This window comes from Halichoeres trimaculatus, unplaced genomic scaffold (genome assembly GCF_033239565.1).
Source record: "Halichoeres trimaculatus isolate MK-OKI-2021-1 unplaced genomic scaffold, fHalTri1.1 fHalTri1_scaffold_2, whole genome shotgun sequence".
In the NCBI taxonomy this organism is placed as follows: domain Eukaryota; kingdom Metazoa; phylum Chordata; class Actinopteri; order Labriformes; family Labridae; genus Halichoeres; species Halichoeres trimaculatus.
The window spans coordinates 42,181,712-42,251,000 of NW_027437180.1; the positions used below are offsets into that span (position 1 = coordinate 42,181,712).

A 69,289-nucleotide genomic window follows, 5' to 3' on the forward strand; every position below is an offset into this window, starting at 1 on the left:
CAAAAAAAAATTCTGAACTCAAATAAATAATTATTTACTAGATTTTAACTTTGTATAGAATTTTACAGACTCTTTGGTCTTTGTTGTTAAGATAAAGTAGATTTTGTGGCTCTGAAATGACTTTAATCCAGGTAATCTGAGGCAAAATGGCTCCTTTGAAGGTAAAAGTCGCAGACCTCTGATCTTGATGTTTCACCCTCACCTTCTCATTTCTTCCTCTCCAGATCATCAGCAGCACATATGAGGAAGACCCACTCGCTTTCTGACAGGCCCACCTCAAACTTTTCTTTGGGGGAAGAAAAAGAAAAAAAGAAAAGAAAAAAGAAAAAAAGAATTTTATATATATATATATATATATATATATATATATATATATATATATATATATATATATATATATATATATATATATATATATATATATATATATTTATATATATATTGTAATTTGAAACCAGTAGGGTGTATTGTCTTGTGCTCATAAATTTAAGAAGCTTTGAATAAAAACTTTTTAAGATACATTCATTCTAGCTAAAAGTTTGGCCTGATGTTGGCGCTAGAGGACAGGTCAACTCACAGATGGGCTCTTTATGCATTCAACTGATGAACTTGTTCAAGAACTTTCTGTGAATCATTGTCTGGAATTGACCTCACAGGTAAAATGTGTTGGTAAAATTAGAGGAGAACAGAAAGCTACTCTGGACTACAACCTGCAGATCTCATACTCCTCTGCAGTGGCTCCTCGTAGCTTTAAATAATATTATTGAAAAATGAATTTATATTTTTCTTACAGAGGGTGTAAATAATGAAAAACACTGACATTAAACAAAAACATTTGTTAACATTTTGTTGAACTAAATATGCACCACATCTGTCAATTAAGACTACCACTTTATGAAATATCAATAAATGTTTGAAATATTTGCAATATTTGGAAATTTTTAAAAAATTGTTTAATTTTACCATTTTTTATTTTTGCATTTTTATAAAATTCCAAAAATTTCATTTTTTTTTATTTTTGCTATTTTTATAATTTCCAAATTTTTTCATTTTTTTATTTTTAATTTTGTTTTTAAATATTTGCAAATTTGTAAAACATAAAAATCCAATATATCACATGTACAATTTTATAAAGCAAAAACAAAAAAAAAATTCTGAACTCAAATAAATAATTATTTACTAGATTTTAACTTTGTATAGAATTTTACAGACTCTTTGGTCTTTGTTGTTAAGATAAAGTAGATTTTGTGGCTCTGAAATGACTTTAATCCAGGTAATCTGAGGCAAAATGGCTCCTTTGAAGGTAAAAGTCGCAGACCTCTGATCTTGATGTTTCACCCTCACCTTCTCATTTCTTCCTCTCCAGATCATCAGCAGCACATATGAGGAAGCCGTCCCTCTGAGCATGGTTCCTGATTCTGTTGACGACATGTACTCTGACTGCCGGGAGGAGATGGAGAAAAAAGTCAAACATGTGTACCTCCCCAAAGAGCACAAAGGGAAATTTGAAAAAGCCTGGAGAAATGCAGAAAAGTGCGCAAGGAGGAATCTGAAACTCAAAGACAAGGAGGACAAGCTCCTGACCAAGGAGCACTTCCAGGCAATCTGTCTGTACACGTCTGGTTATTTAGGGTTTTACGGCCTGTTCAACACTGCAGTCCAAACTAAGAGAGCAGAATACAGCACCACCTTCCAATTTCACTCTTTACATTTCTGGCTCACATCAGCGATTCAGATACTTCACAGCAACAGAAAGTGCTTCACGAGTTACCGTAGGTCCAAAACTGAATTCACAGGCAAAGAAAACCAAATGATCCGCTTTGGTTTCTTCACCTCGAGCTCCAAGAGCGCACAACTCCGACATTTCGGGGATACTTCCTGTTTTGAAATCAAGACCTGCTACGGTGCCTATCTGAAGAAATACCCACATTTAAAAGATAAAGAGGAAGAGGTGCTCATCCCACCGTATGAGATGTTCAAGATTTCAAAAATAACAAGAAGACTTGGAAACCTGAGCGACTGTAAGACCGTCTACGTCTTGGAGAGTGTAGGATTCTGCAGCACTCTGAACTGCCAAGCTGCAAAGTTAGATCAGTAAATCCTCAGTCTGTGCACTGCAAAAATACAAGACTAAGGAAGTGCTAAGGTTTGGTATTGAAAAAGCAACTTGGCATTGTAGAAAAAGTCAATTGAAAAATAAAATAGAGACATTAAAAAAGACTTTTTGAGTACTTTTTTAGGTTATGATGTGTTTTTCAAAGCCAATATTAAGATATGATTTTACACTTTTTTTTTTCAAGCACAGGTTTTCAGTTTTTGATTCTCTTTTTTCAGTTTCAACTTACTGGCAGTGTTTTGACATGGAGGGGAGGGATGAGGGTTGGGGGCGGGGCTTGAAACGCAAGAATTCGCTTCCAGGTTTTCAGGAAAGGAGAGCAGCATCTGTCGGCAACCAGCAACTTGTTGCCCCTGTGGCTGTGGTCGAACTCTAGACAATTAGGGATGCAAGTTCACCTCAAACTCCCAAACCGACAGAGAGTGTGTTGCACTAGGGCTATTTTTGATGGAGCAATGTCGAGATTAAAGTCAAAATGGCGAGAAAAAAGTCAAAATAACCTGCCCTGATGTTTACCAGCAGTACACCAGGTACAGTCAGCTCCTCAACAGCCACAAGCACCACTGACAGTTGTATGAGCTGCCATACAGGAGCCTAAACGACAGTCTTGAGGATCCATGTATGAATGACAGGGTCAGTCTTTTACTTTTATTTTTTTGCATGCAGTGTTTTAGGAAATGTGTGAATGTAATGACTTTTCGGACTGGCCCTGAAGTATCCCCCCTTATCAGCTCATTGAAGGCCAGTGTGCGCGACGAATAACACATAATAACATTTAAAAAATCCTCAAAAAATAGTCTTTTTTTAAGTCTATATTTTGTTTTTAATTCAACATTTTACAGCGCCAATTTCACTTTCAGATTTAATTCAACTTTTTCTACAATGCCAAGTTTCTTTTTCAGTACCAAATCTCACTGTCAGTGTTCTGGCCCCATAGCAACAATCACTTGACAAGTCCAGAAAATGTCAGGTTTTGAGATATTGATAGATGAACTGAACTGAGGCCTGAATTTAATATCTTATAAAAAAATAAAAAGTTCTTTTTTTTCTTTCCCTCTCATGAAGATTTTTAAGTTGCAAACAGCTCAGGCCTAACTTTTACTTACATTTTCTTGTGTTATTACGTATTTTTGGGGCCTTCTCAGATTAATGTAGCTCATATTAAGTCTAATAAGACATAATAAGACTTCATATTACAAATAAATGTTATTTCTTTTATCTCTCTCACAGAACCCTCTCCCCTTTCTTCACCTGATGTTTTTCCCTTTTTTAATTATATTAGATTTTTTTTGTGTCGTGTTTTTATCCGTCAAAGCACTGTGTAAATTTTTTATTTTAAAGGTGCTAAATTAATAAAGTTTATTATTATTATTATTATTATTATTATTATTATTATTATTATTATTATTATTTTTATTTTTATTTATATTATTATTTATTATTATTATTATTTTTATTATTATTGTTATTGTTGTTGTTGTTGTTTTTGCTATTATTATTATTATTTATTACCACATAAACTTTTCTTAAATGCCAGTTTTTGCAGTGTACTCTAATTAGGACTCCATTGAACTATAATGTTGTTGTAGAGTGGAAGGTTCAAAGTTGTGTATTGGAAACTGATGCTAAAAGTTTCATTTGATGTAAAAACTTGTCAAGGCCCTTTGTCGTGTGTGTGTGTGTGTGTGTGTGTGTGTGTGTGTGTGTGTGTGTGTGTGTGTGTGTGTGTGTGTGTGTGTGTGTGTGTGTGTGTGTGTGTGTGTGTGTGTGTGTGTGTGTGTGTGCATTTTGAGCATTTTGCCTCTCTTCTTCACTACGTCAGTGTGTATAAGTGTATGTGCTGCAGGTGGAGAATGAAGTTTGGGTCTCCATGTGGACTGGCTTCTCTGTTGGCATGACTGAAGGCGCTTTGGAAGTAACTGCTTTTTAAGCCACACCCCCTTATTGTCACATCTGCAGCTCCAAACAAAGATCCACTGGTGTCAGTGAAAAGTTGAAGGATTGTTAGTAACTGTTCGTAGAAAGAGCAGTTTAAGCAGGAAAGTGAAGCTTCTTAATTTTGACATTTCTGTTATTCTCCTGTTTGAGGGTTAGTCAGGAAGAAATCTGTCTTTTGTTTTCTGACTTGTTGTGAGGTGGTAAGTTAGATATCAGAGAGTTTCTGTTTGTTATGTTAGGCGTTGCTCTCATACGAGTCACAATAAACTGCTAGTTGGTTTTCGGTAAACTCTGTCTCACTGACCTTTGATAGGAGTGAGAGAGTGGAGAGGGTCAAAATGTTGTGTCCCTTGTCCCCCTAGACTGGGATATAAAAAATGCTTTATGGCAATAACAGTTAAACTATTAAAAAGCCAGTTATTTCACTTCTGAATGGTGCCACATTTGTAAGACAATATTCTAATTTAAATTCACCCATTACATATATATATATATATATATATATATATATATATATATACATATATATATATATATATATATATATATATATATAAATATATATATATATATATACATATATATATATATATATATATATATATATATATATATATATATATATGTATATATATATATATATATATATATATATATATGTATATATATATATATATATGTATATATATATATATATATATATATATATATGTATATATATATATATATATATATATATATATATATATATATATATATATATATATATATATATATATATATATATATATATATATATATATATATATATATATATATATATATAAATGTAGTGTATACTGACAGCTGCCAGCTTTTGCTAGTTTGTAGGGCTGACTTCACACCTCCCCCACCCCATCTCTCTTGGTCAGACTATGAAAGTGTCTGTTAAAAGCAAGCTTTTAAAAAAAAGTTGTGTACGTAGCTTTGGGTGTACAATTAATGGACGTAGCCCCCCATACAATGTGTGCCGATAGTGTAATTAGTGATTCAGACATGAATAAGTGAAACAGAAGGTTTCAGATTGCATAATTTGTGCATATGCCCCTCAGAGAGACAAGTAGGGCAGGCTCTGTTTGTGCAACTGTTTCTGCTCAGAGATGGAAAGTGGAAGCCATGAATGTGACATTTTTCTCTTTAAACCCACCCTATTTCATCAACCACAGAAGACTAGTTGCCAAACCTTGCTTCAGGGGAAAACAATGACCTGCAAACTGGGGCTTCACACAAAAACCACTGGCGTGACTCAGAGTTGCAGCTCTTTAAGGTGTTGCTTCTTTTTTTCACACCTATTGCGCTGCATCTGTGAACTTCTATCTGCCCTGGTGGGACACAAAGAGACTGCTCTGTCAGCCCCATGGGCCTCGACTCAGTGATAAGACTGCACGTAGAGTAGGATGTGAGAGAAACAGGTTCTGGAGGCTAATGGCTAATCCCATTACTTTAATATTTAGTTATCATTATAACTGCTATTGTTATAATAACTACTAAATTACTATATTATGTGTTTGTTCATAATAAAAATAATACATTATTATTATTATTGTTGTTGTTATGATTTAGATAGTTATTATTATCATTATTTATGTTATTATTACGAAGTTATTTGTCGATGTATCTCAATCGCTTTCAAAGATTTATTTTTGTTTTTTGTTGAACCTAGTCACACTAAACTCCCTTTTTTCATTCCTTTCTAATACAGAGTCTGAAAGAGTTGCATATGATGTCCTCCATTCCAACTCTGCCATATCATATTGTAAATCTGAGTTGGAAAGTTGTTTTCCCTGGACTTCAACATACACAAAAGCTGCATTTCCACCAAGCAGTTCAGTTCAGTTCGTCTCGTCTCGGCACTGCACGCATTTTACAGTGTTTCCACAGTCTTATCCCGCGACAGAGCCCCAAATAACTGAGACGAGCTGTCCCACTTTTTGGTACCCTTTCGTATGGGTGCCAGACAAAACCGATCTGCTCTCTGAAGGTGGAGCCACAACACTGCAGGCCGTTGATTGATCAAGATAATCATCACTTCCTGTGTGACAGCGGCTGCATTTCTCCTGGTGGCTCACAGTCTTCTCTGAAACAAAGCTTGATTGTTCTTTGTATCAAAGAGCTACATGAAAATCACAGAGAGGACGAAATGCTGCATGTCTTCATCTGTGCTCTTTGTTTACTGTGACGTGTATTTCTTCTTTGTTTGATTTATTAGTGGGGTAAACTGTGTCGCACTGCTATGGGGTCACACTATTATTTAACAGCTGCGGCTTTCATCATCCGGCTTACACGCCGCCCACCATGAGAGGCACAGTTTGCTGTGGAAACGCAAACGGGATGTGGCTTAAGTGAACCAAATGTCCCAAACCGTACTGAACCGACCCGGACTGCTTGGTGGAAACGCAGCTAAAGTCATCTGTTTAACATCTGTAAAATGCACAAGTCACTAAATTTAGCTCACACAGGAGGCAACACTAACTGAGGTGCTGCAAATCTTTCACTTTAGTGATGTGAAAAAGTCTCAGAGGTGAAAAGGCGTCATAAGTGTTGTCGAAGCGAAGTGAGAAAGAGGCAGGCTGTGAATGTGTGAAGCATATTGTGGTTTTGTGTCTCTGTGGTGGTTCATCCACCAGTATGTACAAGCTTTTAATGATAGCTGTAGTGGTAAAATATTATTGTTGATGGTATTTATGAACTCTGTACTGTTGTACAAAAAAACAAGAAAAATATTAAAGCACTTTTTTTTTGACAAACCACAGTTTTCTTTACTTTCCTGTATGAACGCTAAATGTGTTTTAGTGGTTGAATATACAATTTTTTCTCTGTGTTGTTGTTTTTAATAATCTTTTTTTAACAGATTTCCACATTTTTTGTTTTGCTTGCTCAAATGTGGGAATGAAACCACGGCATCAGTTTTTAAACTCCTCGCTGCTGTCCATCATGCTGAGAAAGAATGAGTCAGAGTTCCTTATGCTAAGCTAAAGATATTTTTTATGACAAATAACAACACATCACCACAGTTACCTAATCTTACCGTACATCTGACCAAGTATTGGTTAAAGATTTGTTCAGTAAATTGCGAACCATAGTCACACTCATTCTTGATCACACTCACACCTTCAGGTGTCTTTGCGGTGAGTTTTTTAAAGTGTGTGGGAGGACTTGTGATCTGCTGGGACACGTGGACCCCTATATCAAAATGCACCAAGCTGAGAGCACCATGCTGAGCATCACCTCTGTCTAAAGACCCGTAAGTTGAGCCTTCAGATAAATATTTACCAGGATTAACTTTTTCAACCCATACTGATGATTTGTTTGATTTGGCTTTGTGTCTAACTTTACACACTCCATTCTTTGATTTTTGATTTTTTTTTTTCATTCAGATTCATCAGTTCCCTTGACTCAGTGAGGAAGATCAACATGCTGACTTTGGTTCCTCTGTTCTTCCTCTTTGGCTGGATGCTACCTGCAGACTTCTTGGCGGTAAGAGAAGCACAATCAAAAAATCATTGAACAATCTTAAAAATGTCAACAAGCAACAACAAATGACAACAGCAGAATGGAGCAGAACTTAACTTTTTAGAAGGTCAGGTTCAAGACATATTTTAAACACACCTGTAATATTAGATAGGGATGGACTGATAATCAGCCAGGCTGGTTATCGGTGCCAATATTTAGCATTGGCCTTTTTTTTCCTGTGACCGATAAGAAATTAAATCTAAGACTGTGCTGTTTTGGCTCCAGTATAGCCTCACCTCTCTGTCTGCAGTCTCTGCTGTGTCTTTAGCGTTGTCCCACCCACAGTACCATCTGTTTGGTGACATGCTGAGACATTTTGAACCAATATTTTCACTTTGACTGCAAATGAATATTGGCCCCAAATATCGGTTATCAGCTTCCTTGATGACTGATGATCGGTATTGGCCCTGAAAAAAATGTATTGGTCCAACTCTGATAATAGAGAACAATAGAACCTGTTTTTCTTTATTTTAATTTACTTATTTGTTTATCTATTCATTTTGACCATTTAAAAAGAGACCAAGTGTTTTCCCATCGTTACCTGTGATATAAGTAGGGATGGGTGTTGATAATACTTGATTGATACCAAATACCCTTATGGAATCTGCTTATCCATCTGGTTCTTTATCAATTCCTCTATCAATTTCTCCTGTAAATTTTCTCTGAACAAAAAGTAGCTTTCCAGGTTTTCTCAATCAACAACTTTTAATTGGGTTCTTAAGTAAATAAAAACAAAATTGGTTACTATATCTGATTAACTCTGGACATAAATGAACAAAAATAAGTCATGTGAAGTTGATGTGCGGTTCAATTATATGTTATAGAGGGCATGCATTTACATCACTTCCCCTCTGGGACACGCCCACTTCAGTCGCACTGAGTGGCAAAACAAACCCCACTTAGCATCGCGGAGAGTGACAGTAAACATAACGAGACCGGTTAAAAGTGGAAGATAACATCGAATCATGGAGAGTTGGACTCGACATTGATTTGTTAAAGCTGCCAAAAAACCAGGCATCCATGAACATTGATATGTGGACAGAAATCATATCCTGACTTCGTACCTGATTTCAGCGTCAGGAAAACACACAATGTAAAGCCTGAAAGCTACAAAAGCCTCTACATGATTCAATTTACAGTATTAAGTGTATTTACCCATGTGAATACACGTATTATCTATTTGTACTTTTGGAATTTAACAAAGACTGTATTATTGATGAACGTTTAGTCTACGCGTTTAGTTTAAGTATATTTAGTATCAAATACTTTATACGACACAGCTACAGCTTTTCGCGCTGTAGTTTTCCCCCATTTAGAAAACTGGATTAGCCCGTTTGAGTTAGTTCACCAATCATGTAGAGCAAAATGTTCATAATCATACAAAGACAAAAATGTTTCAGTTATGAAAAATCTGATGAATGAAAAAATGCTAACATTTAGAGATTTTGTAATTTAGGGAATGATTTACCCCATAAATACAGCATAAATTCACGTTAACTGACACAAAATGGGAACCGCAAATCCAGCTATAGTTGCCTGGATTGTTTCTGTAAATTGCATCAATCCATCAGTTTCTCTTCTCTTTGTCTTCCAGTAGCCTGTCAAAAGATAGCTCTGATTGCTTTTCAAACCTGTGAGTTCACTCAATTGAGCAACAGCTCTTCCCCATTTTTTGATTTTGTCTTAGAGTCTGGACGGTATTTAAGCCAACGCTGCCACTTATCGCCCTCTTTCTGCCACTCAGCGGGCGTAACCTCAGTGACTTCTGCTTGCTGTGACATCATGTGCATACCATCCATTGACTGAAGAAGGCCATCTAGTGTCTCAAAGTGTTTATAGCCGAGCTATGAGTAGTTTGGAACCTTGCCGTAGTTACGAAGCAGCCATGAGCCTGTGTGTAACTTTTTTCTTTCCTTTGCCTGTGAGTGTTTTGACATTTGGAGTTCTCAGTATTCTTTACAAAGAGTAACTGTGATGTATTTCAGTGATGGAAGCTCAAATTCTGCTGTAAACACAAAGTTCTACCGATGTATAATAACTGATAGCATATCAATACATTTTACATTAGCATCAAGCTAGCGCAATTTTGTTTATATCATTTTTGGTACATAAAGAGATATACAACATGTTGAATATATTGAGTAGAAATCTCTTGTGAGAGATTTGTGTTTAATTCTTCAGGAAAACCTCAAGTGAAAATTTCTGAATCAAAGAAACTGTTTTCCAAATGCTACGCTAAGATAGCTGGGGCAAAATAATCGATAGAAAGTCCGGCAGCTCCGGCATAATGTAAATAATCAATATGGGAATTGCTAAGCACAGAGGCTAATGTCCATGGACTGAAACATTTCTTATCAATTCTTAACAGGAACCGGTTTTCCATACCCTCCCCTAGTTACAGAACAACAGCAGTATGTTGAAATGTTTGGAATGATATTGAACACATTTTTACCAGTTGTTGATTTTTGTTCATGAATTCAATTTTAAATTAGATTGAGATTTTTCAAAATAAAGTTCCCGTAGGAAACTTTCTGTCAGTTTGGTGAGCCCTGTGAACAATCCAGTACATCTCAGCTCTGCTGATTTTGTCCTGTGAGTGGTCAGATACATCACAAACTGTGATTCTCTGCTCTATGCATGAGCTCGCTGATGTTGGTGCGTGTTGTCTGTATTGAAACTTATAAAGCTCTGCAGGTGACGCCTCACTTTTGAGAGGGTTCGTTCGATAAACATTAAGTCAAGTAAAAGCAATGAATCTGCTCCTCATGATAATCTTTGTTCCATTTTTCAGGTCCCATTCAGAATCCCTCAACAAGTTCCCAAGGGCATCCCGTTGAGCATGGTCGAAGACTCGATTGATGACATGTACTTTGGCTGCCAAACAGAAATGATGGAGAAAGTCCAGAAGAATTACTTAAGAAAAGAAATGCGAAATCAAGAGTTTAAAAAAGCTTGGTCTAGAGCGGCTAAGTGTGCTACAAAGAAACCAGATGGAGAGGATAAGGCCCTCACTAAAGCTCACATGCAAGCGATCTGTGTTTATAGTCGTAATGACATCTACAAGATGTTCAATGACGCGGTGCGGACACAGGGACCTGACTATCAAACCACATTCAAGTTTCACTCTTTACACTTTCTTTTGACGTCTGCCGTACAGATCTTAAATCAGGATCACCACTGCCACACTACTTATAGGCGCACTGAGAGCACATTTACTGGCCGTGTAAATGAGAGAATACGGTTTGGTGCCTTTGCCTCCAGCTCTTATAAGACAGACTTAACTCGCTTTGGCCACCAAACCTGCTTTAAAATCCAGACCTGTTTCGGTGCTGACTTGAAGAACTACCCAGTCTTAGGAGACCATGAGAAAGAAGTGCTCATTCCTCCCTATGAAACATTCAAAGTAACCAAGAAAAGTACCGGTCAGGATATAGATAAAGAACTTGAGGACTGTGAAGTTGTCTACGAACTGAAAAGTGTAGGAATTGTAAGCAGACTGAACTGCAAAGCTGTAACTTCATGAGAAACATCTGCCTCTTCTTTAAGGTTAAAGGACACAAAAGAAAAACAAACAAAAATCATCTTCATGCTTTCTGACTCTTATCACAGCTGCCATAATAGACATGGGATTTATCGATCAAAATGTCAATGTACTATTCAAATGCAAAAAAAACTGCAATGTGATGCTTCTGCTCATTAAACTCCTTAAAGCAAAAATATTTGTTGTGTGAAAAGCTTTGGGATTTTCTTTTTTCTTTCAGTTATTTTTCGGGCTTTTTTCTGCCTTTAATCAGATGGAGGAGGACAGTGATCGTACATACGTGTAGGGGTACGTAGAATGATTTAATTATTTGTTTCCAACTTGAAAGTACTGAGATCAGCCCATCAATAAAATGGTACATGTGCTAAAACTAGTTTCCCCAGGGAGACATTAACCTGGGCACAGCCGCACCAAAATCAAAAGAGATGCTCACCTGAGTGATTCTATAATTAGGGGTACATTTCATGCCCATGGGATACATTTATCAATTTTACCTGGGTGATATTTCACATTTATTTTATACAGAAAGTTAACAGGCCCCATCATTTATTTAGCTAAAAATATAAATCATGTGTTGGAATTTGCAGTTTTTGTGATGTCTGATTTTACAAATGTCAAGTTTGCTCTTCATAATTAACACTACAATCAGGGATGGGTACCAAATTAGGTACTTTTATAGGTACCAACCAAATTCTGTCAAAAGGTACTATGTTTAGGTTCCTAAACGCATCCTTGTGACTGTGTGGGAGTGGAGCAGCATTGCAAGGTTATACATTGAAGAATAAATATGCTAAATTGAAAAATATATATATTTTATTACTAAACAAATTAATATTTTTTTTACCACCTAAACACAAAAAAAGTACCGAAAATTTGTACAGTTGATTGCCAGGTACTGGGCATCGGCACCATATTGTTTCAAATGTGAAAGGTACCCATTACTAAATTAAGTGTAGTGTTAGTTCAGGCAGGTCACGACGTCAAGCTCTAACAACATAGCTGTCATCATCGGTGCAGATCAGCTGATGGCTCGGCTGACTCCCGTGTCCACCTCCTATTGGAAAACTGCTGTTAGAGCGGGCTATTTAAGCTGCTCCTGTCAAACCTACTTCCTGCTTCCTCTGCTGGCACTTCACAACCCACCTCCACCCCAGCTCCTCCTGTTATTTTATTCATGTTTTGCTCTGCTCTGTCTGGGTTTTTATTTTGCTTCTGCGCTCCCTGTTTATGCCGTTCATGATGGCTCATGATGGGCAGGAAGGTGTGCTCTTCCTGCCTCAGGCTTTCCACACAAGCGCGTGGAAGAGCAGGGAGTCCCAGAACAGAACCATACCGCCAAATGAAAATTGTGCAAGTTAATAAAGTTTATTTTTGACAAAGTGGTCCTGACTGAACTAGAATACGTGTTTGTGTTTATTATTTTTAGTTTTATTTGTTCAAGCTAATCATTTAAACATGACAAAGCTGTTTTAAAAACTATTTAAAGAATTTATGTGGATAAAATAATTCATTTTGTGTGTCAGCGATATCAGCGTTAACCTTGTTACCCATAGAAAAACCCCTACAACTCAGCAGAGGTTTGCTCCAAAGTCACATGACTTCAACCAGTTGAAGTCACGTCCTTTTTGGTGGGAACCATGAAGACAGTGTTGTATATTTTAATTCCTCCTCATCAATATTTCATCAGAATGATTGTCTGTACATGGGGTGCATTAATCGTTGGTCAGCGGTGTTGCCAACATTTTCTGGTGTTTTTACCATAAATGTTAAAAAAAATAATAATAATGTGAAAATAAAATACACAGAAATGTGAGGTGATGGAGGTCAGGTGATGCCATGTTCAAGGTCTGCAGTTAGCACAAGAGCCAAAAAATTGAGAAAATGTCAACTGTGTTACATGTGATTTTTGTGCCATAATTCTTTCAGATTTTGTCTAAACTGTGAAATAAATGATGAGGGACATTTCTAGGGAGCATAGTCTTGCATCAAAATGTTGATTAATTCTAAATTTAGTTTAATATGGATTTATGTTGGAAAAATAGTCATAACGTTTGTCCACAACATAGCTGACAAAATTATGCTCCAATTTTTTTGTTGTTTTATTGTTACTTAAATACTTGAAAAAATCATCAGAGCTTAAGCTTGCCAACTAATGAATTAAGAAAATTCCAGGTGTATCATTTGTAATCAAATAGAATATGAAACAACAAAGTACAGATTTTTTTTTTCACTTTTTTGTACACCTAAGATGTTCCCTTAATTATAGAATCATGCAACTGCAGCCCGGTAAATAAGAAAGACAAGCCCCAGTGTCTCATCAAAGCTCAGACAACTGATGAATCAGAATTCTTTACTGATCCCCGAGATGAAATGTCATTTCAGTTACATCCCTTCCAAGACATATAAGACAACAAACACAGGGAAACACAGAAATGGGATGAACCTAGGAGCTGCCAGCTACCCAGCGCCCCTTTGCCCCTTTTTAAATATTAATAAAAAACATTGGGAGAAGAGAGGGGGGGGGAAAAGGTCAATTCCAGGCTATTCCCAGCAGGGGGCATAGTTTGAGATCAAGAAAATGAAAACCTCAGCATATAAGCACATGATATCAACAGACAAAAACTCAGACTTGCACAAATGTCACAGCTCAGCCACGGAGGGGCGCGCACGCAGCCTTACTCGGGCACGTGCGCATCAACCCTCCGCAGCTGAACTGCAACGGAGCTAAAGAAGGCGTTAAATCCAAGGTAGTGTGTGTGCCACATGACTTCAAAGCATTCTGTCCCAGAGACAAGTTCACAGGAGAAAGGTGCAGGATGGAAGGAGGTAGAGCATCTGTCTGCATAGCATTTGGAGACTGAAGCGTTATCAGCCTACCAAGGCCAAAGCGGAGGAGCCGAAAGAGAGATAAAGCTTGTTTGGGTCAGGCAGACACACTGAAATTTTTCCGTCTGCCTTAAAGTCCCAACTGGTCAACTCTGCGACGATCCAAATGACCTAATTTGGTGGCCAATCACAGCCCAGTTGAGCCGACAACTTCTGCGAAGAAGCCCAGGAATCACATCCTGCCTGTGATTAAGTTTGCATAACGCTCGAGTCTGACAAAAAGAGTAAAACTGCTGTAGTGAGTCAGAATGTTGTTTTGTTGAGTGTTTGTTCCTGTTTTTTTTAAGTTGTTCAAAGGGGACTTGTTTATTTATGTGACTTATATCTTTTCAAGACAACATACTGTTTATCTTTATGTTCAATTTGTGTTCAAAAGAAGAAAATTCCAGAGAATTAAAATAATAATAAATGATAGAAATATTGAATGATTTCATTGAAGAAACAGTTGTGTTACATTCTACTTTAAAGAATCATCAACAGCATGAGGTAGAGGGTAGTCATGGTGTGACAAAAAGGCTCAGGGGTCACACAGAGACAAACAAGGCAGGAAACCACAGGGAAACACAGAGAGAGGGGAGTGACATGCAGGAAAGAGGCAACAGGCTGGATTCAAACCAGGCCACCCGTGTCAGGGTGAACCACCTAGACCACCTAGACCACGAGGCCATTTGGGCCCAAACTTTGGGGATTTCTAACCCCAAATGAAACAGTTCTGACAGCATAAAAGAGGAAGAGAGACATGACACAAGCAGACTCAGCTTGTGTAAACTGCAGTAATTGCTTCGAGCTTGTTCCTCATGTATGGATCTTCAGGGTATATATGGGCTTCGGGTTTGGCTGAGAGCTCACTCCTTACTGAAAGTTTAGGCAGAAAGTTTGATTCATTTCATCTGAAAGACTGGTAAGTTTTTTTCCTTTTTGGAAATATTCTTTTATAAAATTATAAAAATATAGGCTGAAAACATAGAGATGATTTTAAAGAGATTCATAAAAGAGATGAAGACTTGTGATATTTTCCATAGTTATACACTAAGTTTTATTGTCTTACTGCACACAGCTCATTATTTCAAACTGATAATTCGATGCAGATTCATCCGTCCACCTGACTTCAGTGAGGGAGGTCAACATGCTGACTTTGGTTCCCCTGTGCCTCCTCCTTTTCTGGATGCTGCCTGCAGACTCCATGGGGGTAAGTACAGCACAAAACTTTGGACAATCTTTAAGATTTAAACAATAATTAGAGATAACACCACCAAAAAAATCATTTTTAACTTGATATCATCACTTTTATGGATGGTAAACAGCTCCCAGGTTTGTGAAATAGCAGTGACAGAAGAGATCAGCAGGTGGACAGATATTAGGTGGACAAAGATTTTCAGAGAAGAAATCCGCCGTGAACCCAGAGAGGAATTTAAACACACTACTGTCACTCGATGCTCATGACTGCATTATCCATGGACACTTATCAGACTGTGACAGACCAGGACGTAAACATGTGTCAGTAAATCAGAAACCCTCACAGACTAAAAAGAGCACACAGACTGCTGAGTCTGAGACCGGTTCATGATACAAGAACTAGAAAACTACGTCCAGAGTTAATCATTTACCCACAGACGTCTCTGGTGTTTCGGTGTAAAGTGTGACCCTGTCAACTGGTGACTCTCAGCTGTTAATCACTGATACTTTCGGCTGAGAGTCACCAGTCAGCATGGTTGCTATTAACTCCTTAACACCAGTTGCTCTGTGACAGTCCAAACCTGATAGACGTTGCCTGTGTTGTATCGTATTGTTTCTAAGAACTGATCACAGAACAACCACACATGTTGATGCTGATAACAGGTTGAATTTAGTGTTTAAAAAATGCTGACTCAAATGGAGCTAAACGCTGCTTCTGCCGTCTGTAGAGATCCTAATCTCTTCTTAGCATTCCTTCCCAAAATATTTTACAATCTATGAAAAATCTGCCCAAGAACATCAGCTCTCAATCATCATTAAATGTGACGTAAAGCCTTGTTTCTAACCTCTAATAACTTATGAGAACAAAACTTTTCAGAAAAAAGAGGATCTGGATACAAGGCAGCCAAATAATATCTTCAAACCACCACAACAATCAGATGTGAGAAACATTTCTACCAGGTTCAGTTTTTTAAAGTTTGACCACAGCCCATCTGGAATAGCTGGGGAGATTTTTCTGACCTATACTGCAGCCAGCCACCAGGGGGAGCACTTTATGTGGTGACCTCATTTCAAGCCGAGCAAGATGATGTCTTTTTTTTTTTTTTTTACAGTCCACCCTCGTAAAATAGATGAGAAAAAAAAAGCTTGGTGCTAGCTTTCAGCTGCTAGGCTCAGTATACAACATCCACCTGCTTCTCTCAGAACCACAAAAACTATTCCCTAAATTTTATGTTAGGCACGTTTAGCAGCAGGATTTAAGAGATATCTCACAGATTGATTTGCTGTTGCTGGACTAGAGAAACTGTATAAGATCATGGCCAGGCTAACCTCACTCTTTGTTTCCTTTTCTAGGCCCCTTTTGACTTCCCCCCAGGACAGACCAACCAAGACATCCCGCTGAGCTTTGTTGAAGGCTCGATTGATGACATGTATAATGGCTGCCAAAAGAAAATGATGGAGAAAGTCCTGAAGAATTACTTAAAAAAAGAATTGCAAGACCAAGATTTTAAAGATGCGTGGTCTAGAGCAGCTAGGTGTGCTAGAAAGAGGCCAAAAGCAGAGGACAGGGCCCTGACTAGAGCTCACATGCGAGCTCTCTGTGTTTACACCAGTGATGACGTCTATGAGAAGTTCAATGAAGCGGTCCGCACACAGGGATCTGCCTATAACACCACATTTAGGTTTCACTCTTTGCATTTTCTATTGACGTCTGCCGTACAGATCCTGAACAGGAAACACCTCTGTCATACCACCTACAGACGCACCAGAAGCGTATTTACCGGCCGTGTAAACGAGACAATCCGGTTTGGTACCTTTGCCTCCAGCTCTTACAAGAAAGACCTGATTTATTTTGGCAGCCAGACCTGCTTTAAAATCAAGACCTGTTCAGGTGCTTATCTCAAAGAATATTCAGTCTACCAGGACCACGAGGCAGAAGTGCTCATTCCCCCGTATGAAGCTTTCAAAATAACTAGGAAAATGACTGGTCAGGGTAAAGAGAAAGGACTTCAGGACTGTAAAGCTGTGTATGAACTGGAGAGGACAGATGAGGAAAGTAGACTGAACTGCAGAAATGTAAATCCCCAAGGCCAAGCCAGCTCTGCTTCCTCATTCAGGTTTCAGGAAATGCTCCCATCTTCAGTCTTCCTGACTCTCATTGCTCTAGTTACTCTGATTTGACCACTTTTTTCAGCAAGAGTAATCTAACGTGTTACTATTTCCAAACCAGTAATCAGATTTAAGTTACTTATCCAAATCACGGGTGTTACTTTTCTTTTTTTCTTGTAAAAAAATCTGTATGCTTTTTTTCTTGTGTCTCGAGGAGTGACAGGAGACGCGTGTTCATCACATTTCAGTGAGAACAACTCACGTGTAATAGCAGAAACAGAGGGTGAGAGGAGAGATTCACGTTTTCTAGCTGGAAACACAGTCACCGTTTTGAGTTTGTGTCAGCTAAAGATGACAGTATTACAATTCGTTGTTCATTCTTTGCTGCCAGTTTGACTGGGACATTTAGGAACCAATCAGAGAGAGATCAGCACACTGCAGACATAAACGCTTGAGAAGTTGTTGGACTTTTACCTGGGGGAAAGGTGAGACCTGTCTCTTACTGTAACTCCCTGTATTCCATGAGCTGAACCCTCTGTTTAGCTCAAATCCATCCGTTGAGGAGCAGAGCAACACAATGTAGGCGCACCCAGTGGCAAGCAGGGGGCAGGGGCGTGCCCAGACTTTTTAGACTGGGGTGCCCCTGGCAGGGTACTGAGGATTATTTCAGCCACACTCCAGCAGCATTGATTTTTGCTTATTGTACAAATATAGGATCATCAGACTACAGCTTTAACAAAAAAGAAGCTGAGAAAAACCAAACTAAAACAAAGCATTTAAAAAGATAATTTGATGTAAAATTTAACTAAACAGTGCTGTTGTGTACCAAAAATAGTCCTGTAAAAGCTTTTTTTAGTTGTATTTTAAAATTATACATGTATGAAATTAATATTTTTGTTTTTAATTGTTAAGTTTTACAACTACGAGTATCTGCATGTTACTTTAAAACAAAACATGTAGATATTATTCATTTTAATCGCAGTTGGACAATTTTGCCAAATTATGCAGCTTTAAAATCAAGTAGTCAGTAAAGTAATTCAACTTCAAAGGCCTTAAAAACAAGATATCTCTGTTGGTATCTTTGCCTCCACACTGAACTGCAAAGATGATTAACATGCCTTTGTGTCGTGGGCGTGGGTGGCGCAGCAGATAGTGGGAAAAGTAATCTCCTCCTTTCCTCTTTCCTCTCTTCATTTCATCACATCTCTCCATCATCTCTGGTGGGAGGGACTAACTCTCCAGCTGTAGTCTCCCTGACGTCACCGGTCTGTTATTGAAATAGATTTTGAAGAATATGAGCTATAGCGGCCATATTGGAAGTGGATAGGGCTTCGCGCACGGCTTTAGGGCCTTTTTCAAACCGCCCCCTACACACTCCCCCTCCGTGACGGAGTGCACTCCGTGATGGAGTCACACTCGCAGCTGAATGAAGTTCACCTCATCAGGGTGTAGGGTATAAATACAGCTTTGGGACAGAAACTTCACTCGATCTCAGGCGGAAACAGATACACAAAGAAAATATAACGTATGAAATACAAAAGAAACTTACTCCCACGCTTCTTTGGCTGCATTTCTATTTTTATTGAAGATTTTTTCACGTTTCATTCTCGCTTGAATAAATTATTTTGTTTTTTGTAAATATTAAACACTCAAACACGAACTGTGAACAAATGCAAGGCAGGCCTTAATGAATAACATGTACATCTAAAGTTGTGAACATCTGCATGACAATCATTAAATATTTGTGTTAGTTTAACAGTGTTTGTGCTGGCACATATGCCTGGAACTTACATTTGTCTGTTGCTTCCTCTATGGCTGACACCGGACACAATTTAGCGCTGCACGTGTTCAGCGAGTCGGCATCCGTGCAGACTAGCTCGTGGAGGGTTTTATAGCCCACTACCCCATACAGTGTGTGCTGATAGTAAAATTAGCGACTCAGACTGGACACGTTTTTTTGAACCAGGCTGTAAATATGTATATGATTGGCAGCTTGGTTTGGCACATTATCCATCCAGAGTAAATCAAAAATCAGTGGACTGATAAAATCAGCTATGAAGGCGAGAGGTCAGAAAGACCAGCCTTCTCTCCAGTCTGTCTTTGATAGTGTCATCCTTATCCAGGCACGGAAAATTCTGCATGATCTTTCCCATATTCTTTCTTAGGAAAATGAACTTCTGCCTTCAGGGAGACGATACAGAGCAAGCAAACACAAAACGAATCGATACAAGCTCTCGTTTCTCCCAACATCCATCTCTCTGCTTAACAAAAAATCTAATTAATTCTTCCTTGAATTGATATATAATGCTTGTATATACATTTTTTGTTAACCTATCTATTGCTACCAGTCACTGACCTGTTATGATTATTCCACTTTATCCATGGTTTTATTTTTTACTTGTTATCTATTTTTTAAACTTGTTTCTACATATTTTACTTATTATCTGCTTCTACTTGTTCTTAGCTGTTATCCGACTTTTAACCCATGTTTTGTTCTTATCGTCAAAACTGGGTTTTTAACTCGTTTCCGTTTATCTTCACTGCGTATTATGACGAGCACTGCACTTTAACATCCATGTGTAATAACTTCTGGCCATGCTTGCTGCCGACCTCTTGCTTATGTGACCGTTGTATGTGTCTACTCTTTTGTCATTTAAAATACTGCGTCCTTGGCCAGTAGTGCTGCTGTCTGAGACAAATTTCCTGCAAAGGACAATAAAGTTTATCTAATCTAATGTTGATTTCTGCTTTGAAAACAGCTTTTTTGGCTTGGTGTGTTTGTGACGTCCAGTACTTCTGGAGCCAGCCTCATGCAGACACTGGAGAAACAGCAGATTGTAACACTTCAGCATTGTCTCATATTATCAAACCAAAGGTTGCAGCTTGGTCATGAGTTCACATGTTGACTTGAATAGAAACAGATCTGGTGCCATGACCTGAGACGTGCCTGCTTGGCTGGAATTTCTTACTAAAAATGAAACAGTCTGGCAGCGAAAAAGAGGAGGAGAAACAGAAACATGATACAAGACTCAGCCTGTGTGAAATGCAGCAATTGCATTTTCTGGTCATAGCTTGTTCCTCAGATTAATCTTCAGGGCATGACACATGGGAAAGTGAGCAGAAATCATTTTCTTGAGAGGAAGCTGCCTATTTACAAAAAAAGACTCACAATGTTAAAGGAGAGTTATGGAAGCCCTTAAATGACCTGATTTTATAAACCTGGTGCCTGGTGGTATGTGGCTGATGCTGGGGCCTGAGCAGTTTCTCTCTCAACCACAAAAATTATTCCTTCGTATGATTTTAGGAATATTTACCAGCACATAATGTAGGTTAGGTTAAAAAAATAATAATAAATCAGGATGTAGAGGTATCTAGCAGATTGATTTGCAGTTGCTGCTGGTCTATGCTGCTGCTCCACCAATTGAAAAAAAAACTGGCTAACAGTGGTGTTACGTGTCAACAAGTCTGGTGACGTGAAGGACAGGGGTAAGAGACAGGAAACTAACAAAAGAAAATCTGCACCGTAAAAAACAAAAACAATAACAAAGCCTTTGGGGTCTAAAAGGTGGAGTGGAGGTTTCATGCTCCACAGCCAACCACTGAATCCACTAAAATAGGAGACAAACAGGAAAAAAGGCCTTAAAATAATGATGGGTCCAGTGACACTGAAGCCTCAGCTCATAGAAAGAAGCCCCGTGACTTTAAGAAAGTCACGTGCCCCATACAGCTGCTGTCGCCTGTCTCACTGAGGCACCAAACTGTGTTTGTGGATTGCATCTGTCCACGGGATGCGTCTTTGCCTAAACAATCAGATAATTCGAACACAATTCTTCCCTTCAAGCCACTGTGATACGAAGCCTGAAAAAAGTAAGGTATCCGCCGTGTGGGCCCATAAGGTTTCTGTTTTTATTTCCTTATTTTCGTTCTGTTCCTCTTAGTTTCTGCTTGATCTGAAGCTGGAGATCTTTCTCCAAAAACTGAATTGCAAAGACACAAAGATGTTTGTTTGATTTAAACTTTATTTTAAAATGAAACCTCCCTGCCTCAAAGATAAGTGCCAAAGCAACATCATCATTTACGACACTAACTTTGATTCTAATGTTCGAACTGTTCACAATATATTTTAAAGCTATGAAAGATATTTTACATTTAGATTACTATGCAATCTAAAATGTAATAACTTAAATAATTTTGTGTAGTCTGGCTCATTGAATCAGTACGCCAGTTGAGTCTCTTAACTCTGATTCCTGCAATGATGTTGAAGATCCAGCAGGTGTCCATGTTGAGCAACACAGTGACTCTGTACTGACACTGTATCAATACAGTTTGGGTGATGTGCAGCAACAGCTCATGAGGCCTCATCTACCCATCACTCGCCTTAAACCAAAGTGGAGTGGCTTGGTGGAGAGAGATAACGCTGTGCAAAAAGAAAATCTCCTCACAGATCAACCCTCAAATCACTGATCTATATCCTCCTTCCCTCAACACATACATGCACACACTTCCAAACACTCATCCCACAAACCAAGAGAAACCAACTGAAGGTGTTGGCTCTTTGGTGTCACACACTAACTGAGGGAAAGATCCTCCCTTTATAGACTCCCCAGGCTGATGAGCAGCAGCTGGGTGCAACGAGGACAGGTGAGCTGAGTGAGAGCTCGTTAGGAGAGCTGGAGGTCACAAAACACCTCCATCTGTAGCAATACCATATCATACCAACTTTATGTTTAAGCACTTTGAGAACAACCACAGCTGTAAACAAAGTGCTGTACAGGTAGATAGAAATAAAATGATAAAAACTGATAAGAAAAAATAAACACATAAAAGAAAACGTAGTAAAAAAGAATTAAAAGCAAAGATCAGGCAGTCTTGCTGAGGTTAAAAGCTAAGAATAAAAATGGGTTTTAAGACGGGTTTCAAAATGTGCAGGGGAAGACTGTTCCACAAACAGGGAGCAACATTAGAGAAAGGGACGGGGATCGAGAGGGTGAGTGGGGGTGAAGAGGCTCAAAGAGGTAAGGTGGGCAAGATTAATTTGTGCAAGTGATTCAAAGTTAAGCCAGCTCAAACTGCATTTTAGTCTTGGACTGGGCTTAAGATTTGTCTGTGAAACTGGGCCTAAAAGTCACAGGCAGCCAGTGGAGTGAAGCCAGTACCAGGCTGACGTGCTCACTTTTGCTGTACTGGTTAAAGGTCCCATATTACGCAAAAATCACTTTATTAAGTCTTTTAGTGAAATGTGTGGGTCTTTGTCTTTCCTCCCAGCCCACAAAATGTGATATTTAATGACCAAACCTGTTCTTAGTAGAGCTTGTTAATGTGAAATCCTGACCTAAAACCAGCTGTTTGGAATTTGGGGATTTGCCAACGTCAGCGATTCCCTTTTTTGACCAATCAGGAGCAAGTCTGACCTGATTGGTCCACCGCAGCAGATACCCCTGAACCCCCTCCCCACCCACTCCTCTCTCTGCTGCTGGAGAGAAATCTCTTCATTTTAAATGCTGTGTGCTGTGGAGCAGATGGAAGAGCTTTTCCTCAGTGTCCCCCCTGTCTCTGTGTTAGCTTCAGGATGCTAACTTTAGCTGCAGTTAGCCTGTTGTTTTAGCCTGTAATGTTACGGTAAAGGAGCTTCTCTGTTTTCTAAACATTGTGCACTCGGAGCTCGTGGCGCCGCTCTCAGTGACGTGGAAGAGCGGGGCGGTATCAGCGGTGGCTCATTTACATATGAAGGCCACGCCCACTAAATCAGAGCGTTCTGAACAGAGGGGCTATGAGAGCCTGGAAACAATGCTGCTGTGCTTGATTTATTGGCTTTTTGGACCAAAACATGTTACTACCATTTCATGAAGACATCAATGATCCAGATCAAACTGCAGGAAAGGAGCAGGAGATGAGAGCTTTAAAAGACGTGCAGCAGTGTTTTGAACCAGCTGCAGACGAGAGAGCAGGAACTGACTCACTCCAACATAAAGTGTGTTACAGTAATCCAAATGTGATGAAATAAAAGCACTGTTTCAAAGTGCTGCCTGGACAGAAAAGATTTAACCTTTGCTAACAGCCTTTAATGATGAAAACAAGACTTAACAACAGTTAAGATGTGCAGCTGACAAAGCTGCAGCAACTGTGAGATGCTATTGTGTCAATATGGACCAGGCCGCTCTGAAGGCAGAAGGGGATCCAACCCGGTACTAGCAGGGGGAACCAAATTAAGTGGCGTGTGGGTGACAATCTGATAGAGGACTGTGAAGCTGTTTATGAACTGCCTCTTACCACAGCTGATGAGTTAAACACAGCATGTAGTATATCAATCATCAATCATGGATGGATCTTCAGAGTGTCACACATTGGTTAGAGAGTCCGACTGAGAAGTTCTCACAGATAAAGGAAGTAGCATGCTCATCAGGAGAACCACAGCTTTGAGGTGACAGACACATGAAACCACACTAGTACGTGATAATGAACAAGTACGATACGTGTTTCTGGTATTTGGTGACCAGAGAGTTTATACACTGAAGCTCTTTATAATAAACCCACCACTTATTTCCTGGTCATGACTTTGAGCAAAGGGTTCTTATCTCTGAAAGACTGGTGAGCTTTTCTGTATTTTTTATTTATTTTTAAAATAATTAAGGGTTAGAGGGGGATACAGATACTTCTAATATTCTCTGTACCAGTGTTTTTATTCTGTTTCATTTCCTGTTAATATTACCCAACACTTCATCATTTTAAAATGATCATAATTAAATCTAGATTTATCCATTCTGACCTCAGTGAGGAAGATCAACATGCTGACTTTGGCTCCTCTGTTCTTCCTCTTTGTCTGGATGCTTCCTGCAGACTCCATCGGGGTAAGTGGAGCACGGTCAAACCCAACAACAGTGAAGTGGATGAAATGTTGCATGAGAAAGTATTTAAGGACCTAAGACTCTGCCTTTACTTGACTGACATGATTAGATTTATGATAACACTGTAACACAGTGTTTTTATCTGAACCACTATGTTTGAAAATTTGAATACTGGTATCTGTGTGATCAGGGGTCCGTAACCTTTCCTATCAAAGGAGCCATTTCACCTCATCCCACCTGGACTGAAGTCATCCCTGAGCCATTATATAATATATTGAATAATTATCTACACAAGAGTTTTTTTAATTAATGAAGTTGTAGAACTACAAAAAAACACTTGCAAAATGATAACATATATTGATAGCGTCGCTTAACTCATGTTGTTTGCTCATTTCTTACCACATTTTAAGCATGTAAATTAAACTGGCATGGTAGCCAAATGAATCCATCCAAACAGATTTAAAATCTGTATTTTCTTCCAGATTTGTCTTTTTGTAGACTTAGTATTACAGTTCGTTGTTTACTCTGTGCTGGCAGTTCGCCCAAGATCTTTGACTGAAACATTTAGGAATTAACCAGAGAGAGATCAGCACACTGAGGCCATAAATGTTTGAGAAGTTGTTTGAGTCCTGTCTTTCACTGTAACTCCCTGTATTCCATGAGCTGAACCCTCTGATTGGACCAAATACAACCGTTAAGAGCAGAGCAACATAACAGTGACAAGCAGGGGTGTGCCCAGACTTTTCAGACTGGGGTGCCCTGGGCAGGATAATGTGAGCCCACACTCCAGCAACATTTATTTTTGCTTATTGTATTACAATTAAAGGACCAAAAACTACAGCTTTAACAGAAAAAAAGAAACTGATAAAAACCTAAGTAGACTAAAACAAAGCATTTAAAAATAAAATAACTTAAATCTTAAATAGAAATGAACAGTGCTGAAGTTTACCAAAATAGTCCTGTAAAAGCTTTCTTTAGTTGTATTTTGAAATTTAAAATGTATAAAATGAATAGTTTTGTTTTTGATTGTAAAGTACACATTTCACAAGTACCAATGTTTGCATGTTACTTCAAAACAAAACGTAGATCCATATCATTAGTCATATTAATCCCATCGCTCAATTTTTGCCAAATTTCGCAGCTGCTGAAAGTAACAATTAAAGTAACTTGTAATCTAACTTAGTTACTTTTAAAAACAAGCAGTAGGTAAAGTAACTAAATTACTTTTTAAAGGTGTAATCAGATTACTTTTTCAAAGTAACTTTGGCAACACTGTCTACATCAAATGCTGTCCTTTGTGAGTCCCCCTGAACTTGCCACCTACCCTGCCACAGCTAACACCATGTGTTTTTTTTTTGTTTGTTTGTTTGTTTTTGATTTTTGACTTAGATAAACATTCGGTTAAGTTAAGTCATTGTCTAAGCTTCTTATAATAATCTTTGTTTCATTCTTTAGGTCCCTTTCAGAGTCCCTCCACCAGCTTCCAACCAGGACATCCCACTGAGCATGGTTGAGGACTCGGTTGATGACGGGTACCGTGGCTGCGAACTCAAGATGATGGACAGCGTCCTGACTCATTACTTGAAAAAAGAATTGCGTGACAGAAAATTTGGAGAAGCCTGGTCTAAAGCAGCTGGTTGTGCTAAAAGGGGACCAAAGAATAAAGCTCTCACTAAAGATCAAATACAGGCAATCTGTGTTTATACCAGTGACCTCTTTTACCGTGAGTTCAATGAAGCAGTCCGGACACAGGGACCTGTCTATAACACCACCTTTAAATTTCACTCTTTGCATTTTCTTCTCACGTCTGCCATTAAAGTCTTAAACAGCAAAAGACTCTGTAATACCACCTACAGACGCTCAGACCTCAAGTTTATCGGCCGTGAAAACCAGGTAGTCCGGTTCGGTACCTTTGCCTCCAGCTCCTACAGGCCAGACTTAAATAATCTGTTCGGCAAAGAGACCTGCTTTAAAATCAAAACCTGTTTTGGTGCTGATTTGAGAGACTATTCAGTCTTTAAGGCTGAAGAGGAAGTGCTCATTCCTCCATATGAAACATTCAAAGTAACAAAGACTAATGGTAAACTAAGGGACTGTAAAGTGGTCTATGAACTGGTGAGTATAGGAGCTGTAAGCACACTGAACTGCAGAGCTTTAAATCCATGAGCCACCTCTGCCTCCTCATCCAGGTCACAGGAAACTAAATACATAAATAAACCTGCTCACACCTTAACTTCTCTGACTTATAGCACAGCTGAATATGTTAAACATGGCATTTATTGCATCAGAATGATCTATTTTTATAAACTATCCATTTGCAAAAAAAAATCCAATGTGATGCTTCTGCTCATTAAACTGCTTAAAGCAAACACATTTGTTGTATTCTCTCATTTTTCTGCGTTCAGATGATCCTTTAAACACCGTAGTGCTCATGGATGGATCTTCAGAGTGTCACACTTTGGTTAGAGAGTCCGGCTGAGAAGTTCTCACAGATAAAGGAAGTAGCATGCTCATCAGGAGAACCACAGCTTTGAGGTGACAGACACATGAAACCACACTAGTACGTGATAATGAACAAGTACGATACGTGTTTCTGGTATTTGGTGACCAGAGAGTTTATACACTGAAGCTCTTTATAATAAACCCACCACTTATTTCCTGGTCATGACTTTGAGCAAAGGGTTCTTATCTCTGAAGGACCGGTGAGTTTTTCTGTATTTTGTATTTATTATTCAAAAAATTAAGGGTAAGAAGGGGAATACAGATACTTCTAATATTTTCTGTACCAGTATTTTTATTCTGTTTCATTTCCTGTCATTATTACCAAACACTTCATCATTTTAAAATGATCATAATTAAATCTAGATTCATCCATTCTGACTTCACGAGGAAGACCATCATGCCGACTTTGGTTCCTCTGTTTTTCCTCTTTGTCTGGATGCTTCCTGCAGACTCCATCGGGGTAAGTGAATGAATAAATAACTTCATTTTTCTCATGTAGATGACAAGTTAAACAGAGAGTAATACAAATTTATAATCTGAAAAAAAAAAAATTAAAACAGAACAAGACAATCACTGATTTAGTTTATCAATTTACATGAGCAGAAAGGAGTAAGAAGAAGTATTAACTTATCTAATCTAAAAGTTAGCTAAATTTGATCGAATCAGAGACGTAAGCTTAAGAAGTCTCAAGATTATTAATTCTGTTTAACTTAGCCCAGCAATTTTTTATGTTAAAGTCACCTAATCTATTTTGCATGCTGTCCTTTGTGAGGCCACCTGAACTTGTGTGCAAACAATACACCATGCTAAAATCTAAGGCTGCTCTGAAACCTAGCCTGCCACAGCTAACACCTCACATGAGCTCAAAGCGTATGCACTTATATTTTGGGACGTGATGTCTGCATTAATCCTTTTTTTTTTACTGTTTTGTTCTTTTCTGCTTTCAACAAAGGCAGATGCTTTTCTTCTAGCTCCCTCCTCCCTATCTGCCCTGCTTGCTCTTGGTCTGTCCCTGTTTGAACTATCAGAGCCTCTCTTTGTATCCTATCCAAAACCTAAAATCATGGATTTGATTGGCTGGTCTCTCAAAGCAATTGATCAAATTTTCTCAAACTGGGCAAAAGGGAGCCCGCCTGCCCCGGCAGAATGGTTGAAGCAGGGTAAACAATCGACTCCTGGGGTACTTCGAAGACTGTACACCTGTCGATCCTTTCTGCCAAGGATGTTGAAGATTTCTACATATGTGGAATTATGATATCAGGCTCTCTCTGTTTGGAGCTGGCGGTTTCCTGATTTATCGCAAACTTTAGGAGACGCAGGCAGCACTTTTGGGTTATAAGCTGTTCGTCACTGAGGGATTGTGCAGGACTGTCAACACTCAGACTCGAGCAATTTGTCTGATTTAATCCCAGGCAGTATGTGATTCCTGGACTTCTTCGCGGGATGAATAACAACTTGGAGACGCTTGGCTCGCTGTAATGGGCCACCAATTTAGGTCATTTGGCACGCCACAGAGTTGACCAGTTGGGACAGAAAAATTTTCTGGTGTCTGCCTGACCCAAACAATCTTTATCTCTCTTTCGGCTCCTCCGCCTCGGCCTTAGTAGGCTGATAAGCGCTCTTCTCTCTCCTGGATGGTATGCACACAGATGCTCTACCCCCCTTGGACTCAACGCCTTCTTTGGCTCCGTTACAGTTCAGCTGCAGTGGGTTGATGCACACGTGCCTGAGTAATGCTGCATGAGCGCCCCTCTGTGGCTGTGCAGTGACATTCGTGCAAGTCCTTGAGTTTTTGTCTGCTGTTATCATGTGTTTATATGCTGAGGTATTTTTTTCTTAATCTCAAACTACGCCCCCTGTTGGGATTAGTCTGGAATTGACTTTCTTTGCCCTCTCTTCTCCAAATGTTGTTTTTTCATATCTATTGCAAAAAGGTGCAGGCAGCTCCTAGGTTTATCCCATTTCTGTGTTTTCATTTTTTATATATCTTGAAAGGGATGTAATTGAAATGACATTTCCCCTTCCGGATCGATAAAGTATTCTGATTCTGATTTTAAGATATGCTGATTGCTGCTTATCATTGAGATGTTTTTAGATAAACATTTAGTCAAGTAAGGTTATGATCCTGCTCCTATTGATAATGTTTGTTTATTTCTTTTTTAGCTGTCTTTCAGAATCCCTCAGCGACAGGCCAACCCGAACATCCCGTTGAGCATGGCTGAAGAGTCAGTTGATGACATGTACTTTGGCTGCCACAGAGAAATGATGATACTAAGAAGCAAATACTTTCAAAAGGAAATAAAAAATGCAGTATTTGCAAATGCATGGTATAATGCAGCTAGGTGTGCTAAAAAGAAACCAAGGGTAGAGGATAAAGCTCTTACCACAGCCCACATGCATGCAATCTGTGTTTATACCAGTGATGACATCTACACAACGTTTAATAACGCAGTCCGGACACAGGGACCTGTCTACAACACCAGATTTAAGTTTCACTCTTTGCATTTTCTTTTAACGTCTGCCATACAGATCTTGAAGAGCAATAACCACTGTTATATCACTTACAGACGCACCAAAAACGTAATGACTGGCCATGAAAACCAGGTAGTTCGGTTTGGTACCTTTGCCTCCAGTTCTTTCAAGACAAACTTAATAGATTTTGGCAACCAGACCTGCTTTAAAATCAAGACCTGTTTTGGTGCTTATTTAAAAAACTACCCAGCCTATGATAATGATGAGGAGGAAGTGCTCATTCCCCCGTATGAAAAATTCAGAATAACAAACAAAATGATTGGTTCTGTTGTTAGAGATCTTCAGGACTGTAAGATTGTTTACGTACTGGAGAGTGCAGGAGTTTTAAGCACACAGAACTGCAAAGCTGTAAATCCACTAGCCAGACAGGCTGAATCAGAAAGGTAGAGTCTGCTTCAGGATTAATGGAGCCCAGTTGAAGAACCGGAACTCCTCCAGGAAGACATGAGTGTGTTTTATTTAACATTATGTGTTATGATTCTGAAATATTCTTTGATGTGATTTTTTTGGTTGTTGTTGTCATTGTTATGAAAGTCAGATTTTTGTATCATCGTTGCTCTTTTGGCAATAAAATGTTTCCTTTTTTTCTCATTCTAATTTGTGGTTGTTGGGGGTAAATCAGATAAAAATAGGCCCCTCTGGGCAGCACTATTACACACACCCAAACTCATTTGTAATAGAATAGAATAGAAAATACTCAATTTATTCCTGAGAGGAAATTCAGGAGTCACAGAGGCAAAAGTAGGAATGTGTATAGAAAGTGTAAAAAGCTCCATAAGAAAATCGATGCTGACAGCTTGTCCATCATTGTCCAGTCAGCCAGCCTCCACCTCCACAGGGTCCAGGACTGAGCTTCTTCAGCAGTCTGTTCAGTCTCTGTCTCCTGGATCCTGTCTGCTCACAGCAGGTGAAGCTCTTCACATGTGGCCTTGGTGTCTGCTGTTAGCTCTGTTAGCCATGTCTGTGAATAGCATGATGCTACTCTGCCCTCTGGTATTCCCTCTGTTGCTGGGTTAGCACAGCTAGCTCGTCCATCTTATTGGAGATAGATCTTACGTTCCCAATAACGATGGATGGAAGGACAGGTCCATGTCGTCACTTCTTAGCTCACACCTGAGAACCAGCATGTCGTCCTCACCTCCTTCTCCTCACCTTGTGGGAAACATCCGGCCTAGCACCAGTTAGCATTGACATGCTAAAGGCTGCGAACAGCTGAGTTCACATGTAAACAATGCAGCCATGGTTACATGTAGGATCTCCAGACAAACACAGGAGAAAAATAGTAAAAATATCACTGAAGACACAAAAAGTTTGGTGTCCATGACCAACAAATGAGCCAAACAAAGTAATGATCCACTCCAAATACAAAGATGACGAAAAAGAGATGAAAAAACATTACAAGAAAGGGACAAAGAAGAAAGAGCTGCTGCAACAGGCAGCCATGGCCAACAGGGCAGCGCCTAGCAATCTTTTTAAATTCTAATTTATCTTAAAAAGCTCACTGATCTCCCAGCATGCAGCCCCACTCACCGTGCCTACAGTCTCTAAGGACGCGGTCACACTGGCCAATCGTGCTGTGCCTAAGCACGCTTCAGCCATAAAGCACGGTTGGGATGGCCAGTGTGACCGTGCTCTAAAAGTAGTCTGGGACACACCGGTGTGCAATGCTACAAAGTTTGGTATTGATCCAATACCAAGTTAATCCAGGGCTAGCATTGTCAGTACCAACACAGGTTAGTTAGATTATCAAATTTTGTTTCAGAAAGAGCAAACTTGAGGGTTATTATCCCTAAAATTTTGATAACTTAAGATACTGATACACATCTGGTTTCACACGAAGGCACTCCTCCCAAAATTATTATTATTATTATTATTATTATTATTATCATTATTATTATGACCACCAGGAAATTAAGGGTTAGTTCATTATACAGACAGACAGCATATTAACTCTATCTGGTCACCCAATAACAGAATAACATGTACACACACATTTCCTACGTGCTCAATCTCGTATAGCATTTCCAAGTGTCTGCTCCTCCTTAACACGTTGAACTTTAAATACACATGCTGCTTCCCCTCAAGAAGCTGATGCTGATGTGTTACACCCATAAGGTCTATCTGAGAGTGTGACTCACAGGTTATGAACCCTGCTTTTCTTCCTCCTTTTAGCTGTCTGAGCATTAAGACCGTTACATTTTCAGGAATCCACAAAACTTCACAGAGGAGCAATGAGGAATCTAACTGTTTCAAAGAATTCAAAAATCCCCTTACTTGTACAAGATTTAGACACTTTGACCATAGATCTCTCGTGTCACTGCACACCAATGTGATGAGTACTTTCATTTTGCTGCTAATTTCAAATGTTATCTCATTAAAACCAAAAGAGGTCAAAAAACCAAGCACATCTGGGCAGTTTGTGGCAATGACAATTGTCTGGAAACTATGAAAAGCTTCAATTAAGCAGACAGATGATTTATTCACATAGATCAGATCAGTTCAGATGGCTTTATCAATCCCTGAAGGGCAATTCAGTTTACAGTCTATCCTGTCTTATTGAAATGATCTCAACAATAAGAGAATAAAAAAAACAAATGAAAAACACTCACAGCAGCATACAGACAGCCATGTTCACCTTCATGTCAGTGCTAACAGATCAGTGGGATCAGCAAGTGCACAAAATAAAACCAGTACAATGTTAAAGATACATTAAGAAGTGAGACACACCAGAGACCTCAGTACAAGCCACAAACCAGTATCAGTTCACCTCCCAGCAGTTAGCAGCCAGATAGCTGAAGGGCGCTGGAGTGGGTCATTACTTTGTTTGGTTTATTTATTAGTCGTTGACACCAAACTGGTTTTGTCTTCAGTGATATTTTTACTACTTTTCTCCTGTGTTTGTCTGGAGATCCTACATGTAACCATGGCTGCATTGTTTACATGTGAAATCAGCTGTTAGCAGCCTGTAGCATGTCGATGCTAACTGTTTCTCGGCCTGATGTTTCCCACAAGGTGAGGAGAAGGAGGTGAGGACGACGTGCTGGTTCTCAGGTGTGAGCTAAGAAGTGACGACATGGACCTGTCCTTCCATCCATCGTTATTGGGAACGTAAGATCTATCTCCAATAAGATGGACGAGCTAGCTGTGCTAACCCAGCAACAGAGGGGATACCAGAGGGCAGAGTAGCATCATGCTATTCACAGACATGGCTAACAGAGCTAACAGCAGACACCAAGGCCACATGTGAAGAGCTTCACCTGCTGTGAGCAGACAGGATCCAGGAGACAGAGACTGAACAGACTGCTGAAGAAGCTCAGTCCTGGACCCTGTGGAGGTGGAGGCTGGCTGACTGGACAATGATGGACACGCTGTCACCATCTATTTTCTTATGGAGCTTTTTACACTTTCTATACACTTTCTGACTTTGGTTTTCTTGATTGATGCTGTGACTCCTGAATTTCCCCTCAGGGAAAAATAAAGAATATTCTAAAGTATATTAAGACCTAACAAGGTTGATGAAGTTCACTCTTTAGATTTTTTTTAACTAACAGTATTTTTGCTTAGACAGCTTTTTAGAGGGAGAAAAGACGTAGATCAAAATATGTAATCCACAGTTGAGAAATCCATTAAAAAAATCAGAGGGGGGGGGGCTTGGACAAAAAAAAAAAGTTGATGTTCTGGTATTTGGTAACCGGAGAGCGTATAAATATGGCTTTAGGATTGGCTGAGAACTCATTCCTTCATTGAAAGTTTAACCAAAGGGATTCATTTCATCTGAAAGACTGGTGAGTTTTTCCATTATTATATTCATTCTTTCAAAATCTGAGAACCAGGAACAGCAAAAATCTCAGCTCATCTACTTCAAAAGCAGGAGTGTAAGACATAGATAATTCAGTCCGAACTGATGGTATAAAAAAGTTCCCACACTCTGGTTGAGTTACGCATAGAAGAACCAACTTCTGCAACGTTTCGGTCAGAGATTTAAGAATACAAGTTGATAAAATAGAGTTTTAAAGAGACAATAAGAAGATGATTGACATAGATGAAGACTGTACCAGTGATACATCAAGATGTGTTGTTTGTCTTCCTGCACACAGCTCTTTATTTCAGATTGATTTTTTTCTTTTTTTCAGATTCATCTGTTCACCTGACTTCAGTGAGGAAGATCACCATGCTGACTTTGGTTCCTCTGTGCCTCCTCTTGGGCTGGATGCTGCCTGTAGACTCCATGGCGGTAAGTGGAGCTCGTTCAAACCCTGGACCATCTTTAGTTATTTTCAAGATCTACCGGGGAAACTTCAAAGATCAACCGGTCGATCGCGATCGATTGGCAAACTCTGCTGTAAAGCCAGGGATTCAGACTGGAGAGGTTTTTTGAACCAGGCTGTAAATAGGTTAATTGGAAACAGCTTTGTTTGGCTTGGTGTGTTTGTGACTTCAGATACTTTTGGAGCCAGCCTCAAGCGGACACTGGAGAAACAGCAGATTTTAGCTCATATTCCTAGACCCGAGGTTGCCGCTTGGTCTTGTCTCAGTTTGACAAGCAAATCCAGCTGATTTGTTAGATAAACATTTAGTCAAGTAAACTCATAGACTCTGCTTCTTACACTGATCTTTGTTTCATTCTTTAGGTCCCTTTCAGAGTCCCTCCACCAGCGTCCAACCAGGACATCCCACTGAGCATGGTTGAGTCCTCGGTTGATGACATGTACCGTGGCTGTGAACCTAAGATGAAGGACAGCGTCCTGACTCATTACTTGGAGAAAGAATTGCACGACAAAGATTTTAAAGAAGCCTGGTATGATTGTGTTGTGAAGGAACCAAAGGAGAACACTCTGACTGAAAATCAAATACAGGCAATCTGTGTTTATACCGGTGATCTCTTGTACCGTGAGTTCAATGAAGCAGTCCGGACACAGGGACCTGACTATAGCAAGTTATTTAAATTTCACTCTTTGCATTTTCTCTTGACGTCTGCCATTCAGATCCTGAACAGCGATATCCTCTGTTATACCACGTACAGACGCTCAGACCTCAAGTTCATCGGCCATGAAAACCAGGTAGTTCGGTTTGGTTTCTTTGCCTCCAGCTCCTTCAAGGCAGACTTGCATCAGTTTGGCAACAAAACCTGCTTCAAAATCAAAACCTGTTTAGGTGCTTTTTTGGGAGACTATTTAGTCTATCCACATGAAGAGGAAGTGCTCATTCCTCCATATGAAACATTCAGAGTTAGTGAGATTCACACCGGTGCCAGTGCACCCCGAGAACTTGAGGACTGTGAAGTCGTCTATGAACTGGAGAGTGAAGCAGCTGTGAGCAACCTGAACTGCAGAGCTTTAATTTTATGAGCTGCCTCTGCCTCTTCATCCAGGTCACAGGAAACTAAATAAATAAAATAAACCTGCTCACACCTCAAGTTTTCTGACTTCCACACAGCTGAATATGTTCAACATGGCATTAAATGTATCAAAATGACCTCTTATAAGTGATCAAAATTTAAAAAAATCCAATGTGATGCTTCTACTCATTAAACTGCTTAAAGCAAAAAACATTTGTTGTATTCTCTCATTTTTCTGCCAAGATGAACTTTAAGTTGGTCTAAAAAAGAATCAGTCCAAGCACTGGCCCTTGTAGATCTGTGCTACGGTTTGTTTGTCTTTTAACTCAGCACGAGAGTTGTGTGATCCGTGTCCTTTTCTATCTTTTATGGTCTTAACCCCTTTTTTCTGACTCTTATCTGTTTCTATGTGTGATTTTAATTGATTTTATTTATTTTATTGATATTCTTGTATGTTATTTTAACTGTGCAGCACTTTGGTGAACTTAAATGTTTCTTTAAAATGTGCCACATAAATAAAGTGGATTGGGTTGGATTAAATAATTACAAAACGTTTTGATTATATCTTTATTATTATTTATTTAAAGTCAAGTGTTAAAAAAAGAATAAAATCCAACAGATCTCTGTCAGGCCAAAGCGGGGTAAATCAAGGACCCAGAGAAGGTATTTAGCCCCTCAACGTTTCCACAGAGCAGCCTGCCGCTCAGCAGCTCCACGTAGACCTGCCCCCCCTGCTCCAGGGACAGCAGGACTGTCTGAGAGCTGCTGTCCTCTGAGTCGTCTCTGTTGTCCTCCCAGGTGGAAGCCACCACCTCGCCGTTTCTCATGAGCTGCACCTTGTAGTACATCTTCTCCCCTTTCCCTCCCACTTTAGAGTAGACCGAGAGGGAGAAGGAGTACAAACCAGGACGGGGCGCCGTGAATATGCCTGACAGAAGTGAGATTTGAGCACTTGGTTAAAGGCTTAAGCTTTGAGTGAACAGACAGGTTAGAGTGGTGACTTGGTCTCACCCAGGGTGGGGTTGTATCCTTTGCCATGGTTGAGGGTGATGATATCGTAAGGAATGGGGACGTTTGTGGTGAAAGATCCAAAGCAGGACCCTCTGCGGCTCATGGAGGCTGTGAATGCAACCCTAATCCCTCCTGAAACAGAAGCAAGTGACAGAAAACATCGTTAACATGATCCTGATACTCAAATGGACACTTTATTTATTCTGTTTTATTTCTGTTTCAGAGATGTTTTCCATTTCAAACAGGTGCAGTATTGACAGTGACAAAAATATTGTATTGCATTGTAAAGAAGAAAAAGCTGCAGTTCTTCGATTGGCCACTAGAGGTATGCTGCAAAAGATATTGAAACCCCCATTCGGTCCCATGTTGAATGCCATGGGGACGTTTACACAACAACTATTTTAGGCTGAAACGCAAAAGTTTTGTTGCGTTTTAGCCTCACGTTTACACAGAAACGGTTTTTCAGTCGTTCTAAAACACAAACTTTTGAAAACGGCCTCCACAGTGGGATTTTTCTGAAACGCTGCCGACACTGTTGCTGTTAAAACAGTAAGACGGCGTTTTCAGTGGAAACGCTGACGTCACACACCACATACAACAGGACAACAGTACTGCTGTTGCCTTCATGTGAACTACCGTGTTGATCTTGTGCTGCTCAATCTGCTGAATCTGTGACTGTCTTTAACTAAATGAGCATCTGTTGCTCCACTTTTTAACTTAGCATCCACCAACACACCAGATGATCGGCTCTACTTCAGAGGAGATCTACCAAAAGCTGCTTCTGGACAAGACAGTTATAGCTCCACCTACAGGCCTGGCATGCTCACTACAGCTGTCCCTCTGCATTTCTGTGTAAATGCAGATTTTTTTTCACTGCGTTTTAACATTTTCAGATGAAACGTTGTCGTGTAAACGGGGCCTAAACTTGCTTGAAGAACTGTTTTGCTTATGTGGGAAATTTATTTTTATATTCATCCTGTACAACACCAGTGCTGGAGACTGGGGAGCCCCATGCCATAGGAACACAGTAAGATGCTGAAGTAACCTGATCAGAAAAGTTGTGAGCTGATTAGTAAGGATATCACACCACTGACAATCATTTCTACAGACTCTTCACTGTAGAGTGAGTTTTTATGCTAACAGGCGAAGAAGCTTTAGCAATCATAGAAAATACTGATTTTTCATGTATTTGTTTTTTTAAAGAAAAACCATGGTTGACAATGTTGATTGTTGAGCTAACACGTTTGACTTGTCGTATCAGAGCACCCTTGTTCTTAATTCAGAGTACCTATGACTTCAAGGATGGAGTCCCCCAGCTGGAAAACCCTCTTGGACAGGTCCATCACCCTGTGGAAGATCTGGTCCTCCACTTCTTGGAGTTCAGTGGCAGCACAACAGCAGCCTCGATGGACCTTGAAGGTGCACTCACAGTCCCACTTCCTGCACGGAAGCTCCCCTTCCCACGATACTGAAAGTTAAAGAAAGGAAATCACTCGGTAACAGCTGCTGATTCGTGTATCACCAAAAGCTGCGTTTCCACCAAGCAGTACGGGTCGGTTCAGTACGGTTTGGGACGGTTAAGTCTGATCCCGTGTGCGTTTCCACAGCAAACTGTGCCCTCTCGTGGTGGGCGGGGTGTAAGCCGGATGCTGGAAGCCGCAGCTGGTAAACAATAGCGCGACGCCGTAGCAGCTTACCCCGCTATTAAATCCAAGAAGAAAACGCGACACAGTAAACAAAGAGCAACGATGAAGACATGCAGCATTTTGTCCTCTCTGTGGTTTTCATGTAACTCTCTGTTACAAAGAACAATCGAGCTTCGTTTCAGAGAAGTCTGTGAGCCGCCAGGAGAAATGCAGCCGCTGTCGGGGTGAGTGACGATTCGTTTGACCAATCAACCGTCTGCAGTGTGTTGCTCCACCTTCTGAGAGCGGATTGGTTCAGTCTGGCACCCATACGAAAGGGTCCCAAAAAAGTGGGACGGCTCGTCTCAGTTTTTAGGGATCCGTCCCAAGATGAGTCTGTGGAAACGCCGCTAAAAGCGCACCGTACCGAGACGAACCGACCCAGACTGCTTGGTGGAAACACGGCTATAGGTACTCACTTAATGCAACATGAATACAGTATATGTTAATCTTCAGACATTTTAAAACCCTGAAAACACAACTCCAGCTTTATTTGACACACACGATACACACTATTTAATGTGTTGACAAAAAATAATGATGGGTTGCAATTCACTTTAAATCTGGATTTCATCAAAAACAGTAAAGAGATGATAATCAAATGTTGGAAGTGTTGAAGTGAAAACATGGATTGTCTTGTGAAATGAATTAACCAAATCGGATGCCAACAAAATGTTTCAACATTTCAGTACCCCGAAAAGTTGTGTAATAGTTTCAATAACACCTGACAGAGGAGCTTTCAACTCGATACAATCACCAGGTATAAAAAACGGCATCCAGGGGTCGAGTCTCTCCACGCCTCTGTGGACTCTGAGTGATGAAATGTTCAGTGAACCCAGGATGACGTTCCTCTTACAGGAAGCTGAGTTCATCTTCCACAGCACAAATTATGATTGAAAGATTCTCAGAATCCAAAAGAAAGTTGGTATAAAGTGAAGTCTGACAAATGCAAACTTCACAATTTCTTTGGTTAACATTCACGCTGCACCTCCTCTATCAGAGGGAAGGAACCATTCAGCTAGTTTGCACTAAACGATTCAAAATCAAGTATCCCTGGTTCACATCACACGTTTGGAAGAGGACCATTAATACAGGTTTGTAGCAACATGCTACCAGTCTAAACAGTACACATACTACAACAGTGTGGCTCTGCTGTGGTAGAGTCTGGGTGCTGGATGGCCTGTCTGGTCTATCAGCTTGTCATCAGTTGAAAATGTTTGTTGCAGCATAACACAAAAATAACACAAATGAGATGGTGAAATCATCGGCCTAAGATCTGTGCCACTCCAAACTGAATTGGAATTGTTAGATTCAATTTGAAAATCATGATCTGAGATTAAATCTAAAGTTTTGATTCGAAACTTTATTTGAAAATTCAACTCAATAATCCTTAAATGCAGAAAGCTAACATTTTATTTCAGTTTCCACACAGACTCAGTTTTACAAAACAATTTCAGTTCAGCGTGGCATGATGACCACTGCGTCATCCACGTCTGTGAGGGAGAGTCATCGAGCACAGATTCTACAGTTATGCAATTTCATTTGGCGGATGTGCAGCTGATGCAACAAAGTGCTTCAGGTTGTTTGGCTGCAGGTGCTGCCATCTAGTGCCAGGAGAAGTGCAAAATCCCCATTTAGAATATTGTAGCTACAGCTTACCACAATTTAAAAAAAAAAAAACATATGTCAACCATATCCTTCAACCTTTAAAAGTGTTTAATGATCAGTGCTAAACATTCGCTAAAAGCTGGTATTAGACCTTCTGACTCTTCCCCAAAGAGAAAGAGAGGAAGGGTCAGATTAAGAGCCCACGTTCACCCTGGAAGAGACTCTAGACATCTTTTAATAGTAGAAAGGGACTCTGTGGATCGTATGGAGTTCGGTAATTCATTCACCATGTGGGAACAACAGAGGAGAAGAGTCTGGCTAGAGATTTGGAGCCACACTAGACTGGGAGCACCAGCATTCACAGTTATTTTCAAGAAAATACAAAATGATTGTTTTAGAAAAACTCAAAATGAGCAAAGGTTTTCATGTTGAAAACACGAGTGACTCCATCTAACATGTTGTCTTGTGTACTATTTCAATCAAATACAGGGTTTAAAGCATTTGCAAACCCTTAAATTCTGCTTCTCCATTATTTGAGTATTTTACCAGACATCCACCTCTTGTCAGACTGGAGTCAAATTATAATAAGACACCATGAAATGAGCAGCAGTGGAGTGATAAATCAGCATTTTTAAAGTCAGAAAGGAAGTCCTGAGTCCTTAATCCTGGCTGCTGAAAACAGGTGACCTTGCATGAATTCATTACAATTAGCCTAGAAGGTGAAACTTAACTCCAAAAAAGTTTTAAAACTATTTTTTACATTTTTTTTTTTACCTGCTTCCATCCTCAGGCTGCTGATCGTGTTGTCGGCTCCTACGCACACCCACACCAGGCTCAGGGTAAACAAAGTGCATGCTGCGGCTCTCATCTCAGGGAAACGTTTGCAGCCTGGTTTGCTCTGAAAAGTTTTGACCTTTCTGAGCAAAATTTATATCTAAAAGAGGAACACAGTGGTGTGTGATATATTTCACATGAAAAGGCACAAGTCCTTTTTCTGCTCCTAATATGTAAAAGTAGAAACACAAAATACTCACGGTTGTCCTGAGGAGAAGCTTTTTTGCTCTGTATCCACTTGAAATCAGATAAAAAGGTGTCTGAAGAAATGTACCCAGGATCTCAGGGCTGTCTGCTCAGCAGCGCTTTGGAAGATGTGTTTGTTTCCAGGTCACATTTATGTCCTGTGGGTGGAGAGATCCCTGCGTCTGCTCCTGTAACTTTACTCTCATACGTTCTCACTCTCAGCCCTCTGCTCCACAGGTAAGGTGTGACCTGTGAGGGCACTGGGTTGAGAGATGTGTACAAACTCCCCAGTGTATATCAAAGTGTCCCACAGATTATATCTGGCCCCGGTGTGTTTCCTATGGTTATTAGGTCAGAGGTGTCAGGTTCAGGATAGGATCACTCAGTTTGTTGTCTGTGATAAGCTGCTGTATTATCTCCATGCACCTGTGTTACTATCAGGAACTGGTGACACTGGGAAGGGCCCAGTTTAGGGACGGCTGATGTTTCCAGTGTTCTACCTGTCCTTTATGGGGACACACAGTAGAAAGTGTTGGGTTCAATATGATAAGAATATCATGATTTTAATCGTGTAAAATAACATAAAAGTGGTTCTTTACACTAGTTGCCATCAAGCAGCAACCCCCGGCCTCCACATAGAGCTGATGGTGAAGTGTCAAAAACTGCATCTGCTTGATGATATTTTCCTAATTAGCTAGTGTTTTGTCTTTTTGCGTGTGTTTTCTTAAGGGGCAGCACTGCGAGTCCTCAGGGGCCACCGTACTTTATTCTTGTGTGATTGCCACCTACCATAAAACCATAGGATGGTCGAGCAGGGGAAGACCTACTGGCCAAGAGCAGGGCAGAGGAAAATCCTGTTTTTTCTTTCAGGTGTGTTCCTGTGTGGTTAAAAGTGGTCGTCACAGGGCTGATTGAGAATAACAAAAAAAATCAAAACTTTATTAGAAATAGATAACGACATGTGAGGCCATTTATTGGCATTCTTAATAAAGAATATAAGTCATGTGTCTCCCCACCCTTCTCTTGCTTTAAGTCAAGGGTGGGGAGACACAATTTCACTGAAAGTTTTTTTTTTTATATTCCTTATCATCATATTGTTGTTGTGTGAATTTTGGGCCAGGATAGTCACGTGGTGAAACTCTATCATCAGATGCTGGTTGCTTCCTGTGTTTTCTGCCTTAGGTTTGTCTCGTTTCTAGTTTCTGGATGCAGAAGGTGCCACGTTCTATGCCACAGCAAAAAAAAACAAAACAAAAAAAAATAGTTTTTTTTATTGTTATTATTATTATCATTACTTCTGTACTACACCAGTCTTCTGTGTTTCAATGAAATGAAGTGGGGTAAATGTCTTAATGTCTGTGAAACAGAGTTTTGCCTTGGCGGATGAAGGGGGCTGAGAAAAGTTACTTTATAATGTGTCAAATTCACAGGGTTGCTCCAAAAAAGAGCTGTAGGATACTTTTATCAGGATATACCATAGTCTGCAAAAGAAAAAGAAAAAATCAGACGTCATCTTGCTCAGCTCGAAGTGAGGTCTTCACAAAAACTGCTCCCCCTGGTGGCTGGCTGCAGTATGGGTCAAAAAATCCATCTCTCCAGTCATTCCAGATGGGCTGTGGTCAAACGTTGTTTCTCACGTCTGGTTGTTGTGGTGATCTGAGGAAGTTATTTGGCTGCCTTGTCTTCAAGTTCTCTCTTTTTTCTGAAAAGTGTCATTTTCCTTAGATATAAGAGGTTAAAAACGAGGTTTTACGTCACATTTAACGATAACGATTGACAGATGATGTTCTTGTGTATTTTTTCAGGGATTGTAAAATGTGTAGGGAGGTAGAGCCAAGTAGAGATTTTTGTCAATCAGCTCCACTCAGATTCTCCCAGAATCCCTCAGTCTCTACTGCACAGACTCTGGCTCCAAACAGCAGCCAGCAGAGGGCGAACAGCCATCTGTGATAGTCAATGGAGAGAGACTGGATGTGGTGGAACAATTTAAATATAAATTTTAAGCAACATGTAAAGAAAATATTACGTATAACTAAATTTAATTTGTCAAACTTTAAGCACATAAGAGCTTTTCTGACCACAGAATCAGCTAAGGCTTATATGCATGCCATGATATTTAGTCACATTACCTACTGTTATACCACATGGTCTCACACTGCAGAGACTATTTTGAAGCCACTAAAGTCCCTCTTCAAGAGAACACTGAAAACTATGGACAAAAAGCCTCATCATTATCATTACTGTAACATCCTAAGTCAGTATAACATTTTGGATTTGGAAAGTTATGAAATATTTATGGATGCTTGCCTCATTTTTAAAGTTTTAAATGTACTTGCTCCTCCTCCCTTAAAGGATTTTATAGGTAAAAAAAACTAGTGATGGAGTAAATACCAGAGCATTGACAAGACTGTAAAATACAACGGCGTAGGACTAAATTTGGCCAATTGGTGGCGTCACTTAGAGGCTCACTAACTTGGAACACACTGCCAGCCCACGTCAGGAACTGTGGCACCTGCTCAGCCGTTAAAACAGCTCTGAAATATTGGTTAAAAACCAACCAGAAATGTTCACACTAACTCACGCTCATGCCGCGGCCACACCAAACGCGAACACGCAAATTTAGTCGCGCGAATGGCCTGTCACGAGCCGCGTGAACACCCGAGTCTCGCCGCTGGACTTTTTTGACAAGCTGAGGCGCGAACACGCGAATGCACGGTACTGCGCATGCAGAGTAGAGAGCTCGTTCATTTAAAGACCGAAAGTCCAAAAGAGCATCTGAAAAACAATGAGCTGTGGTTTCCAAAGCATGACAGGAGAGTGTGTGAAAGCTTTGGAGATCACCATCAATGCCTGCTGCCTCTCCCTGGTAATCCACCAGCCCTGCTTGGCTGTTCCCAGCGATCTCATCCCCGATCCCCGAACCTCCGACCCCCCGTACCCCCGACCACCCGAACCCCCGACCCATGTTCCCGGAGGTCTCCCTGGGGATAATGCAGGGGTGGAGGAAAGAGAGGAGCACAGAGAACTTCCATCTTTTCCCTGGCTCTGCCCCTGCCCCGCACTTTCCTCCTCTCTATCAGGCTCAAAACTCCACTGAGGAAAACGCAGTCGGACTCAGTGATAGCCCGTGCAGGCAGATCCAGCTGGGAACGAATGTTTTCAGAACTTACATTCAAAACCTGTCTCCTCAGAGACTTTCAACCAAGCCTGCTCCTGTTTTTCCAGTCTCTGAAGAGTACACACGGTGTATCGTATAACTCTGGATGATGACACACCGCACAGATTGTTTTCTCCTCCATCCTCCAGCGGAGTTGGAGCCGGAGCAGGCGGCAGTTGCCCCCCAACGTCGTCAAAACAATGACGTCGTGGGGGAATATTTTGAACTCGAGCGAATTCGCGTCTACCGCCCAAACGCGTGAACGCTCCAAACGCGCTGCGCCAAACGCGCAAATCGCGCCGCCCGAGGCGAATCGGCGGCTAAACGCGTCTTTGCATTGACTTTGTATGTAATCGCGCCGCAAATTCGAGTTTGGTGTGGCCACACCATTATTCAGTTTTTGTTTTTGTTTTTTGAATATTTTGGGGACTCTCAAACTTTGTGAGAATGATTTAATATGTGTGTGTGTATATCTGTGTGTATGTTCTGTTTCTCTTGTATGTGTCAGTGTTAACTGTCCTTACCTGCCTTAGGACTGCAGATGTAAATTAGCTTTTGTGCTAACTCTGGCATATTTACATTGAAGCTTTTGCCGATATGTTGATTAATATGCATTGTCCTAATTTAAATAAATAAATAAATAAACTGCTGCCAATGGCGGCGCCTGTGACGGGGATATTTCAGCTTTAAACCCGTACAATGGTAGATGGTGGAGCCACGCTGTCCTCTCTACATACAGTCTATGGGATACACCTCCATTCTTTGGGATTTAACCATAACTTAGGTAAGGCCAAACAGGAGAGTCTGCCCTTTGTGTTTAAAAGTCAGCCTAAGTTTACTCACCAAACCTGGGAGATGCTTATCAGCTCAGGCCTCAGAGAGAGATATCAGAGAGGAAAGCTCCTTTAAACACTTACTCTGAACAATGCTTCAATAGCTCTCTGTGAGTCAGGCATAAATGCAGCAGATCACATTACCAGGAGAGTCCAGGTGGAAGGTCGAGTGTATTTTAGGTGTTTATTGTTCTACTACGACTCTTTGTGTTGTGAAACTGCATCCAAGCTATTTCTGGAAATCAGCAGGGACTAGAGGAGATTTCTTTTCTTTAGGAGCTCGCTGTGGTTACTGACTGAAATCTGATACTTGAGGGTTGTGAGAGCTGCTTCAGCTTCTTTATGAACTCTTTAGTGGCTGATATATATTCAATTTAAGCTCCAGAATCACTTTATAAAAACATTTTATTTACTTTATTCCAATAGTTATGGCTGCAACAGAAAAGTCTGCTGGATTATTACATAACACACAGATCATATAGTTCAATAGCCTCAGCGTTATAGAGCAAACATACACGTGCCAGTGCTAAAGCTGTGCCTTTAAGTTACAACCTAAAGAAGATCATATACACTCTCACAGTGATCCAAACTACATATGCTATGTGTTTAAAATATATATACTCCAATAACAAACATACACATGTTCATTTTTTCTGTTTGGTGATGTCACTTTGCATCCAAACACGGTCAAGAAATGAAACAGGATAGAGGAAGAGGCTGAATCTTCTTTTGGTCCGTGTAATGTTGATGTGTTTTATAGTTTGGCATGCTTTCACATTGACTCCTCTTTTGTTTTCAGTAAATTAAACCTAAAGCGTGAAAGCATCACCAGCATACAGCTGTGAGTTGCATGAATAACAGACAAGAATTCTAAAAAATTAAACAAGTGAAAAAAATTAGTCAAAGTCAGTTTATAGTGGTTTGGAAATAACAGTCGTGTTGCTAATCTTCAGTTTAAGCCTATTTAGCAGCTAAATCTCTTTTTATTGCAATTTCTTCTTATATTTGGTTCAATCATATATAATTCTACACGGCACATTGATCAACATACGGTACGTAATTTGAGTGTAAGGACGTGAAGACATCTGTAGCATTGGGCACCGATTGGTTAGAGAGAAAAAGGCACTAAAATGTAGTTTTGGAAGTTACCTCATCCTCTCCGTAGTTCAGTTTAACCCATTGATTAATAATAGCACCTAAAATACATTACCCATGATGCACCATGTGTTGCTCACACCTCGTTTTGGGTGCCATAATGCTAAAGAGTAACATCCCTTTAATGCAGCAAGTCTCTGCAGAGTCAGATAATGAAGGAGAACTATTGGGCGTCAAATTCAACCTTCTCCTCTGTGGCCTGTTGCACCCGCTCTGTGTAAGTTAGAGTGTAAAGTCCACTCAAACCACACATACAGTCATGTGTTCCTCTGACCGTGTGTGTTTCCTGTTTTATTTTGTAGTCCTCTCTAAGGTAAGTCTTAGTTCCTGTTCCTGCGTTAACATCCTGATTGCACTCGTTAGTTTCACGGCTGTGTCTCCTGAAGCTTCTGTGTCTATTTACTTCTTTGTCAGTTTGTCGAGTCTGTTCAGGTCCTTCCATGTTCCCTTGTTCTCTAGTGGGTTTTTTTGGTGAGTATTTTCAAATTGTATGGTCTAAATGAATCTTAAGCTGCCCTCCACTTTCTGTGCTCCCCTCAGTCATGACACAATGCATGGAAAGCAGCCAGTTTGTAACGTAAGTTGTGTCAATGTTTGATAGCACCACAGAAACGTGTAAAACCTCTTGAACTGCACACCTTAACATCCAAAACAAACAAAAAATACTGGAATTATTTATTCAAATGTTATTCTGTTTATTTCTAATTTTCTTTCTATTTTTAATTTTCTTTAAAATTTGGATATTTTTTTTAAATAAATATTTATTTTCCTCTGTATATTTATGTGTAGTCCCATATATAATTTTGCACATTTGTGTGACGTTTTGTAAATACTCTTAAAAAAAAAAAATATATATATATATATATATATATATATATATATATATATATAAAATTATTATTATTATTATTATTATTATTATTATTATTATTATTATTATTATTATTCCATTTGCGGGACCACAGATGGAAACCAGCCTTTAAGCTAACTCTGGTATTATTATAAAAATGTTAAACAATATGCATTTGCCCTATAAACACAACAAATAAAAATATGAGTCTATCTTATTGACTTAAACAGCCATAAACAGCTTCATCCATTCACGCAAAAATTGGACAAAGCATTTTAATAAGGGAATTATTACTCTAAATAACAACAGTGAGATCTAGTGGTGAAAGTGTTAACTCCAAAATACCGTCGTTAAAATAACGGTGCTGTAATTCGCCGCAGATGGACAGTAATTATCTCCGCTCTTGTGATGTGATTGACGCCATCTACCACAGAGGAAACACTGCTGCTTGTAACACTCCCTGCTCTTCCTCACCCTTTATATCTATATATTATGATCATCCCATCTCTGCAAACAATGTGCCCTGACAGTCTGTTACGGAGGACTTTACACCAACTAAGCTTGGCGTAAGATTTAGACGTAACTTAGTGCAACACTTGACACATCAGTGTAACGTAGACTCAAACTTACGCAAAGCTGATGCAAACCCAATACTAATATCTCTCACCAACCTTCAAGATTCAAAATGTAATACTTTAGATTTACTGATACTGGTTGTTCTGTTGACTCACAGAAGAGAAAATAACTTTTATACTGGAACTTGTTGGGTTTTATCCCCACTCAAATTACTCAATATACATAAAACCACTGGTGCAAGCTTCTACATCGCGTTAAGGCACAGTGTCAAGCTGTAATACAGGCTAAATTAGCTTCTTAATACATGCTAGGCTGAAGCGGTTTCATCGTTCTGTCCCTCTGAGGATCCTGGAAATATGTTGATCATGTCACAACTTGATATTTCTTTAAATCTTTGGATTTTTTGAGTTTCTTCTCTACTTTAATTTTCATTCTGCTCATTACTTTGAAACTCTGAATCTGATGAGGTTAATGCAAGGCCAGCCAGAGAGTTAACGATGCTTTTTACAGACTCATTCAAGTTAATGGTGTCCTTTGACTTAAGCTTCTTTTACTTTTTCATCGTAAGTGCCGCTGCCTTTGTACGCTGACACGTAGCCGCTGGTGTCTGGGATGTCCTCCCGTCCGGCCTTCCCTTTCCCTTTGCCAGACTCGTCGAAGCGCTCCTTGTGGGCTCCGGTGTATTTGCTTGTGTCGGTCAGTCTGTCCACTGCTGCTGCTTTTGCTGCTTTCTAAAAAAAATTACCAGAAAAAAATCCACCAATCTTTCTTTTTTCCTACTGTTGACACTTTTTTTCAATGAGTTTCTGTCCATTTTCAAGCAGAAACATTATAATCCATCACCCTGTCCTCTGTTATGACACAGTGACATGAACAACATATACTCACAGTGACGCCAACATTGGCAGGCTCTTTGCCGGCGATGAGACCGTGGATCTGCTGCAGCGCCTCCTCTTTGCTCTTTCCTTTAAACCGTTTGGGAGCCAGCTCTGTCAGGGCCTGGTTGAACTGCTCAAACGTGATTACTCGAGCTGACTTTGCCCTGAGGAAACACAGAGTCCACACTGAAACTGTGCCACAACAATTTTATTTACAGCAGTCATTACATTTATCAGAAGCAACCTCTCAAAGAGATGGTAGGGATGTTTTAAGATTCACAGAGCACTTCCTATGATGGAAGCCTCCTACAGTTTGGGCAGAGTTCAGAGAGCATAGAAAAAAAAACATCGTGTTTAAGCCCATGCAAGGGATTTTGATTTGTTTAACTGCCTTTAAAAGAAAATCATTTTGTCCCATTTTTTACTAAACAATGCCAGAAGTCGACGCTGCAGCTGGGCCAGTTGAGGACTCCTCTACTACAGAGCCGCGTGTTTTAGTGTGCAAAGCTAAAAGATGGCACACATTACAGGATTCTTCACACCTTTACACATTTAGAGACCACGCGCTTGATGATAACAAAAACAGATCCGAAAGATCTTCTGAGGGGTATTGCACAAAAGTAGGATAAATACATCCAGGATAAGTGAGCAGGCGCGGCTTGAATAAGCCTAATCTGCGCTTTCTCGGATTTATTGGTTGCACGTTTGCCGAGCCAGGATGAAAAGACACGGCTTAGTCAAGCCAGGTGTGGATCATTTGGATAAGTGCGCGTTCACAGCCTTCTTAAGAAGACCACGAGATCGATCACAGAATCATAGATTGAAAATGGAACAAGGACATGCATCTTTCTTCACGCGGGACGAGCAGGCAATACTTCTTCAACTATATGAAGAAGGAAAACATATAATCCACAAGAAAGGCAACAGGAGTGTGGTTAAAAAAAAAGCAGAGGGGGAAAAAGCCTGACAGTTAATAACGGACCGGCTTAATGCGCAAGTAGCGCGAACATGTGAAATTAAGAAACAGTACTCCGCACACTGTCATAATTACAGTTTTAGGATGCGAAGCTGATGACTTTTCAAGTCCGCTAATCAATACCTACTTATGTTTTTTCTTTAATGTGGCCCATAGAAGTGCATGTTACTCAGGTTATTTGAAGTATAATTAAGTTCAAAGAAAATTTCAACTCTGTGTCGGTGTTATCTATTGAATCAATTTATCTTATGTTGTGTTCTGTGTTGTGTTGTGTTCTGTGTTCTTTTTTAACCTGTTTTTGAATGAGTATGTGTGTGTATGTACAGCTGCTGAACAAGTGAATTTCTCCTACGGGGGATCAATAAAGTATCTCTCTCTCTCTCTCTCTCTCTCTCTCTCTCTCTCTCTCTCTCTCTCTCGCATCCCTCATCTGTCATGAAGAACAAACCTGTCTGGCCAGAAAAGAACCTGGCAGCAGGTGAAAACCAAATATAAAAGTATTCTGCAGTCTGGTAAGTTACTTATGGGTAGCCCAAAGAGCAATTATCAAATGAAGTGATACATTTGTTGTCTGCTGAGAAAGAATTTCTGTACGATTTTAGCTGTGAAAAAAAGACACATCAAACCAGCACAGGGGGTGGTCCACCAAGCCAGGACCTGACCCCAGCAGAGGAGCTGGCACTCGACTTAAATAAAAGGAGGCCAGTGATGGAGGGGATCCAGGGGGACTGTGACAGATAGTGATATACATATTAATTAAACCTCTGACAGCAATTTGACAAGCTGTCTTTAATAGTATTGCAATATAACAGCAGGGCTGACAAAGAGACCGAATGAATGAATAGAAAGATTGTTTAAGTTAGAAAGTAGAGTCAGAATGATGTGGGACCCTTTCACTCCTAAAGGTGCAGTCCTAAAACAGGACGATTTTCCTATTTTCAGGAGACAGTTCAGACAAAGTTATATTCTGTCTGTCCTCTGTTGTAGTCCATTTCAGTGGTGTGATATTTTTATATTTCCTTTGTTTCCCCTATTTCTCATTCTGTAGGTTTAGGGTTGGTTTTTTTTTTTTTTTTTTTTTTACATCCGTTTGGTTTAGTACCAATTTCAGTAAGGCCTGTTTTTTTTCAATTTTCTTTGTAATAATTTTAATTTTTATTGTGGGACTTGTATTTAAAAGATTATCAACTGTCTGTGTTAAAAGTTATTTTTGTCTTCATATAATCTGTGCAAATAAATAACACTAAAGTCAACCAGCAAATGCAATGACAACAGTTTTAAGATTTGGGTGCAGGATGATTAAATGATGTAATGTGTAGAAAAAGCATGGAAATGCTGTAAACCATGATCATTTCTTACATTACAGAGAGCAGAGCCAGCGCAGGATTAATCTTATCCTGGTAGTTAGCCTGGTCTGGAGCAGGCTAGCTGCAGAGAATAAATCACCATGGTAACTAGTCCGGGATAAACTTGACCAGCTTTTGTTCAACCGACTGGAGGCTAACTTCATCCAGGATAACCAATGTTTGCCAGCTTAATCCCTTATCCTGGTTTTGTGCAATACCCCCCTGGTCTTAAAGTTTGTGGTGTGCACACACTAACCGATTCTTCTGCAGAGCTTCAGCTTCTTCACGCTCAATATCACAAATCTCACGCGCTAAAACGTGACTTCGGTGTAAATCAGTGTTTCCCAACCCTGGTCCTGGAGGACCCCCTGCCCTGCATGTTTTTATGTTCCTGACTCCAGCACACCTGATTCAAATGATCAGCTCGTTATCAGGCTGGAGCAGAGCTTGATAACGAGCTGATCATTTGAATCAGGTGTGTTGGAGTCAGGAACATAAAAACATGCAGGGCAGGGGGTCCCCAGGACCAGGGTTGAGAAACACTGGTGTAAATAAACATGACGGACAAACGGGAAAAAGCAACGATGGTTGTTTTCAGCCTCTTGAATTTATAAAACACCACACAAAAAAGAAAACAGTTATGGAAAAAGTTGTGGAGACAACAGGGATATGGGCAGTTTGCGTAACAGAGTGAGTCGGTCAGATAGATTTCGTCAGTCAGCTCACGTCTTGATTGGCGCTGTACCTGCTCAGGTCCTCTCTCAGCGCCCTGACACACCACAGGATTATCTACGATCTCTCAATCTGAGGCCTTCCGAGCAGAAAAACACACTCTCAACACACTCCACACCACAGGAAACTCACACACAATGTCATCTGCAGACATCTGACAATCGGCCTTTACTGGCTTTGATCATAGGGAAGAGATCAGGACAAACATCAGCGCTAGTTTGAAGACTTCTTGCTGCACTTCTCACAGTTCCTCTGATCAGGTATGGGAGGATCCCAAACCCGCCGACGGGTTCAAAAACACATTTTCAAATGACTGGCATTTACAAACTGTTTGTCCTGTTCATAAGGTGTAAAAAAGGAGCGTTATCGTCAGATTCTCAAGTTTCCACGTTACCTGAATGAATCATACGTAACGTCAACAACACGCCAAAAAACGGCGGGAAAGAGCAATGATTTTGTGAGACTGCCATCAACATCACGTTTATTCACACATCCCTTTTGAAAAACTACAGAAAGTCAAACATTTGCTCTAGTTTAATTCTGTAAAAAACAAATAATTTTACGCTCTTTACTGCTTTCAACAAGCCCTGAATGATCGATATACGTCCTGTATTTAAATATGAAGAATTATTTGAAAACTGCCTTCCATCTTCCTAATGTCATGTTTCAGTGTGGGGCTGCTCTTGTTAATACTTCACAACTTCTTTTATTTTCTTCCAAGACTTGAATGAAGTGTTTTGTACATAGTTTTTCACAGTTTTCATTGTTTTAAAGTAAATATTCAGAAAATTGCGATGTTCGCTTTTCTTTATTGAATAGTTTCTTGCATCCTGGTTCAGTTATGTTGCTGAGACGTTGTTGAGTTACATCTGCCTTTAGCCCTGGTTCTCCTGACCTCATAGAAGTGTAAAACTTTATATTGCAGTAAAAAAAAAGAGTTCACAGTGAGTAAAAAAGTGACAGAAAGAAAAACCGGCCAACAATTGAAATTAACTTATTTGAGGTGCAGGAAAATCTGAAAAAAGCTATTCTTGTTTCTCTTTTTTCTAATGAATTACAGCTTTTACATTTTGTTAAACTACATAAAGACATAATTGAGTTACATCAGCCTATAGCCAGGGCTGTCCTGAATCAATGGAGGTGCTGCTCTTCACTTTACAGAGAAAAATGAGACCACAGTGAGTAAAAATGTTCCTTGATTTCTGGAAAGCACTACCCTACAGCCAGGGCCCTTTTCAGTGCATCTTTCATTACACAAGAACGACATTTTGACCCTAGTTCTGGTTAAAAAAAAAACTTCCTTTGTGAAACTTTGAGCCTGAACACCATCTTACTTGACTTTGGAGAAAACGATGTCCACGTCAGTGGTGGTTACGTTCTTGCCGTCGATGATCTGACAGTCCTTGCAGAGCTTCGCAAAGTTCTTGCCGTTCATTTCCTTCCCTCTGGCCTTGGTGTCTCCATGGACCGCAAACTTCTGGAAGGACGTCTCCACGTCTGCTAGCGACACTGAGCCCTCAGCCATTCTGACGGGCACACACACACACACACACACACACACAGTTTATCAGATCGATCATGGCGGACTGTCACATTAATCCCTGATCGTTTGACCCTAAAATGAAGAGGGATGACGTCTGCTTGGCTGAGGCTCAGTATCTTTGAGTCCTTGCGAGGACATTTTCAGAAATGAAATAAAGACTCACTCAGACTTCTGATGACTCTATTAGCTGATTGGTGGTTAGCCTGCCAAGAAGCAGCTCAGCCTGAGTGAACATTTTCTCTCCCACACACACGTTCACTTTCATCATTATATCAGTGTTACCCAAGCTGCTCTCAGGCCAATTTAATTCAATCAAGTCCATTTCCAAACGGCTCCTCTGCTGCTCACTCCCCTGGAGTACACCAAGCAGGGTCCTGCTTTTCCCTCTCATTGCTCCAACACACTCATGCATGTCAAATTTATTACATTCCTATCAGAAAGATCACCAACACTTACACTGAAATATGATTATCAAATATAAATGATATAAAAGCTGTGGCTTGGTGTTCACAGATAACACAAACAGTAATCATAGTAAACATAAACAAACTGTGTTCATAAACAACACCATTGTTCTGTTCCTCCATGCAACATTCTTAAATTATTCCACTGTGATAAATAAAATATAGGACTGCTTCCAAAGACATCCCTCTGTCCGGGTTTACTACTCCATCTAGGAGACAGATATCTGCATCAGTTTAACACCAGGTTGAAATAACCCCTCCTTCCCTCCACTGACCATTCATGAAACTGGGATTTTATTGTGTACCTGCTGCTGTGGAAGTTCCAGAAAATCCCAAACAGATGCTCGACCTCTTTGTCCTCCTCCTCCTCCTCTTTCCTCTTCTTCTTCTTGTTCTTCTTCTCTGCCTCCTCTTCCTGCCACTCCCAGGCTCACATTGACGACAGCGATGGAGAGGAGCAGAGGAGCAGGGAGGGAGATGTAAGGGGAGGGGAGGAGGAAGGGAGAGAGTACCAACCAGCACAGTCGATGACATCATAGCCACTCAGCCTCTCTTGTGTTGGATCAGTGAAAGCCTCAGAGCCTCCATGTACAGATTCATTATAGTTTCAGAATACGTCTGCTCAGAAAGGTCAAAATTGGGTTAAAAAAGTCTCCTTCCTCCATTTTGATATCACTGCTTTAACAGCAGGACCTTCATCCTCAAGAGTGGAAAAATTGCCCAATGCAGAGTTGCCATAAACTGCAGTTCTTTGAGTGTCCATGTGGGGGCTTTCTCCAAAGCCAAAGAATCCTCGTCGACACCAAGCAGCAACCTCTGGCCTCCAGCGTGAAAGTGTTACAAACTGCAGTTTCCTGTGCGTCCACTGGAGGCTGTTGGTAAAAGCTTCAGAAGACATACACACCATTACACTGTAAATAATTCAACACTTCAAAAACTTCAATAATAACTCTGTTTCCAAGGTTTTTCACATCAGTTTTTTTATGTTCGAGTTAATCTCAAACATGTTTCTCTTTTTTTGTTGTTTCTTTTTTCAATCTTGAAAATCAATAAAAAAAAAGGATAAAAAAAAAAAAAACCTACATTGGTTCTATCACCAAAAATCTCCTCAAAATAAAATGTTTCAAATTCATTAACACCATTAATATATTTACACGTTTTTGTGGAAAATGATATAACAAAGCAATATATTTTTGGCAGAAAAACATTTCTTTAATATATAATAAAAATATTAATGATAGGTCTCTAATATTGAGTTAATTCTTTACCTAAATAATTGTGTATTTTACTTGTCCCTAGGTATGCTAGGTTTGCAAAAAGATTGAAGTTAGACGTTTTGCTTATTTTCTGTATATTTCATTTACTGTTGTGTTTCAGGAAGTTTGTTTTCAGTATTTTAATTAAAAAATGTGTTCTTTTTAACACTCAGGATTACCTCTCAAACCTGTCTTACTACAAGACTTCTTGTCAAGTAAAATTATCTAGCTCCATTTACAAATAAATTCATTCGTTTTAAGAAGTTTTCTCATTGAAATTGGTGGTGGCAGTTTGAATAACAGCTCCTCTTTTACTTTATTTATTTATTTGGACACTTATTGTATTTATTTATTTATTTATGTATTTATTTATTTATCTATTTGTTTATTGTTGCAGTTTAGACTGTGTACTACATGATGCAGTCTTCATGATGTCACTCATTTGTTCCTGGTACTAAGTTTTGAAGCCCATCGTTGGAGGCTGCCATACTGGAAAAGCGAAGTCATGCTAGCTTTGTGGGTCGGCGGGTCTTCAGCCTCTGTACAGGCAGCTACAGGGTGCCCACTCGTCAGTCAAACCAATCATGCCCTTATAAGGGCAAAACTTTAAATATGGTGATTTATTAAAAAAATTAAAAAAAATAAAAAGAGTGCTGAAAAATACTCTATAGTTTGTGCTGGTAGAGAAATGACAGACTCAGACCAAAATTGTTAGTTCAACAAGACTTTAGACATGTAAAGTCTGGCCTTTGGAGCAGTTTCTACAGCTCGCCCCAAGTGGACACTGACTGAACTGCAGATTTCAACACTTAAACCAAGGTTTGGTATTTTATGACCACAAGTTGCTGTTTGACACACACCAGCTGGTCGTCTTTGGACTAAAGACAAACATTTACCGCCTGTACAAAAAGCTATACTTGCTTCTCTATCCACTCTCTGGGTTGGCAGGTTATTTTTTTTTATCTATAGACTGAAAGTAACGCTTGATTACCAATATAAAAGAGGTTTGAATGATTTGGATTAAATATGTAGCTGTTTAGTTTTTATAATGGTGTTATTTTTAATTCAGGAAACCTGTCAGCCATCACTTTTGTCTTTTAATATCTTGAAATGAGGCATTTTTCTGGACTTAGCGGCTAAATGTGGCTCATTTAAAGTCCAATACGACATTCTTTCTTTTTAATTAAGTCATAAGAATAGTGTGCAGATTTCAGTTTCTACAGTTAAGCTCTGTTCATACAGCGTTTTGTTCAGTTATGAGTGTTTTTTTCTTTCTGCCATATTTTCACACTGTGCTGTACCTCTCTGAGAGCTGTATCTGTTCTGTCATTTTCTGTAAAACCATTGTTCTGATGCTTTGTGTAATGTATCTTCTAATGTAAGCACAGCGCACATTTTGCTCACTCCTCTCTCTCCTCCCTCCTCCCTGTGACAACAAACTGGGCTCTAAGCCACAGTCATTACTATGCCCGCTGCCCCTTTGCTCTCTTTTCTCACTTACTGTCATTGTCACAAGAGCCCTCTTGTCTGGACAAAGATGAGAACGGCCCTTCAAAGGACAAAGACCATTGACAAGAGGGCTGACCAACTGACACACTGCGAGAGAGATTATTCCTCGTCAAACTGAGCAGAATACAGAGCGGGCCTGACACGCTGATGGCGGGATCATTCAGAAGACACACATGTCCAAAAGACAGACTGCAGCTGAAAAGAGAGGAACTAAGAGCTAAGAGAGGAGACTTCATCTATTTTCAACACTCAGTGCACTCCTTCAGTTTCACTTGACACCACAGGGTGGCGCCTGTGACACACAAACTGCTACAACTCACTGCTCGTCTAACCTTACTCCCTCTGCTGAGTCGGTTGTATTTGGGAGAGTTTATTTGTTTGTCTGTGAACAACATAACTCAGAAAATTATGAACGAATCTTGATGACATTTTCAAGAAATGTTCAAAATGGGATAAGGTAAAAGTGATGAAATTTTGGAGTTGATCCGGATCACTGTCTGGATCCAGGACTTTTTTAAAGGATTTTTTTTTTTATCATAGTGAGATAGGGCTGTTTTCACCATATGTGTATATAACTCCACCATAAATGGTCGGATTGCTTTGCAAAACAATACAAGACAAGGTCACCATCATTTCTGACAGATGTAAAAGTACGATCCAGATCCTGCAAATATTCTGGATACTAAGATCCAGAATATGAAATATAAACGGGGTCATCATAATTTAAAGACAGTCTGCTTAAAAGGAGTATAACATTAAAGTAGGACGAAAGTATTGTGTGAGAATCACAATATACTTGGTGGAGGTCTGTGCTCTCTGAGTGCTTTTCTAGTTCATTCTGTGAATCCAATCCAAAAGATCTTGAAGTGGAACCAAAGATACTGACAAAGGTGATTAGTTATTAGTTATGCTGTCAACACTGCAAAAACTCAAATCTTAGTAAGATTTTGCAGTGTTAAGATGGCAAATCAAACTAAATTGTAGCCAAATTCAATTTCAGATAAATGCCTTTGGGGTAAGACAAATTTACTCGTCAAGTTTCTTGAATTAAGACAAACATTTTAAGAAATCAAATTTAAGAATCTTTTTATATGAATATTAAAGTGAAAACGCAGAAGAGAATACTTAACACAAGACATAAAGAAACAAAAACATAATGAACACGAGCATAAAGAGGTATTTGTATTTTTGGCAGGAAAAGCATGTTGGTTAAAATTTAGACAGCAAAAAAACTGAAATCAATGTACGTGTTTATGTTTTGTTTTTGTTAAAATGTGTCTTATTGTATTTGATAAAGTAGAATGGAACAGAATAGAATGTACTCGTTAGTCATTGAAGGGAAATGTAGAAGCCACATTCATCTAACCAGGCCAAAAAAAATGTCTCATTTCAAGTTGTTTCAAGGCAAAAATGAGATCTAAATTTCTTGTAACAAGTAAAAAAATGTGTCAATGAAATAAGAAAATTTTGATTGTCAAGTTCCTTGAAATTAGAATGTCATTAAACAATAAACTCTTCGCTTGCACTTTAAGCAGATTTTTTTTTTACTTGCTAAAAAAAATCAGACCTCATTTTTGTCTTTAAATAACTTGAAATAAGACCTTTTTCTGGACTGGACTGGTGAGTGTGGCTCATATAAAGTCTAAGAAGACATTTTTAACTGAAAATAAGACAAAAAACTTGATGAGATTTCAGTTGTTGTTTTTTTGTTAGTTTGTTTGTTTGTTTTTTTGTTTGTGTATATGCAATCCTCTTAATCTGCGGACAAGAAAGTCTCAGAAGTAGCCTAAGATATCAAGGGTTAATGACTTTTTGTGTATCATTAAACTGTTTTGATACATAACATTTGCATGTTTGCATGTAATCAAACTGTTTTCCAGTAAACTTGTTCTTTTCTTTACTTTTACGTGTTCAGAATAAACCAGTTTAATGTAATTTTGGAAAAATGTTGATTAATTTGAGTGTAAAACCACGGTGTGTAAATGTGGGCCCAACGGCAGCTGTAGCCATAACCTGAACTGACCTTTACTTTTTCTTCCTGATACGTCTTGTTTTTGTTTTGTGTGGCATGCTGGTGCCACCAGCCTCCATCAGCTCAGTTATATAATGCCCAGTCAGGATTTACCAAGCAGTTTTCTTAAAGAAGGTGGTTTAAACTGTAACCACTGAGGTTTCAATTCTACACCTGCTGACCTCAAAGACTATTTGAAACATCTGATTTTCTCCAACAACTCAAGATTAGTTTTTGTTCCCTCAACTGTTCATAGGTTTGTGTTTTGATTGGCAGATATTCTTATTTCATTGTGCTTCTCTGCATGGGTTATGTAAGTTTCATTTCCTGTATAGGTCTTTTTTTCTGATTGATCAATGGGCATGTTGGAGGGAGGCACCAGTTTATATTGACTATCTATCTATCTATCTATCTATCTATCTATCTATCTATCTATCTATCTATCTATCTATTTATCTATCTATCTATCTATCTATCTATCTATCTATCTATCTATCTATCTATCTATCTATCTATCTATCTGTCTATCTATCTATCTATCTATCTATCTATCTATCTATCTATCTATCTATCTATCTATCTATCTATCTGTCTATCTACTGTTGTTTTTTTCACAGGCTTGTGTTTATTTACAAAGCATTTATCATGATGTGTCTATTTGTCAAAGTTTTCTTGAGTTCATCTTGAGTTACTTATAATTTTTTCTTATAATGCTTGATATCATTGAAGATAAGTGCTTTGAAAATGTCCAAATTAAAGGAATTGTACTAAATTAGCATATTAGTAATTATACTAAATTAAATTAGTGAAATCTGGGACTTTGAAAACTATTTTTCCTTTGGGTTTTCTTTTACATCTGATCATGTTGATCTTGTTTCAGGCAAATTTGAAAAATTGCTCATAAATGAAGCAAAAGAAGTGATCTCAAAGGCCACGGACTTAGAGTAGAAGTTATATGAACTGTGGAAACAATAAAAAAATGGCAACAGTGTCAAAAAAAGGTTGAAAATAAAGTAGCTTTAAATAACAGCCTTGTACATAATGTATATAAGTATCGTGGTGTTGTAAAGCAGGGATCGCACATTGTGAGATTGAGCAGGTTTTCAGACTGGTCCTGTGGGTTCCCACATCCTGACACTGATGCTCTGCGGTTTGTTCACAGGATAAACAGAACAAGTTGTTTTGGCATCATGGACCATCATGAAACTCTTTTCTTGGTGAGATACAGAACTGCAAGGTGTGAAGGACTGGATGACCCAACTGCTAACCCTTACAGTCACTTCCTGACAGTGAGTTTGAGCTTTCTGAAACTACAGCAGACACTGTTCAGTTTTTCTCCTGATGGTCTACCTGTGCATTATTTCGTCTGTAGTTTGAAGCCTTCATTGGGTTTATTGTGCTGACCTTATCGGGCAGGTCGACTTGCTTGCTAAGCAGATTCAGTCATGGTTGAACACCTCTGTGCTTTCTCTCAGATGATCAGGAAACAGGTTCTGTGGGAAGAAATCATCGGTGTGTTTACAGGAAAAACAAAACCTCCCCTTTAAATATCACCCTGGGTCTGCGCGTCTCTGGTTTGTCTCTGTTTGTCTCTGTTTGTCTCTGGTTTGTCTCTGGTTTTGTTGGGAGTTGTGGAATCACTGTAGCCTTTGGATAAGCCTCAGCATTTGAATCTTTATCCTGCATCACCATGGCTGAGTCAAACTTCCCTTTACCACCAGATTCCTTCTGTCAGCTCTGTGTGGACACCCTGAGAGACCCGGTCACTATCCCATGTGGGGACACCTACTGCCTGGAGTGCATCAAGATCTACTGGGACCAGTTTGACCACATGGGTGTGTACAGCTGCCCTCAGTGCCGTGCCACCTTCACACCCCGACCCGTCCTGAGGCGCAACCTCCCTGACGTCAACCACGAGCCACGGCGTCAGCTTCCAGAGCTCACCCCTTTCCCCCACCTGCACCGGGAGTCCTACTGTGACTTCTGCGTGGGCCGCCGCAACAGAGCGGTAAAATCCTGTCTCATGTGCCTGGCGTACTACTGCGAGACGCACGTGAAGCCACATTACGAGTCCGCCACGTTCAAGAGGCACAAGCTGGTGGATGAGACGGGGCACCTGGACAGGAAGATCTGCCCGCAGCACGAGAAGGGTCTGGAGCTGTTCTGCCGATCGGACCAGATGTGTATCTGTGTGCTGTGTACGGTCAGAGAGCACCGCAGCCACAACATCACCTCAGCTGAGGAGGAGCGGATCGAGAAACAAGTGAGTCTGTCAGAGTCTGGTGCTCTCGAGGTCGCCAGCGCCAAATGTTCTGTCACAAAATGTATTCTCAACGCCATGTTCTTCCAACAGAAAGTCTTGGTGGTCACCCAGTCTGAAGTCCAGCACATCATCCAAGAGAGGATGAAGGAGCTGCAGGAGCTCAAGCATAATGTGGATGTGCTCAAGGTAAGATCAGAAACTGTCCAATCAAGTGTTCAGCAGGGTGGTGGATGCTCAAATAACTGATCTGTGTTTGTACCTTGTAGAGCAACGCCCAGCGAGCACAGGCAGAAAGCGACAAGACCTTCCATGAGATGCTGCAGGCGGTGGAGCGCTGGAAGGCTGAAATCAACCAGATGATCATGGCCAACATGCAGTCGGCCATGTCCCAAGCGGACGGCTACCTGGAGCGCCTGGAGCAGGAGATTCAGGAGCTGCAGCGAAGAGATGCAGAGCTGAGGCAGATCCTGGAGACAGAGGACAACATTCATTTCCTGCAGGTGCTCAAAGATCGCAAGGGGCAGATCATACACAAAATAAAGGTGTTTTCAGGGTATGGCCCAGGCTGGTGTTCCCTTATAATCTGATTGGCCAATCTAATGAGTTAGGACAGTTCCAAGCAGAAGTAAAACCAGAAGTTGAGAGTTCATGTTAAGTTTGAAACAGGTTATGGCGATATCAGAAATTATTTCGTTAACTTTTGACTATCAGAAACAGTAGGCAGACGCGCCACCACTAGGGTTGCCCGTACCGTAAAATATGGAATCGTCCTGTATTTCACACTTAAAGGTTGCGTCCCGTTTTGAATCACGAAACGCAATTTGTCCCATATTTTCAGTTTGCCTTGAACGCAGCACCACTTTGCCTGAATTCAACATGCGTTCGCGTCCGCCTTCTAGAAATGGCAGTTTGTTTGGTTTATTTTAAGCTTCGAATAAGTGCTCATCATTAATTGGGTGAGAGAAAGTCGTAAACATGGCTGTGGCTGCATGTGGTACTCCGCCCCGTGCCCCATTGAAAAGCAAAGGATGCAGAAAAACAGACATGAATGGGAAAGCTCAAATGAATGGCTTTCTCTTTTTCTTGAACATGAAAATTTCTCAAATTAAATCCACAGTTTTCTTCAATAAACATGAGCTAGGAGAAAAGTGTGCTAGCTTAAAAACCACAAAGTTAGGAAACAACAACAGGCTAATGTTTCAGAACTTTCCCACATGAACCAAACCCACCTTGTTTGTGGAAAAACTGGGTGACATAATGTGATCCCTTTGCTTCTCCTCCCAATAGGGTTGCCAACTTTGAGGCAGAGAGATACGGGGGGGTTCTCGCTGCACAGCACGGCGGGGAGGGGGTAGTCTCTCGCTACCGTACAGTCTACGCTACACAGTACAGCGCGCACGCACTGGGACTGGGTCACACGACCGTTAGCACGGCCATGGCAGGCAGCCAGACACAATGCACGGCGCAGAGAGAGAAAAAATATATGCATCATGCCTTTTCCTCTGCGGCCGGGACAAACAATGTCCCGTACGGGACGCGCCTCTCTTGGCCCAAATACAGGACGTCCCGGATAATACGGGACAGATGGCGACCCTTGGAAGGGGGTTTGTGGAGTGGTGAGCTTTAAAGATACAGAAGCTACTACAAAGAGTTTCAGAGAGACTAAGACTGAATGAAGGTTTTAAAAATAGGGATTTCTTTTTTTTTTTTTTTTACTGTAAATCTTGTAAAGCTACTACAGTAACACCAGAGGGAAAGTGTAAAGCCAGCTAAGCTAACCCAATCCAAAAGCTGTTGGCATGCCCATGATGGTGGCCATTTTTTCCCCTTTGAACAGAACTTTCCAACCTTGTGCGTCCCTCCTGAAGCCATGGTGCCCAAAGTGCTCATTAACCCTCAGTTCTCTTTCGGAGAGATGAGCAAAACGGCCACAGAGATGAAAGAACATCTGGACGAAATCTGTAAGAAGGAACTGGGAAAAATCTCCAAAACAGGTCTGTGCACTTTTTCAAAATATCAAGTTAAAACAAAATTTGAGTGTGAAGAAAAATCAAGCTAATCCAGCTCCTGCATCATCTCAACAGTGGGTGAGACGCCTGTGTACATTCTTCTGCCAAGGAATGGAGACAAGAGACTCAAAGGTACGTTTCTGTGAGCTCATTATTGCACAATACATAGACTAATCTTTTCAAGAACATGAAAATTAAAAAACATGTTCCCAAGTTCTTTCATCTCATGAACTTTTAAAGTGACATTTAATCAAATGAATTAGAAACACTGAGTCTGTCTTTTTATATCCAAACAGTTCCTTCCAGACTTGATTTTCAGGAGCCAAAGACCAGACCAGACTTCTTGAGATGTAAGAAAAATGTTAATGTTGCAGCATTTTTTATGTCCTTTAATGTTTTAAAAAAAATCTGTATCTACACACATGTAACTTAAAAAGAATGTCCTGTGCATCTTTGTCCAGATGCCTGCAAGTTGTCCTTTGACCCAAACACAGTCTACAAAGAGCTGGTCCTGTCCGACGGTAACCAGAGAGTCACCCGCAAGAAATCTGCTCAGTTTTACCCAGATCACCCGGAGCGCTTCGACGGTTTCTCTCAGGTGCTGTGCAAGGAACCTCTGAGTGGTTTCAGGTTTTACTGGGAGGCGGAGTGGAGCGGAGAGTTCTTCATCGGGGTCGCTTACAAGAGCATCAGTCGCAAGGGGAAGAACTCCACCAGCCTCCTGGGCTACAACGACAAGTCCTGGAGTCTCCTGTGCTCAGACTCGGGCTACTCCGCCTGGCACAACAAAGCGGATCGAGACCTTCCTGATGCTCCCAGGGCCTCGCGGCTCGGTGTGTACCTGGATTATGCGAGCCACACTGTGGCCTTTTACTCAGTATCAGACACCATGGAGCTCATCCACAGGTTCAAAGCTCAGTTCGGGGAGCCTCTGTTCGCTGGTTTTGGTGTGGGCTCCTCTGTCAGCCTGTGCCAGCTGAAGCAGAATCCCACGCCGTACTGATTCAGAGGAGCTGTGAGGAGACACCTGCTACAAACTGCTAATGGGTAGACTGTAAATACACGCTTCAGGGAAATGTAATAAAGCCATGATGAAATGATGATTCACTGTATGTAAAACTGAAAATCATTGTAAATCAACATTTGAATATGTTCATTATTTACGACTTTCTGTCTGGATTGTTATACACTGACCTAACAGACACAGCATGTTAAAGTTATATCAAAGACCAAAACTTCATATTCAGCTGTAAATCTATCTAGAGAGATTGAGATGATGAGGTTTGAGATCCTGCTGACAGAAAATTAATACACAGTGTATCAACTTTTGTTCATGACATGAAGATCCACAATCTGTATCAATGTTTTTATTTTTGTCTCAGAAAAAAGATAAAAACTTCTCAAATAAAGCTGTAAACCAACGACTGTACAGAGATTCAGGTTGCACTTGTTTACTTTCTTCCTCTGTGCAGATGAAGCTAAGTTGCTCCTGTTATTGAATGTTACTAGGATCTAATGTAAAAAAAAAAAAAGAAAAAAGAAAAATAACACAAGAGGATAAGTAGCCATAAATGTGAAATACATGCTGTGTGAATTTTCTGACTATCTTTAGTAGTTAAAGAGTTTCTCGTAACACTTGTAAAATGGCAGCACCAGCACTCCCATGGGTTTCCATGAACGATGCAAAGCAGCAGCACAGCTTTTACATGTTTGCCACATAACAGACAAAAAGCACAGCCATGACAGCATACACACACTACACGCAGCCTGTCATGCAAACTATGATGGATCTGTGGAAAAGAAAGGCAGGTTGGTTCATTTGTATAGCACATTATGGCTCCAAGGTTATTTAAAGTGTGTACACAAGATTCTTTAAGAATGAAATGGAGAGCTTTGCATCGCCAGATGAAACTGTATGATAAGATTGATATTAAATGTCTTAAAGGATTATCACCAGCTTTCAGGGGAACTCATGTTGCATGGATGAGTAGGATGTGAACAAATAAAGGCGACTCAGTCAAAAAAAATGGGCAAAGAAAGCCGAGCAAAAAACTCTGAACTGCTCCTTTAACACATCCTAATTTATCAAAAAACTGAAAAAAGTCTTTTTTGTGGTAGTGTTGACACAGCTTCTCTGGGGAACCTTCAGTCTGTAAACTTTTGTCTCCCAATGGACTAAGCAGACTCTTTGTTCCCAGACATTCATCTTACCATCTTTTAACAATCAAACAAACCACTTGCTGCGTGAGAAGGATATGAAAGCTAAATCTGCAGCATGCTTCAGTCCACCCTACAATAAACCAAAAACTAAAGTTTGTTTCATTATTTGTGACTAACTGGTCCCAGTAGCTCGAGGTTCACAGTTTTATATATATTCAATCAGTCAATCAATCTTTATTTATATAGCGCCAAATCATAACAAACGTTATCTCAAGACACTTTACAAAAACATTCACAGGTCTAGACCCGTAAATGTTAATAAAAATTTTATTATCAGAAACCCAACATCAAGACAAGATAAGGAGTCTTATCTTATCTTAATCCACCATGAGGACAGGACTTTGCAGCATTTAGCAAGTTACAATGGAGAGGAACAAGTTCCCTTTAACAGGCAGAAACCTCGGACAGAACCAGACTCATGTTAGACAGACATCTGTCTCGACTGTGTTGGGGTTAGAGAGAGACAGATAGAGGAGAGAGAGTGGGAGAGAGAAATCCCAGAGTAGAACTAAAGGCTCGACCTCCCAGACTACTTTTAGAGACCCTAGGTACAACGAGCAGACCTGCATGTTGAGAACGCAAAGACCTAGACGGATTATACGGAACGATTAAGTCTTTAAGATACGATGGCCCGATGCCATTCAGCGCTTTGTAAGTCAGAAGAAGAATTTTAAACTCTATCCTAGATTTTATAGGTAACCAGTGTAGAGACGCTAACACTAGAGAGATGTGCTCTCTCCTCCCAGTCCAAGTCAGTACCCGAGCGGCAGCATTCTGAACCAGCTGAAGAGTCCTAATAGACTTATTAGGACAGCCGGATCAAAGAGAGTTACAGTAGTCCAGCCTAGAAGAAACGAAAGCATGGACCAGTTTCTCAGCATCACTCCGAGACAAGATGTGTCTAATTCTCTTGATATTGCGAAAATGAAAAAATGCCGTCCTTGAGACCTGTTGGATGTGAGAGTTAAAGGACAGGTCCTGATCCAAAAGAACTCCCAGGTTCCTGACAGTGGTGCTGGAAGCCAAGCTGATGTGGTCCGAGGCGGCCATGTTGTTCAAGAAAGCTTCTCTGAGATGTTTGGGTCCAAGAACAATGACTTCAGTCTTCTCTGAGTTCAGCAGTAAGAAGTTTCTGCTCATCCAGGACCTGACGTCTTTGAGGCATGCTTCAAGTTTAGATAAGCGGTTGGTTTCTTCAGGCTTCATTGACAAGTAAAGCTGAGTGTCATCTGCATAGCAGTGAAAGTTTATTATCCGCGTTCAGATATCTGGTACCTCTGCAGTCATAAAGCCACACCTGGTCGCAGTTTTAAAATCTAAACAGGCTTTAATCTTCATGTCAGTCTGTTGGCTTGTTAGTTTTATCTGTATTTGATTATACCATCAGTGAGCCACTGTTGTGGGAATTTATGGGCAGATCTAGCACTGTGCATTGTGACGTCACATGCAAAAGGTCAACACTTTGACTAAAAGCCGGATTTAAAACTTTTGGTTGATCACTGTAAAAGCTGTCTAACCAAGCACAACAAGAAGGCGTTAAGAAAAACTCGTTTGAATATTGCGGATGCTTCATTTTCATATGTTAGTCTTTCCACTGTGTTTCATGTTTTGAAGCACATTTGGTAATGTCAACAGTAAAATTCTATATAAGGAGCCTGGAGAGAAAGCTTTCCTTCAGCGCCGCATGACCAAAGCTCCAGAGGACTGCTGCAAACAAACACACGAGGTAACGAGCAAAGACTGAAAAAAGTTCATTAGAAAAAATACATTTCTTTTCAATGTGTGAGTGCCTGGTGCTCTTTTTTCTGATCTTCTGCGATTGCATCATTGTCCTCTTTTGCAGGGTATTTGCGTTTTATCAAACAGCTCGCTGAGTGAAAAGACACTCAACTCCAAACTGAGCGTCAGATCAAATCTGCTTCACCACAACTCCTGAAAACATATAACAAGGTTGGTACCACGCACTGCATGGCTTAAGATTTGTTGGGGTGTTAGTGCTGAGATCTGTGCCACTAGCAACTGAGTTTAAATTTGACATATATATATATATATATATATATATATATATATATATATATATATATATACATATATATACATATATATATATATAAGTGTGTGTGTGTGTGTGTGTGTGTGTGTGTGTGTGTGAGTGTGTGTCATAAAATGTTACATTAAATTAAACACAATTTCAAATCAAGTTTTCTTTTATTCTTCCACCAAGGAGGTTGTGTTTTTGGGAGTTTGTTTGTTTGTGAACAACATAACTTAAAAACTAACAAACGGATCTTCACGAAATTTTCAAGAAATGTTCAAAATGGGATAAGGAAGAGGTGATTAAATTTTAAAGGTGATCCAAATCACCGTCTGGATTCAGGACTTTTTTAAAGGATTCTTTATCTTTGTGACATAAAGCCGTTTTCACTACATGTGTATATAACTCCACCATAAATGGTCGGATTGCTTTGCAAAACAGTACAGGACAAGGTCACCATCATTTCTGACAGATGAGTACGATCCAGAAAGTACGATACAGATCCTGCCAATATTCTGGATACTAAGATCCAGAATATAAAATATGAACTGGGTCATCATCATTTTCAACACTATCAGGAAACAAATCATCAAACAAACCTGCAACTAACACCAAACTGTAGCAGACAGTCTGCTGAAAGGGAGTATAACATTAAAGTAGGACTGAAGTGTTGGTGAGAATCACAATATGCTTGGTGGAGGTCTGTGTGTGTGGTCTGTGCTCTTTCAGTGCTTTCCTAGTTCAAACTTCAGATTTAAAATCGTTGTTCAAAGTCAGTTTATTGTGACCAATATTTCAGTCGGATTGTGCAAAGTTTTGTTTGGTTTGAATTTTGTTTGAAATTGTGATTTTTGAAATATGTATTGCTTTGAACTTACACAGAGATCAATGAAATAAGTTTGTAGCATGATACCAGTGTTACAGATGGAGGTGTTTTGTGACCTCCAGCTCTCCTAACGAGCTCTCACTCAGCTCACCTGTCCTCGTTGCACCCAGCTGCTGCTCATCAGCCTGGGGAGTCTATAAAAGGAGGATCTTTCCCTCAGTTAGTGTGTGACACCAAAGAGCCAACACCTTCAGTTGGTTTCTCTTGGTTTGTGGGATGAGTGTTTGGAGAGTGTGTGTGTGTGTGTGTGTGTGTGTGTGTGTGTGTGTGTGTGTGTGTGTGTGTGTGTGTGTGTGTGTGTGTGTGTGTGTGTGTGTGTGTGTGTGTGTGTGTGTGTGTGTGTGTGTGTGTGTGTGTGTGTGTGTGTGTGTGTGTGTGTGTGTGTGTGTGTGTGTGTGTGTGTGTGTGTGTGTGTGTGTGTGTGTGTGTGTGTGTGTGTGTGTGTGTGTGTGTGTGTGTGTGTGTGTGTGTGTGTGTGTGTGTGTGTGTGTGTGTGTGTGTGTGTGTGTGTGTGTGTGTGTGTGTGTGTGTGTGTGTGTGTGTGTGTGTGTGTGTGTGTGTGTGTGTGTGTGTGTGTGTGTGTGTGTGTGTGTGTGTGTGTGTGTGTGTGTGTGTGTGTGTGTGTGTGTGTGTGTGTGTGTGTGTGTGTGTGTGTGTGTGTGTGTGTGTGTGTGTGTGTGTGTGTGTGTGTGTGTGTGTGTGTGTGTGTGTGTGTGTGTGTGTGTGTGTGTGTGTGTGTGTGTGTGTGTGTGTGTGTGTGTGTGTGTGTGTGTGTGTGTGTGTGTGTGTGTGTGTGTGTGTGTGTGTGTGTGTGTGTGTGTGTGTGTGTGTGTGTGTGTGTGTGTGTGTGTGTGTGTGTGTGTGTGTGTGTGTGTGTGTGTGTGTGTGTGTGTGTTGAGGGAAAGCGGGTATTTATAAGCGATTAGAGAGGGTTTATCTGTTAGGAGGTTTTTCTTTTGCACAGCGTTATCCCCCCACCAAGCCACTCCACTTTGGTTTAAGGCCTTTTTCTGTTTGTCGACTCTTTTAGTAGATTTAGTCGGTGGCTTTGGAGAGTGAAACTCCACCTTTCAGACCCTAAAGGCTTTGTTTCTGTTTTGTATTAAGGTGCAGATTTTCTTTTGCTAGTTTCCCTGTCTGTGACCCCTGTCCTCCACGCCACGAGACTTGTTGTAACATAACACCAGTTACTGCTCATTTTTTGAATTTTTATTTAAAACCTAAAACATTTATCTTCAATGTTTTACATCTAGGAGCTCATCTTGTCTTTTCCTTTTTTTCGTCACAGCCACAGGATGTACACCCCCCCTGCACTGAATGGTTCACTCAGCCAGGTTCTTCACTATAACGACCCATTCCTCTTTACTATTGTGTCAGTGTCGGTGAACATGATCCTCGGTCCTCCTGTCAATGGCTACATCATGTGGCTGATACTGAGAGGCTCCAGAGAGTCTATAACCTCTGATTTCTTTTTCCTCAACTTGGCCATCTCTGAGTTCCTCTTCTCTCTGTCCTGTGTGTGGTATCTGTGTTATATAAATCTAGAGTTACTTTTCTGTGTTCTAATCTTCACCTTCTCAGCCGGCCTTCTGTTTACAACCAACCCTCTCTTTCTGTGCTGCATCTGCATGGAGAGCTACGTCGGGGTCATCTTCCCTGTGTTATACCTGAGGTTTAAACTCTTGAGATACAAGCTGGCCTGTTGTTGTGCCGTGTGGCTGATAAGCCTGGGTTCTTGCACATACTTCATTTTTACTTATACAGATCCTTTGTTTATGTTTGGAAACTTCATCCTGTGTATGCTGATATTCTGTGTCATGGTTTTCTGCTCGCTGTCAGTGCTCAGGGCTTTGAAACGCCCCAGGCCAGGAGAAAGGGACTCTGGGAAAAATATTAGCAATGCAAAGAAGAGGAAGGCTTTCAAAATAATTGTACTGATCATGATTTCAATAGCAGTTAATTTACTGTGTTTCGCAGCTGCGATTCCAGTGCAATGTTGCTTTGAGGTCAATTACTTTCGCCAAATTTTAGAAGTATGCTTGAATATAGCCTTGGTAACTGCATTCCTACAGCCTCTCCTGTACCTGCACAAGTCTAGGAATCTCCCCTGTATGAGGAAGGTCTAACTGCAGTCACATTATCAAGAGTTGGTTTAAGTTTCAGGGAGAGCTCTTAAACAGGGTCTCTAATGATTTGTTGTGTATTTTTGCTTAACAAAGAAAGAATTTGTGAAAAAAGAGCACTTTGTTTTCTCTGCCTTTGAATTTCATCGTTTTCATTCATTCATTAAACAATCTCACTACTTTTGATGATGTTTACATTTTAATGATGTTTATAATGTTAAAAACTTTTAGCTCTGCATTGTGAGTTATGTGACCTGTGATAATCATGAAATGTGTTTTGAGTTGTTTTTCTGGGTGGACTCCAGGAAGATTAGCTTGTCACCTTAGTTGCCGCTAATGGGGCTCTTTTTAAACAATAAACAATTAAACATTTCATCCATTCACTTTTTCATTCATTTGTTTATATCAATGTGGTAGGTGAAGCAAAGCAAGTTTTTTTTATATATAGCACATTTCAGCAAGGCAATTCAAAGTGCTTTACAGATAAAACATGTAAAAAGAAAGCAATTAAAATTCAGTGGAAAAGCAGATAAATACCAAGATACATAAGATTCTAACAAAATGATAATAAAATGAATAAAATAAAATCGAGGGTGATAAGAAGAGCT

General features: G+C 40.0%; 9 protein-coding genes across 9 annotated transcripts in view; 7 read left to right on the forward strand and 2 right to left on the reverse strand.

Moving 5' to 3' along the window:
• The window catches only part of LOC141800609 (erythroblast NAD(P)(+)--arginine ADP-ribosyltransferase-like), a 3,161-nt gene extending 1,063 nt beyond the window's left edge, over positions 1-2,098 (forward strand). Inside the window, exon 2 of the mRNA XM_074683275.1 lies at positions 1,367-2,098. Coding sequence (XP_074539376.1) covers positions 1,367-2,098 — 732 coding nt within the window. The remainder of the gene's footprint in view (positions 1-1,366) is intronic.
• Positions 2,099-7,324: 5,226 nt separating this feature from the next.
• Positions 7,325-11,129, forward strand: LOC141786190 (ecto-ADP-ribosyltransferase 4-like). Its single transcript, XM_074664938.1, has 3 exons — positions 7,325-7,337; positions 7,471-7,570; positions 10,398-11,129. Exons 2-3 carry the CDS (start codon positions 7,508-7,510, stop codon positions 11,127-11,129), a joined length of 795 nt encoding a protein of 264 aa, XP_074521039.1. The 5' UTR covers positions 7,325-7,337; positions 7,471-7,507.
• A 3,780-nt stretch (positions 11,130-14,909) lies between these two features.
• Positions 14,910-17,390, forward strand: LOC141800620 (ecto-ADP-ribosyltransferase 4-like). The gene is made up of 3 exons (XM_074683286.1): positions 14,910-14,934; positions 15,122-15,222; positions 16,563-17,390. Exons 2-3 carry the CDS (start codon positions 15,160-15,162, stop codon positions 17,388-17,390), a joined length of 891 nt encoding a protein of 296 aa, XP_074539387.1. The 5' UTR covers positions 14,910-14,934; positions 15,122-15,159.
• A 4,849-nt stretch (positions 17,391-22,239) lies between these two features.
• LOC141800631 (erythroblast NAD(P)(+)--arginine ADP-ribosyltransferase-like) lies at positions 22,240-26,329 on the forward strand. Its single transcript, XM_074683296.1, has 3 exons — positions 22,240-22,333; positions 24,090-24,166; positions 25,619-26,329. The coding sequence occupies exons 1-3, from the start codon at positions 22,240-22,242 to the stop codon at positions 26,327-26,329; spliced, it is 882 nt and encodes a 293-aa protein (XP_074539397.1).
• A 733-nt stretch (positions 26,330-27,062) lies between these two features.
• Positions 27,063-29,584, forward strand: LOC141800640 (ecto-ADP-ribosyltransferase 4-like). The gene is made up of 2 exons (XM_074683309.1): positions 27,063-27,125; positions 28,829-29,584. The coding sequence occupies exons 1-2, from the start codon at positions 27,063-27,065 to the stop codon at positions 29,582-29,584; spliced, it is 819 nt and encodes a 272-aa protein (XP_074539410.1).
• Positions 29,585-33,226: 3,642 nt separating this feature from the next.
• LOC141800648 (ecto-ADP-ribosyltransferase 5-like) lies at positions 33,227-34,545 on the forward strand. The gene is made up of 3 exons (XM_074683321.1): positions 33,227-33,248; positions 33,331-33,431; positions 33,829-34,545. Exons 1-3 carry the CDS (start codon positions 33,227-33,229, stop codon positions 34,543-34,545), a joined length of 840 nt encoding a protein of 279 aa, XP_074539422.1.
• A 616-nt stretch (positions 34,546-35,161) lies between these two features.
• LOC141800654 (cerebellin-1-like) lies at positions 35,162-42,157 on the reverse strand. The gene is made up of 4 exons (XM_074683335.1): positions 39,614-42,157; positions 36,835-37,014; positions 35,547-35,678; positions 35,162-35,463 (listed from the first exon to the last, which is right to left on the reverse strand). Exons 1-4 carry the CDS (start codon positions 39,705-39,707, stop codon positions 35,162-35,164), a joined length of 708 nt encoding a protein of 235 aa, XP_074539436.1. The 5' UTR covers positions 39,708-42,157.
• A 2,079-nt stretch (positions 42,158-44,236) lies between these two features.
• Positions 44,237-52,817, reverse strand: tppp2 (tubulin polymerization-promoting protein family member 2). The gene is made up of 4 exons (XM_074665285.1): positions 52,675-52,817; positions 51,697-51,888; positions 47,319-47,472; positions 44,237-47,161 (listed from the first exon to the last, which is right to left on the reverse strand). The coding sequence occupies exons 2-4, from the start codon at positions 51,885-51,887 to the stop codon at positions 46,970-46,972; spliced, it is 537 nt and encodes a 178-aa protein (XP_074521386.1). The 5' UTR covers position 51,888; positions 52,675-52,817; the 3' UTR covers positions 44,237-46,969.
• A 6,009-nt stretch (positions 52,818-58,826) lies between these two features.
• Positions 58,827-62,420, forward strand: ftr84 (finTRIM family, member 84). Its single transcript, XM_074662206.1, has 7 exons — positions 58,827-59,408; positions 59,499-59,594; positions 59,675-59,908; positions 61,246-61,402; positions 61,493-61,549; positions 61,714-61,767; positions 61,879-62,420. The coding sequence occupies exons 1-7, from the start codon at positions 58,836-58,838 to the stop codon at positions 62,418-62,420; spliced, it is 1,713 nt and encodes a 570-aa protein (XP_074518307.1). The 5' UTR covers positions 58,827-58,835.
• The last annotated feature ends 6,869 nt before the right edge of the window (positions 62,421-69,289 follow it).

Excerpts from the sequence above, each read along its gene's own strand:
- LOC141786190 (XM_074664938.1), top strand. The coding sequence starts at position 7,508 with ATGCTGACTTTGGTTCCTCTGTTCTTCCTCTTTGGCTGGATGCTACCT. Across the intron at positions 7,571-10,397 it reads TACCTGCAGACTTCTTGGCG|GTCCCATTCAGAATCCCTCA; the intron begins GTAAGAGAAGCA and ends TCCATTTTTCAG.
- LOC141800620 (XM_074683286.1), top strand. The coding sequence starts at position 15,160 with ATGCTGACTTTGGTTCCCCTGTGCCTCCTCCTTTTCTGGATGCTGCCT. Across the intron at positions 15,223-16,562 it reads TGCCTGCAGACTCCATGGGG|GCCCCTTTTGACTTCCCCCC; the intron begins GTAAGTACAGCA and ends TTCCTTTTCTAG.
- LOC141800631 (XM_074683296.1), top strand. The coding sequence starts at position 22,240 with ATGTGCAGGGGAAGACTGTTCCACAAACAGGGAGCAACATTAGAGAAA. Across the intron at positions 22,334-24,089 it reads GGGTGAAGAGGCTCAAAGAG|TGAGGAAGATCAACATGCTG; the intron begins GTAAGGTGGGCA and ends TTCTGACCTCAG. Across the intron at positions 24,167-25,618 it reads TTCCTGCAGACTCCATCGGG|GTCCCTTTCAGAGTCCCTCC; the intron begins GTAAGTGGAGCA and ends TTCATTCTTTAG.
- LOC141800640 (XM_074683309.1), top strand. The coding sequence starts at position 27,063 with ATGCCGACTTTGGTTCCTCTGTTTTTCCTCTTTGTCTGGATGCTTCCT. Across the intron at positions 27,126-28,828 it reads TTCCTGCAGACTCCATCGGG|CTGTCTTTCAGAATCCCTCA; the intron begins GTAAGTGAATGA and ends TTTCTTTTTTAG.
- LOC141800648 (XM_074683321.1), top strand. The coding sequence starts at position 33,227 with ATGATTGACATAGATGAAGACT. Across the intron at positions 33,249-33,330 it reads GATTGACATAGATGAAGACT|ATTCATCTGTTCACCTGACT; the intron begins GTACCAGTGATA and ends TCTTTTTTTCAG. Across the intron at positions 33,432-33,828 it reads TGCCTGTAGACTCCATGGCG|GTCCCTTTCAGAGTCCCTCC; the intron begins GTAAGTGGAGCT and ends TTCATTCTTTAG.
- LOC141800654 (XM_074683335.1), bottom strand. The coding sequence starts at position 39,707 with ATGAGAGCCGCAGCATGCACTTTGTTTACCCTGAGCCTGGTGTGGGTG. Across the intron at positions 37,015-39,613 it reads CAGCCTGAGGATGGAAGCAG|TATCGTGGGAAGGGGAGCTT; the intron begins GTAAAAAAAAAA and ends TTTAACTTTCAG. Across the intron at positions 35,464-35,546 it reads AGGATACAACCCCACCCTGG|GCATATTCACGGCGCCCCGT; the intron begins GTGAGACCAAGT and ends CACTTCTGTCAG.
- tppp2 (XM_074665285.1), bottom strand. The coding sequence starts at position 51,887 with ATGGCTGAGGGCTCAGTGTCGCTAGCAGACGTGGAGACGTCCTTCCAG. Across the intron at positions 47,473-51,696 it reads ATCGTTTTCTCCAAAGTCAA|GGCAAAGTCAGCTCGAGTAA; the intron begins GTAAGATGGTGT and ends GTGTTTCCTCAG. Across the intron at positions 47,162-47,318 it reads CTGCCAATGTTGGCGTCACT|AAAGCAGCAAAAGCAGCAGC; the intron begins GTGAGTATATGT and ends AATTTTTTTTAG.
- ftr84 (XM_074662206.1), top strand. The coding sequence starts at position 58,836 with ATGGCTGAGTCAAACTTCCCTTTACCACCAGATTCCTTCTGTCAGCTC. Across the intron at positions 61,550-61,713 it reads TGGAGACAAGAGACTCAAAG|TTCCTTCCAGACTTGATTTT; the intron begins GTACGTTTCTGT and ends ATATCCAAACAG. Across the intron at positions 61,768-61,878 it reads CAGACCAGACTTCTTGAGAT|ATGCCTGCAAGTTGTCCTTT; the intron begins GTAAGAAAAATG and ends ATCTTTGTCCAG.